We start from the raw sequence: 72,089 nt of genomic DNA on the forward strand, positions 1-72,089 counted from the left end.
GAATTTCAGTTCGATAGCTCAGATAGGAATTGAGATTTCAGTGGTCAATTCGGCAAAGTGTGATATCAATTCCTGTAAAACTGTTGGATCAATTCGAACCAAATCTTGAAATTTTACACAGTTTTCGAATTGAGATGCACATGTTGAATTTCAGTTCGATAGTTCAGATAGGAATTGAGATTTCAGTGGTCAATTCGGCAAAGTGTGATATCAATTCCTGTAAAACTGTTGGATCAATTCGAACCAAATCTTGAAATTTTACACAGTTTTCGAATTGAGATGCACATGTTGAATTTCAGTTCGATAGTTCAGATAGGAATTGAGATTTCAGTGGTCAATTCGGCAAAGTGTGATATCAATTCCTCGAAAACTGTTGAATCAATTCGAACCAAATCTTGAAACTGCACATAGTTTTCGGATTGAGATGCACATGTTGAATTTCAGTTTGATAGTTCAGATAGGAATTGAGATTTCAGTGGTCTATTCGGCAAAGTGTGATATCAATTCCTCGAAAACTGTTGGATCAATTCGAACCATATCTTGAAACTGCACATAGTTTTCGAAATGAGATGCACATGTTAAATTTCAGATCGATAGTTCTGATAGGAATGGAGATTTCAGTAGTCGTTTCGACAAAATATCATTTCAATTCCTAAGGAACTATTAGATCAATTCGAACCAAATCTTGAAACTGCACATAGTTTTCGAATTGAGATGCACTTGTTGAATTTCAGTTCGATAGTTCAGATAGGAATTGAGATTTCAGTGGTCAATTCGGCAAAGTGTGATATCAATTCCTCGAAAACTGTTGGATCAATTCAAACCAAATCTTGAAAATGCACATAGTTTTCGAATTGAGATGCACATGTTGAATTTGAGTTCGATAGTTCATATAGGAATTGAGATTTCAGTGGTCAATTCGGCAAAGTGTGATATCAATTCCTCAAAAACTGTTGGACCAATTCGACCCAAATCTTGAAACTGTACATAGTTTTCGAATTGAGATGCACATGTTTAATTTCAGTTCGATAGTTCTGATAGGAATTGAGATTTCAGTGGACGATTCGACATAGTATCATTTGAATTCCTAAGGAACTATTGGATCAATTCGACCCAAATCTCGAAACTGTACACAGTTCTCGAATTGAGATGCACATGTTGAATTTCAGTTCGATTGTTCAGATAGGAATTGAGATTTCAGTGGTCAATTCGGCAAAGTGTGATATCAATTCCTCGAAAACTGTTGGATCAATTCGAACCAAATCTTGAAATTTAACACAGTTTGCGAATTGAGATGCACATGTTGAATTTCAGTTCGATAGTTCAGATAGGAATTGAGATTTCAGTGGTCAATTCGGCAAAGTGTGATATCAATTCCTCGAAAACTGTTGGATCAAGTCGAACCAAATCTTGAAACTGCACATAGTTTTCGGATTGAGATGCACATGTTGAATTTCAGTTCGATTGTTCAGATAGGAATTGAGATTTCAGTGGTCAATTCGGCAAAGTGTGATATCAATTTCTCGAAAACTGTTGGATCAATTCGAACCAAATCTTGAAATTTTACACATTTTTCGAATTGAGATGCACATGTTGAATTTCAGTTCGATAGTTCAGATAGGAATTGAGATTTCAGTGGTCAATTCGGCAAAGTGTGATATCAATTCCTCGAAAACTGTTGGATCAATTCGAACCAAATCTTGGAACTGCACATAGTTTTCGGATTGAGATGCACATGTTGATTTTCAATTCGATAGTTCAGATAGGAATTGAGATTTCAGTGGTCTATTCGGCAAAGTGTGATATCAATTCCTCGAAAACTGTTGGATCAATTCGAACCAAATCTTGAAATTTAACACAGTTTTCTAATTGAGATGCACATGTTGAATTTCAGTTCGATAGTTCAGATAGGAATTGAGATTTCAGTGGTCAATTCGGCAAAGTGTCATATCAATTCCTCGAAAACTGTTGGATCAATTCGAACCAAATCTTGAAACTGCACATAGTTTTCGGATTGAGAAGCACATGTTGAATTTCAGTTCGATAGCTCAGATAGGAATTGAGATTTCAGTGGTCAATTCGGCAAAGTGTGATATCAATTCCTCGAAAACTGTTGGATCAATTCGAACCAAATCTTGAAATTTTACACAACTTTCGAATTGAGATGCACATGTTGAATTTCAGTGCGATAGTTCAGATAGGAATTGAGATTTCAGTGGTCAATTCGGCAAAGTGTGATATCAATTCCTCGAAAACTGTTGAATCAATTCGAACCAAATCTTGAAACTGCACATAGTTTTCGAAATGAGATGCACATGTTAAATTTCAGATCGATAGTTCTGATAGGAATGGAGATTTCAGTAGTCGTTTCGACAAAATATCTTTTCAATTCCTAAGGAACTATTAGATCAATTCGAACCAAATCTTGAAACTGCACATAGTTTTCGAATTGAGATGCACTTGTTGAATTTCAGTTCGATAGTTCAGATAGGAATTGAGATTTCAGTGGTCAATTCGGCAAAGTGTGATATCAATTCCTCGAAAACTGTTGGATCAATTCGAACCAAATCTTGAAACTGCACATTGTTTTCGAATTGAGATGCACATGTTGAATTTGAGTTCGATAGTTCATATAGGAATTGAGATTTCAGTGGTCAATTCGGCAAAGTGTGATATCAATTCCTCAAAAACTGTTGGACCAATTCGACCCAAATCTTGAAACTGTACATAGTTTTCGAATTGAGATGCACATGTTTAGTTTCAGTTCGATAGATCTGATAGGAATTGAGATTTCAGTGGTCGATTCGACAAAGTATCATTTCAATTCCTGAGGAACTAGTGGATCAATTCGAACCAAATCTTGAAACTACACATAGTTTTCGAATTGAGATGCACATGTTGAATTTCAGTTTGATAGTTCAGATAGGAATTGAGATTTCAGTGGTCTATTCGGCAAAGTGTGATATCAATTCCTCGAAAACTGTTGGATCAATTCGAACCATATCTTGAAACTGCACATAGTTTTCGAAATGAGATGCACATGTTAAATTTCAGATCGATAGTTCTGATAGGAATGGAGATTTCAGTAGTCGTTTCGACAAAATATCATTTCAATTCCTAAGGAACTATTAGATCAATTCGAACCAAATCTTGAAACTGCACATAGTTTTCGAATTGAGATGCACTTGTTGAATTTCAGTTCGATAGTTCAGATAGGAATTGAGATTTCAGTGGTCAATTCGGCAAAGTGTGATATCAATTCCTCGAAAACTGTTGGATCAATTCGAACCAAATCTTAAAATTTAACACAGTTTTCTAATTGAGATGCACATGTTGAATTTCAGTTCGATAGTTCAGATAGGAATTGAGATTTCAGTGGTCAATTCGGCAAAGTGTCATATCAATTCCTCGAAAACTGTTGGATCAATTCGAACCAAATCTTGAAACTGCACATAGTTTTCGGATTGAGAAGCACATGTTGAATTTCAGTTCGATAGCTCAGTTAGGAATTGAGATTTCAGTGGTCAATTCGGCAAAGTGTGATATCAATTCCTCGAAAACTGTTGGATCAATTCGAACCAAATCTTGAAATTTTACACAGTTTTCGAATTGAGAAGCACATGTTGAATTTCAGTTCGATAGCTCAGATAGGAATTGAGATTTCAGTGGTCAATTCGGCAAAGTGTGATATCAATTCCTGTAAAACTGTTGGATCAATTCGAACCAAATCTTGAAATTTTACACAGTTTTCGAATTGAGATGCACATGTTGAATTTCAGTTCGATAGTTCAGATAGGAATTGAGATTTCAGTGGTCAATTCGGCAAAGTGTGATATCAATTCCTCGAAAACTGTTGGATCAATTCGAACCATATCTTGAAACTGCACATAGTTTTCGAAATGAGATGCACATGTTAAATTTCAGATCGATAGTTCTGATAGGAATGGAGATTTCAGTAGTCGTTTCGACAAAATATCATTTCAATTCCTAAGGAACTATTAGATCAATTCGAACCAAATCTTGAAACTGCACATAGTTTTCGAATTGAGATGCACTTGTTGAATTTCAGTTCGATAGTTCAGATAGGAATTGAGATTTCAGTGGTCAATTCGGCAAAGTGTGATATCAATTCCTCGAAAACTGTTGGATCAATTCGAACCAAATCTTGGAACTGCACATAGTTTTCGGATTGAGATGCACATGTTGATTTTCAATTCGATAGTTCAGATAGGAATTGAGATTTCAGTGGTCTATTCGGCAAAGTGTGATATCAATTCCTCGAAAACTGTTGGATCAATTCGAACCAAATCTTGAAATTTAACACAGTTTTCTAATTGAGATGCACATGTTGAATTTCAGTTCGATAGTTCAGATAGGAATTGAGATTTCAGTGGTCAATTCGGCAAAGTGTCATATCAATTCCTCGAAAACTGTTGGATCAATTCGAACCAAATCTTGAAACTGCACATAGTTTTCGGATTGAGAAGCACATGTTGAATTTCAGTTCGATAGCTCAGATAGGAATTGAGATTTCAGTGGTCAATTCGGCAAAGTGTGATATCAATTCCTCGAAAACTGTTGGATCAATTCGAACCAAATCTTGAAATTTTACACAACTTTCGAATTGAGATGCACATGTTGAATTTCAGTGCGATAGTTCAGATAGGAATTGAGATTTCAGTGGTCAATTCGGCAAAGTGTGATATCAATTCCTCGAAAACTGTTGAATCAATTCGAACCAAATCTTGAAACTGCACATAGTTTTCGAAATGAGATGCACATGTTAAATTTCAGATCGATAGTTCTGATAGGAATGGAGATTTCAGTAGTCGTTTCGACAAAATATCTTTTCAATTCCTAAGGAACTATTAGATCAATTCGAACCAAATCTTGAAACTGCACATAGTTTTCGAATTGAGATGCACTTGTTGAATTTCAGTTCGATAGTTCAGATAGGAATTGAGATTTCAGTGGTCAATTCGGCAAAGTGTGATATCAATTCCTCGAAAACTGTTGGATCAATTCGAACCAAATCTTGAAACTGCACATTGTTTTCGAATTGAGATGCACATGTTGAATTTGAGTTCGATAGTTCATATAGGAATTGAGATTTCAGTGGTCAATTCGGCAAAGTGTGATATCAATTCCTCAAAAACTGTTGGACCAATTCGACCCAAATCTTGAAACTGTACATAGTTTTCGAATTGAGATGCACATGTTTAGTTTCAGTTCGATAGATCTGATAGGAATTGAGATTTCAGTGGTCGATTCGACAAAGTATCATTTCAATTCCTGAGGAACTAGTGGATCAATTCGAACCAAATCTTGAAACTACACATAGTTTTCGAATTGAGATGCACATGTTGAATTTCAGTTTGATAGTTCAGATAGGAATTGAGATTTCAGTGGTCTATTCGGCAAAGTGTGATATCAATTCCTCGAAAACTGTTGGATCAATTCGAACCATATCTTGAAACTGCACATAGTTTTCGAAATGAGATGCACATGTTAAATTTCAGATCGATAGTTCTGATAGGAATGGAGATTTCAGTAGTCGTTTCGACAAAATATCATTTCAATTCCTAAGGAACTATTAGATCAATTCGAACCAAATCTTGAAACTGCACATAGTTTTCGAATTGAGATGCACTTGTTGAATTTCAGTTCGATAGTTCAGATAGGAATTGAGATTTCAGTGGTCAATTCGGCAAAGTGTGATATCAATTCCTCGAAAACTGTTGGATCAATTCGAACCAAATCTTAAAATTTAACACAGTTTTCTAATTGAGATGCACATGTTGAATTTCAGTTCGATAGTTCAGATAGGAATTGAGATTTCAGTGGTCAATTCGGCAAAGTGTCATATCAATTCCTCGAAAACTGTTGGATCAATTCGAACCAAATCTTGAAACTGCACATAGTTTTCGGATTGAGAAGCACATGTTGAATTTCAGTTCGATAGCTCAGTTAGGAATTGAGATTTCAGTGGTCAATTCGGCAAAGTGTGATATCAATTCCTCGAAAACTGTTGGATCAATTCGAACCAAATCTTGAAATTTTACACAGTTTTCGAATTGAGAAGCACATGTTGAATTTCAGTTCGATAGCTCAGATAGGAATTGAGATTTCAGTGGTCAATTCGGCAAAGTGTGATATCAATTCCTGTAAAACTGTTGGATCAATTCGAACCAAATCTTGAAATTTTACACAGTTTTCGAATTGAGATGCACATGTTGAATTTCAGTTCGATAGTTCAGATAGGAATTGAGATTTCAGTGGTCAATTCGGCAAAGTGTGATATCAATTCCTCGAAAACTGTTGGATCAATTCGAACCATATCTTGAAACTGCACATAGTTTTCGAAATGAGATGCACATGTTAAATTTCAGATCGATAGTTCTGATAGGAATGGAGATTTCAGTAGTCGTTTCGACAAAATATCATTTCAATTCCTAAGGAACTATTAGATCAATTCGAACCAAATCTTGAAACTGCACATAGTTTTCGAATTGAGATGCACTTGTTGAATTTCAGTTCGATAGTTCAGATAGGAATTGAGATTTCAGTGGTCAATTCGGCAAAGTGTGATATCAATTCCTCGAAAACTGTTGGATCAATTCGAACCAAATCTTGAAACTACACATAGTTTTCGAATTGAGATGCACATGTTGAATTTCAGTTCGATAGTTCAGATAGGAATTGAGATTTCAGTGGTCAATTCGGCAAAGTGTGATATCAATTCATCAAAAACTGTTGGATCAATTCGAACCAAATCTTGATACTGCACATGGTTTTCGAATTGAGATGCACATGTTGAATTTCAGTTCGATAGTTCAGATAGGAATTGATATTTCAGTGGTCAATTCGGCAAAGTGTGATATCAATTCCTCGAAAACTGTTGGATCAATTCGAACCAAATCTTGGAACTGCACATAGTTTTCGAATTGAGATGCACATGTTGAATTTCAGTTCGATAGTTCAGATAGGAATTGAGATTTCAGTGGTCTATTCGGCAAAGTGTGATATCAATTCCTCGAAAACTGTTGGATCCATTCGAACCAAATCTTGAAATTTAACACAGTTTTCTAATTGAGATGCACATGTTGAATTTCAGTTCGATATTTCAGATAGGAATTGAGATTTCAGTGGTCAATTCGGCAAAGTGTGATATCAATTCCTCGAAAACTGTTGGATCAATTCGAACCAAATCTTGAAACTGCTCATAGTTTTCGGATTGAGATGCACATGTTGAATTTCAGTTTGATAGTTCAGATAGGAATTGAGATTTCAGTGGTCTATTCGGCAAAGTGTGATATCAATTCCTCGAAAACTGTTGGATCAATTCGAACCATATCTCGAAACTGCACATAGTTTTCGAAATGAGATGCACATGTTAAATTTCAGATCGATAGTTCTGATAGGAATGGAGATTTCAGTAGTCGTTTCGACAAAATATCATTTCAATTCCTAAGGAACTATTAGATCAATTCGAACCAAATCTTGAAACTGCACATAGTTTTCGAATTGAGATGCACTTGTTGAATTTCAGTTCGATATTTCAGATAGGAATTGAGATTTCAGTGGTCAATTCGGCAAAGTGTGATATCAATTCCTCGAAAACTGTTGGATCCATTCGAACCAAATCTTGAAATTTAACACAGTTTTCTAATTGAGATGCACATGTTGAATTTCAGTTCGATATTTCAGATAGGAATTGAGATTTCAGTGGTCGATTCGACAAAGTATCATTTCAATTCCTGAGGAACTAGTGGATCAATTCGAACCAAATCTTGAAACTACACATAGTTTTCGAATTGAGATGCACATGTTGAATTTCAGTTCGATAGTTCAGATAGGAATTGAGATTTCAGTGGTCTATTCGGCAAAGTGTGATATCAATTCCTCGAAAACTGTTGGATCAATTCGAACCATATCTCGAAACTGCACATAGTTTTCGAAATGAGATGCACATGTTAAATTTCAGATCGATAGTTCTGATAGGAATGGAGATTTCAGTAGTCGTTTCGACAAAATATCATTTCAATTCCTAAGGAACTATTAGATCAATTCGAACCAAATCTTGAAACTGCACATAGTTTTCGAATTGAGATGCACTTGTTGAATTTCAGTTCGATAGTTCAGATAGGAATTGAGATTTCAGTGGTCAATTCGGCAAAGTGTGATATCAATTCCTCGAAAACTGTTGGATCAATTCAAACCAAATCTTGAAACTGCACATAGTTTTCGAATTGAGATGCACATGTTGAATTTGAGTTCGATAGTTCATATAGGAATTGAGATTTCAGTGGTTAATTCGGCAAAGTGTGATATCAATTCCTCAAAAACTGTTGGACCAATTCGACCCAAATCTTGAAACTGTACATAGTTTTCGAATTGAGATGCACATGTTTAATTTCAGTTCGATAGTTCTGATAGGAATTGAGATTTCAGTGGTCGATTCGACAAAGTATCATTTCAATTCCTGAGGAACTAGTGGATCAATTCGAACCAAATCTTGAAACTACACATAGTTTTCGAATTGAGATGCACATGTTGAATTTCAGTTCGATAGTTCAGATAGGAATTGAGATTTCAGTGGTCAATTCGGCAAAGTGTGATATCAATTCATCAAAAACTGTTGGATCAATTCGAACCAAATCTTGATACTGCACATGGTTTTCGAATTGAGATGCACATGTTGAATTTCAGTTCGATAGTTCAGATAGGAATTGATATTTCAGTGGTCAATTCGGCAAAGTGTGATATCAATTCCTCGAAAACTGTTGGATCAATTCGAACCAAATCTTGGAACTGCACATAGTTTTCGAATTGAGATGCACATGTTGAATTTCAGTTCGATAGTTCAGATAGGAATTGAGATTTCAGTGGTCTATTCGGCAAAGTGTGATATCAATTCCTCGAAAACTGTTGGATCAATTCGAACCAAATCTTGAAATTTAACACAGTTTTCTAATTGAGATGCACATGTTGAATTTCAGTTCGATATTTCAGATAGGAATTGAGATTTCAGTGGTCAATTCGGCAAAGTGTGATATCAATTCCTCGAAAACTGTTGGATCAATTCGAACCAAATCTTGAAACTGCTCATAGTTTTCGGATTGAGCTGCACATGTTGAATTTCAGTTCGATAGTTCAGATAGGAATTGAGATTTCAGTGGTCTATTCGGCAAAGTGTGATATCAATTCCTCGAAAACTGTTGGATCAATTCGAACCAAATCTTGAAACTGCACATAGTTTTGGAATTCAGATGCACATGTTGAATTTCAGATCCATAGTTCTGATACGAATTGAGATTTCAGTGGTCGATTCGACAAAGTATCATTTCAATTCCTAAGGAACTATTGGATCAATTCGACCCAAATCTCGAAACTATACACAGTTTTCGAATTGAGATGCACATGTTTAGTTTCAGTTCGATAGATCTGATAGGAATTGAGATTTCAGTGGTCGATTCGACAAAGTATCATTTCAATTCCTGAGGAACTAGTGGATCAATTCGAACCAAATCTTGAAACTACACATAGTTTTCGAATTGAGATGCACATGTTGAATTTCAGTTTGATAGTTCAGATAGGAATTGAGATTTCAGTGGTCTATTCGGCAAAGTGTGATATCAATTCCTCGAAAACTGTTGGATCAATTCGAACCATATCTTGAAACTGCACATAGTTTTCGAAATGAGATGCACATGTTAAATTTCAGATCGATAGTTCTGATAGGAATGGAGATTTCAGTGGTCGTTTCGACAAAATATCATTTCAATTCCTAAGGAACTATTAGATCAATTCGAACCAAATCTTGAAACTGCACATAGTTTTCGAATTGAGATGCACTTGTTGAATTTCAGTTCGATAGTTCAGATAGGAATTGAGATTTCAGTGATCAATTCGGCAAAGTGTGATATCAATTCCTCGAAAACTGTTGGATCAATTCGAACCAAATCTTAAAATTTAACACAGTTTTCTAATTGAGATGCACATGTTGAATTTCAGTTCGATAGTTCAGATAGGAATTGAGATTTCAGTGGTCAATTCGGCAAAGTGTCATATCAATTCCTCGAAAACTGTTGGATCAATTCGAACCAAATCTTGAAACTGCACATAGTTTTCGGATTGAGAAGCACATGTTGAATTTCAGTTCGATAGCTCAGTTAGGAATTGAGATTTCAGTGGTCAATTCGGCAAAGTGTGATATCAATTCCTCGAAAACTGTTGGATCAATTCGAACCAAATCTTGAAATTTTACACAGTTTTCGAATTGAGAAGCACATGTTGAATTTCAGTTCGATAGCTCAGATAGGAATTGAGATTTCAGTGGTCAATTCGGCAAAGTGTGATATCAATTCCTGTAAAACTGTTGGATCAATTCGAACCAAATCTTGAAATTTTACACAGTTTTCGAATTGAGATGCACATGTTGAATTTCAGTTCGATAGTTCAGATAGGAATTGAGATTTCAGTGGTCAATTCGGCAAAGTGTGATATCAATTCCTCGAAAACTGTTGGATCAATTCGAACCATATCTTGAAACTGCACATAGTTTTCGAAATGAGATGCACATGTTAAATTTCAGATCGATAGTTCTGATAGGAATGGAGATTTCAGTAGTCGTTTCGACAAAATATCATTTCAATTCCTAAGGAACTATTAGATCAATTCGAACCAAATCTTGAAACTGCACATAGTTTTCGAATTGAGATGCACTTGTTGAATTTCAGTTCGATAGTTCAGATAGGAATTGAGATTTCAGTGGTCAATTCGGCAAAGTGTGATATCAATTCCTCGAAAACTGTTGGATCAATTCGAACCAAATCTTGAAACTACACATAGTTTTCGAATTGAGATGCACATGTTGAATTTCAGTTCGATAGTTCAGATAGGAATTGAGATTTCAGTGGTCAATTCGGCAAAGTGTGATATCAATTCATCAAAAACTGTTGGATCAATTCGAACCAAATCTTGATACTGCACATGGTTTTCGAATTGAGATGCACATGTTGAATTTCAGTTCGATAGTTCAGATAGGAATTGATATTTCAGTGGTCAATTCGGCAAAGTGTGATATCAATTCCTCGAAAACTGTTGGATCAATTCGAACCAAATCTTGGAACTGCACATAGTTTTCGAATTGAGATGCACATGTTGAATTTCAGTTCGATAGTTCAGATAGGAATTGAGATTTCAGTGGTCTATTCGGCAAAGTGTGATATCAATTCCTCGAAAACTGTTGGATCAATTCGAACCAAATCTTGAAATTTAACACAGTTTTCTAATTGAGATGCACATGTTGAATTTCAGTTCGATATTTCAGATAGGAATTGAGATTTCAGTGGTCAATTCGGCAAAGTGTGATATCAATTCCTCGAAAACTGTTGGATCAATTCGAACCAAATCTTGAAACTGCTCATAGTTTTCGGATTGAGATGCACATGTTGAATTTCAGTTTGATAGTTCAGATAGGAATTGAGATTTCAGTGGTCTATTCGGCAAAGTGTGATATCAATTCCTCGAAAACTGTTGGATCAATTCGAACCATATCTCGAAACTGCACATAGTTTTCGAAATGAGATGCACATGTTAAATTTCAGATCGATAGTTCTGATAGGAATGGAGATTTCAGTAGTCGTTTCGACAAAATATCATTTCAATTCCTAAGGAACTATTAGATCAATTCGAACCAAATCTTGAAACTGCACATAGTTTTCGAATTGAGATGCACTTGTTGAATTTCAGTTCGATAGTTCAGATAGGAATTGAGATTTCAGTGGTCAATTCGGCAAAGTGTGATATCAATTCCTCGAAAACTGTTGGATCAATTCAAACCAAATCTTGAAACTGCACATAGTTTTCGAATTGAGATGCACATGTTGAATTTGAGTTCGATAGTTCATATAGGAATTGAGATTTCAGTGGTCAATTCGGCAAAGTGTGATATCAATTCCTCAAAAACTGTTGGACCAATTCGACCCAAATCTTGAAACTGTACATAGTTTTCGAATTGAGATGCACATGTTTAATTTCAGTTCGATAGTTCTGATAGGAATTGAGATTTCAGTGGTCGATTCGACAAAGTATCATTTCAATTCCTGAGGAACTAGTGGATCAATTCGAACCAAATCTTGAAACTACACATAGTTTTCGAATTGAGATGCACATGTTGAATTTCAGTTCGATAGTTCAGATAGGAATTGAGATTTCAGTGGTCAATTCGGCAAAGTGTGATATCAATTCATCAAAAACTGTTGGATCAATTCGAACCAAATCTTGATACTGCACATGGTTTTCGAATTGAGATGCACATGTTGAATTTCAGTTCGATAGTTCAGATAGGAATTGATATTTCAGTGGTCAATTCGGCAAAGTGTGATATCAATTCCTCGAAAACTGTTGGATCAATTCGAACCAAATCTTGGAACTGCACATAGTTTTCGAATTGAGATGCACATGTTGAATTTCAGTTCGATAGTTCAGATAGGAATTGAGATTTCAGTGGTCTATTCGGCAAAGTGTGATATCAATTCCTCGAAAACTGTTGGATCAATTCGAACCAAATCTTGAAATTTAACACAGTTTTCTAATTGAGATGCACATGTTGAATTTCAGTTCGATATTTCAGATAGGAATTGAGATTTCAGTGGTCAATTCGGCAAAGTGTGATATCAATTCCTCGAAAACTGTTGGATCAATTCGAACCAAATCTTGAAACTGCTCATAGTTTTCGGATTGAGCTGCACATGTTGAATTTCAGTTCGATAGTTCAGATAGGAATTGAGATTTCAGTGGTCTATTCGGCAAAGTGTGATATCAATTCCTCGAAAACTGTTGGATCAATTCGAACCAAATCTTGAAACTGCACATAGTTTTGGAATTCAGATGCACATGTTGAATTTCAGATCCATAGTTCTGATACGAATTGAGATTTCAGTGGTCGATTCGGCAAAGTATCATTTCAATTCCTAAGGAACTATTGGATCAATTCGACCCAAATCTCGAAACTATACACAGTTTTCGAATTGAGATGCAGATGTTGAATTTCAGTTCGATAGTTCAGATAGGAATTGAGATTTCAGTGGTCAATTCGGCAAAGTGTGATATCAATTTCTCGAAAACTGTTGGATCAATTCGAACCAAATCTTGAAACTGCACATAGTTTTCGGAATGAGATGCACATGTTGAATTTCAGATCGATAGTTCTGATAGGAATGGAGATTTCAGTAGTCGTTTCGACAAAATATCATTTCAATTCCTAAGGAACTATTGGATCAATTCGAACCAAATCTTGAAACTGCACATAGTTTTTGAATTGAGATGCACATGTTGAATTTCAGTTCGATAGTTCAGATAGGAATTGAGATTTCAGTGGTCAATTCGGCAAAGTGTGATATCAATTCCTCGAAAACTGTTGGATCAATTCGAACCAAATCTTGAAACTGCTCATAGTTTTCGGATTGAGCTGCACATGTTGAATTTCAGTTCGATAGTTCAGATATTAATTGAGATTTCAGTGGTCTATTCGGCAAAGTGTGATATCAATTCCTCAAAAACTGTTGGATCAATTCGAACCAAATCTTGAAACTGCACATAGTTTTGGAATTGAGATGCACATGTTGAATTTCAGATCCATAGTTCTGATACGAATTGAGATTTCAGTGGTCGATTCGACAAAGTATCATTTCAATTCCTAAGGAACTATTGGATCAATTCGACCCAAATCTCGAAACTATACACAGTTTTCGAATTGAGATGCACATGTTGAATTTCAGTTCGATAGTTCAGATAGGAATTGAGATTTCAGTGGTCAATTCGGCAAAGTGTGATATCAATTCCTTGAAAACTGTTGGATCAATTCGAACCAAATTTTGAAACTGCACATAGTTTTCGAAATAAGATGCACATGTTGAATTTCAGTTCGATATTTCAGATAGGAATTGAGATTTGAGTGTGATATCAATTCCTCGAAAACTGTTGGATCAATTCGAACCAAATCTTGGAACTGCACATAGTTTTCGAATTGAGATGCACATGTTGAATTTCAGTTCGATAGTTCAGATAGGAATTGAGATTTCAGTGGTCTATTCGGCAAAGTGTGATATCAATTCCTCGAAAACTGTTGGATCAATTCGACCCAAATCTCGAAACTGTACACAGTTTGAGAATTGAGATGCACATGTTGAGTTTCAGTTCGATAGTTCAGATAGGAATTGAGATTTCAGTGGTCAATTCGGCAAAGTGTGATATCAATTCCTCGAAAACTGTTGGATCAATTCGAAACAAATCTTGAAAGTGCACATAGTTTTCGGATTGAGATGCACCTGTTGAATTTCAGTTCGATAGTTCAGATAGGAATTGAGATTTCAGTGGTCAATTCGGCAAAGTGTGATATCAATTCCTCGAAAACTGTTGGATCAATTCGAAACAAATCTTGAAAGTGCACATAGTTTTCGGATTGAGATGCACCTGTTGAATTTCAGTTCGATAGTTCAGATAGGAATTGAGATTTCAGTGGTCTATTCGGCAAAGTGTGATATCAATTCCTCAAAAACTGTTGGATCGATTTGAACCAAATCTTGAAACTGCACATAGTTTTCGAAATGAGATGCACATGTTGAATTTCAGATCGATAGTTCTGATAGGAATGGAGATTTCAGTAGTCGATTCGACAAAATATTCCTAAGGAACTATTGGATCAATTCGAACCAAATCTTGAAACTGCACATAGTTTTCGAATTGAGATGCACATGTTGAATTTCAGTTCGATAGTTCAGATAGGAATTGAGATTTCAGTGGTCAATTCGGCAAAGTGTGATATCAATTCCTCGAAAACTGTTGGATCAATTCGAACCAAATCTTGAAAGTGCTCATAGTTTTCGGATTGAGCTGCACATGTTGAATTTCAGTTCGATAGTTCAGATAGGAATTGAGATTTCAGTGGTCTATTCGGCAGGGTGTGATATCAATTCCTCGAAAACAGTGGTCGATTCGACAAAGTATCATTTCAATTCCTAAGGAACTATCGGATCAATTCGACCCAAATCTCGAAACTATACACAGTTTTCGAAGTAAGATGCGCATGTTGAATTTCAGTTCGATAGTTCAGATAGGAATTGAGATTTCAGTGGTCAATTCGGCAAAGTGTGATATCAATTTCTCGAAAACTGTTGGATCAATTCGAACCAAATCTTGAAACTTCACATAGTTTTCGGGTTGAGATGCACATGTTGAATTTCAGTTCGATAGTTCAGATAGGAATTGAGATTTGAGTGGTCTATTCGGCAAAGTGTGATATCAATTCCTCAAAAACTGTTGGATCAATTCGAACCAAATCTTGAAGCTGCACATAGTTTTCGAAATGAGATGCACATGTTGAATTTCAGTTCGATAGTTCAGATAGGAATTGAGATTTCAGTGGTCAATTCGGCAAAGTGTGATATCAATTCCTCGAAAACTGTTGGATCAATTCGAACCAAATCTTGAAACTACACATAGTTTTCGAATTGAGATGCACATGTTGAATTTCAGTTCGATAGTTCAGATAGGAATTGAGATTTCAGTGGTCAATTCGGCAAAGTGTGATATCAATTCATCAAAAACTGTTGGATCAATTCGAACCAAATCTTGATACTGCACATGGTTTTCGAATTGAGATGCACATGTTGAATTTCAGTTCGATAGTTCAGATAGGAATTGATATTTCAGTGGTCAATTCGGCAAAGTGTGATATCAATTCCTCGAAAACTGTTGGATCAATTCGAACCAAATCTTGGAACTGCACATAGTTTTCGAATTGAGATGCACATGTTGAATTTCAGTTCGATAGTTCAGATAGGAATTGAGATTTCAGTGGTCTATTCGGCAAAGTGTGATATCAATTCCTCGAAAACTGTTGGATCAATTCGAACCAAATCTTGAAATTTAACACAGTTTTCTAATTGAGATGCACATGTTGAATTTCAGTTCGATATTTCAGATAGGAATTGAGATTTCAGTGGTCAATTCGGCAAAGTGTGATATCAATTCCTCGAAAACTGTTGGATCAATTCGAACCAAATCTTGAAACTGCTCATAGTTTTCGGATTGAGATGCACATGTTGAATTTCAGTTTGATAGTTCAGATAGGAATTGAGATTTCAGTGGTCTATTCGGCAAAGTGTGATATCAATTCCTCGAAAACTGTTGGATCAATTCGAACCATATCTCGAAACTGCACATAGTTTTCGAAATGAGATGCACATGTTAAATTTCAGATCGATAGTTCTGATAGGAATGGAGATTTCAGTAGTCGTTTCGACAAAATATCATTTCAATTCCTAAGGAACTATTAGATCAATTCGAACCAAATCTTGAAACTGCACATAGTTTTCGAATTGAGATGCACTTGTTGAATTTCAGTTCGATAGTTCAGATAGGAATTGAGATTTCAGTGGTCAATTCGGCAAAGTGTGATATCAATTCCTCGAAAACTGTTGGATCAATTCAAACCAAATCTTGAAACTGCACATAGTTTTCGAATTGAGATGCACATGTTGAATTTGAGTTCGATAGTTCATATAGGAATTGAGATTTCAGTGGTCAATTCGGCAAAGTGTGATATCAATTCCTCAAAAACTGTTGGACCAATTCGACCCAAATCTTGAAACTGTACATAGTTTTCGAATTGAGATGCACATGTTTAATTTCAGTTCGATAGTTCTGATAGGAATTGAGATTTCAGTGGTCGATTCGACAAAGTATCATTTCAATTCCTGAGGAACTAGTGGATCAATTCGAACCAAATCTTGAAACTACACATAGTTTTCGAATTGAGATGCACATGTTGAATTTCAGTTCGATAGTTCAGATAGGAATTGAGATTTCAGTGGTCAATTCGGCAAAGTGTGATATCAATTCATCAAAAACTGTTGGATCAATTCGAACCAAATCTTGATACTGCACATGGTTTTCGAATTGAGATGCACATGTTGAATTTCAGTTCGATAGTTCAGATAGGAATTGAGATTTCAGTGGTCAATTCGGCAAAGTGTGATATCAATTCCTCGAAAACTGTTGGATCAATTCGAACCAAATCTTGGAACTGCACATAGTTTTCGAATTGAGATGCACATGTTGAATTTCAGTTCGATAGTTCAGATAGGAATTGAGATTTCAGTGGTCTATTCGGCAAAGTGTGATATCAATTCCTCGAAAACTGTTGGATCAATTCGAACCAAATCTTGAAATTTAACACAGTTTTCTAATTGAGATGCACATGTTGAATTTCAGTTCGATATTTCAGATAGGAATTGAGATTTCAGTGGTCAATTCGGCAAAGTGTGATATCAATTCCTCGAAAACTGTTGGATCAATTCGAACCAAATCTTGAAACTGCTCATAGTTTTCGGATTGAGCTGCACATGTTGAATTTCAGTTCGATAGTTCAGATAGGAATTGAGATTTCAGTGGTCTATTCGGCAAAGTGTGATATCAATTCCTCGAAAACTGTTGGATCAATTCGAACCAAATCTTGAAACTGCACATAGTTTTGGAATTCAGATGCACATGTTGAATTTCAGATCCATAGTTCTGATACGAATTGAGATTTCAGTGGTCGATTCGACAAAGTATCATTTCAATTCCTAAGGAACTATTGGATCAATTCGACCCAAATCTCGAAACTATACACAGTTTTCGAATTGAGATGCAGATGTTGAATTTCAGTTCGATAGTTCAGATAGGAATTGAGATTTCAGTGGTCAATTCGGCAAAGTGTGATATCAATTTCTCGAAAACTGTTGGATCAATTCGAACCAAATCTTGAAACTGCACATAGTTTTCGGAATGAGATGCACATGTTGAATTTCAGATCGATAGTTCTGATAGGAATGGAGATTTCAGTAGTCGTTTCGACATAATATCATTTCAATTCCTAAGGAACTATTGGATCAATTCGAACCAAATCTTGAAACTGCACATAGTTTTTGAATTGAGATGCACATGTTGAATTTCAGTTCGATAGTTCAGATAGGAATTGAGATTTCAGTGGTCAATTCGGCAAAGTGTGATATCAATTCCTCGAAAACTGTTGGATCAATTCGAACCAAATCTTGAAACTGCTCATAGTTTTCGGATTGAGCTGCACATGTTGAATTTCAGTTCGATAGTTCAGATATTAATTGAGATTTCAGTGGTCTATTCGGCAAAGTGTGATATCAATTCCTCAAAAACTGTTGGATCAATTCGAACCAAATCTTGAAACTGCACATAGTTTTGGAATTGAGATGCACATGTTGAATTTCAGATCCATAGTTCTGATACGAATTGAGATTTCAGTGGTCGATTCGACAAAGTATCATTTCAATTCCTAAGGAACTATTGGATCAATTCGACCCAAATCTCGAAACTATACACAGTTTTCGAATTGAGATGCACATGTTGAATTTCAGTTCGATAGTTCAGATAGGAATTGAGATTTCAGTGGTCAATTCGGCAAAGTGTGATATCAATTCCTTGAAAACTGTTGGATCAATTCGAACCAAATTTTGAAACTGCACATAGTTTTCGAAATAAGATGCACATGTTGAATTTCAGTTCGATATTTCAGATAGGAATTGAGATTTGAGTGTGATATCAATTCCTCGAAAACTGTTGGATCAATTCGAACCAAATCTTGGAACTGCACATAGTTTTCGAATTGAGATGCACATGTTGAATTTCAGTTCGATAATTCTGATAGGAATTGAGATTTCAGTGGTCTATTCGGCAAAGTGTGATATCAATTCCTCGAAAACTGTTGGATCAATTCGACCCAAATCTCGAAACTGTACACAGTTTGAGAATTGAGATGCACATGTTGAGTTTCAGTTCGATAGTTCAGATAGGAATTGAGATTTCAGTGGTCAATTCGGCAAAGTGTGATATCAATTCCTCGAAAACTGTTGGATCAATTCGAAACAAATCTTGAAAGTGCACATAGTTTTCGGATTGAGATGCACCTGTTGAATTTCAGTTCGATAGTTCAGATAGGAATTGAGATTTCAGTGGTCAATTCGGCAAAGTGTGATATCAATTCCTCGAAAACTGTTGGATCAATTCGAAACAAATCTTGAAAGTGCACATAGTTTTCGGATTGAGATGCACCTGTTGAATTTCAGTTCGATAGTTCAGATAGGAATTGAGATTTCAGTGGTCTATTCGGCAAAGTGTGATATCAATTCCTCAAAAACTGTTGGATCGATTTGAACCAAATCTTGAAACTGCACATAGTTTTCGAAATGAGATGCACATGTTGAATTTCAGATCGATAGTTCTGATAGGAATGGAGATTTCAGTAGTCGATTCGACAAAATATTCCTAAGGAACTATTGGATCAATTCGAACCAAATCTTGAAACTGCACATAGTTTTCGAATTGAGATGCACATGTTGAATTTCAGTTCGATAGTTCAGATAGGAATTGAGATTTCAGTGGTCAATTCGGCAAAGTGTGATATCAATTACTTGAAAACTGTTGGATCAATTCGAACCAAAATTTGAAACTGCACATAGTTTTCGAAATGAGATGCACATGTTGAATTTCAGTTCGATAGTTCAGATAGGAATTAAGATTTGAGTGTGATATCAATTCCTCGAAAACTGTTGGATCAATTCGAACCAAATCTTGAAATTTTACACAGTTTTCGAATTGAGATGCACATGTTGAATTTCAGTTCGATAGTTCAGATAGGAATTGAGATTTCAGTTGTCAATTCGGCAAAGTGTGATATCAATTCCTCAAAAATTGTTGGATCAATTCGAACCAAATCTTGAAACTTCACATTGTTTTCGAAATGAGATGCACATGTTGAATTTCAGATCGATAGTTCTGATAGGAATGAAGATTTCAGTAGTCGATTCGACAAAATATCATTTCAATTCCTAAGGAACTATTGGATCAATTCGAACCAAATCTTGAAACTGCACATAGTTTTCGAATTGAGATGCACATGTTGAATTTCAGTTCGATAGTTCAGATAGGAATTGAGATTTCAGTGGTCAATTCGGCAAAGTGTGATATCAATTCCTCGAAAACTGTTGGATCAATTCGAACCAAATCTTGAAAGTGCTCATAGTTTTCGGATTGAGCTGCACATGTTGAATTTCAGTTCGATAGTTCAGATAGGAATTGAGATTTCAGTGGTCTATTCGGCAAAGTGTGATATCAATTCCTCGAAAACAGTGGTCGATTCGACAAAGTATCATTTCAATTCCTAAGGAACTATCGGATCAATTCGACCCAAATCTCGAAACTATACACAGTTTTCGAAGTAAGATGCGCATGTTGAATTTCAGTTCGATAGTTCAGATAGGAATTGAGATTTCAGTGGTCAATTCGGCAAAGTGTGATATCAATTTCTCGAAAACTGTTGGATCAATTCGAACCAAATCTTGAAACTTCACATAGTTTTCGGGTTGAGATGCACATGTTGAATTTCAGTTCGATAGTTCAGATAGGAATTGAGATTTGAGTGGTCTATTCGGCAAAGTGTGATATCAATTCCTCAAAAACTGTTGGATCAATTCGAACCAAATCTTGAAGCTGCACATAGTTTTCGAAATGAGATGCACATGTTGAATTTCAGTTCGATAGTTCGGGTAGGAATTGAGATTTGAGTTTGATATCAATTCCTCGAAAACTGTTAGATCAATTCGAACCAAATCTTGGAACTGCACATAGTTTTCGAATTGAGATGCACATGTTGAATTTCAGTTCGATAGTTCTGATAGGAATTGAGATTTCAGTGGACGATTCGACATAGTATCATTTGAATTCCTGAGGAACTATTGGATCAATTCGACCCAAATCTCGAAACTGTACACAGTTTTCGAATTGAGATGCACATGTTGAATTTCAGTTCGATAGTTCAGATAGGAGCTGAGATTTCAGTGGTCAATTCGGCAAAGTGTGATATCAATTCCTCGAAAACTGTTGGATCAATTCGAACCAAATCTTGAAACTGCTCATAGTTTTCGGATTGAGATGCACATGTTGAATTTCAGTTCGATAGTTCAGATAGGAATTGAGATTTCAGTGGTCTATTCGGCAAAGTGTGATATCAATTCCTCGAAAACTGTTGGATCAATTCGAACCAAATCTTGAAACTGCACATAGTTTTCGGATTGAGATGCACATGTTGAATTTCAGTTCGATAGTTAAGATAGGAATTGAGATTTCAGTGGTCTATTCGGCAAAGTGTGATATCAATTCCTCAAAATTTGTTGGATCAATTTGAACCATATCTTGAAACTGCACATAGTTTTCGAAATGAGATGCACATGTTGAATTTCAGATCGATAGTTCTGATAGGAATGGAGATTTCAGTGGTCGATTCGACAAAATATCATTTCAATTCCTAAGGAACTATTGGACCAATTCGAACCAAATCTTGAAACTGCACATAGTTTTCGAATTGAGATGCACATGTTGAATTTCAGTTCGATAGTTCAGATAGGAATTGAGATTTCAGTGGTCTATTCGGCAAAGTGTGATATCAATTCCTCGAAAACTGTTGGATCAATTCGAACCAAATCTTGAAACTGCACATAGTTTTGGAATGGAGATGCACATGTTGAATTTCAGATCCATAGTTCTGATACGAATTGAGATTTCAGTGGTCGATTCGACAAAGTATCATTTCAATTCCTAAGGAACTATCGGATCAATTCGACCCAAATCTCGAAACTATACACAGTTTTCGAATTGAGATGCGCATGTTGAATTTCAGTTCGATAGTTCAGATAGGAATTGAGATTTCAGTGGTCAATTCGGCAAAGTGTGATATCAATTTCTCGAAAACTGTTGGATCAATTCGAATCAAATCTTGAAACTTCACATAGTTTTCGGGTTGAGATGCACATGTTGAATTTCAGATCGATAGTTCAGATAGGAATTCAGATTTGAGTGGTCTATTCGGCAAAGTGTGATATCAATTCCTCAAAAACTGTTGGATCAATTCGAACCAAATCTTGAAACTGCACATAGTTTTCGAAATGAGATGCACATGTTGAATTTCAGTTCGATAGTTCAGGTAGGAATTGAGATTTGAGTTTGATATCAATTCCTCGAAAACTGTTAGATCAATTCGAACCAAATCTTGGAACTGCACATAGTTTTCGAATTGAGATGCACATGTTGAATTTCAGTTCGATAGTTCTGATAGGAATTGAGATTTCAGTGGACGATTCGACATAGTATCATTTGAATTCCTGAGGAACTATTGGATCAATTCGACCCAAATCTCGAAACTGTACACAGTTTTCGAATTGAGATGCACATGTTGAATTTCAGTTCGATAGTTCAGATAGGAGCTGAGATTTCAGTGGTCAATTCGGCAAAGTGTGATATCAATTCCTCGAAAACTGTTGGATCAATTCGAACCAAATCTTGAAACTGCACATAGTTTTCGGATTGAGATGCACATGTTGAATTTCAGTTCGATAGTTAAGATAGGAATTGAGATTTCAGTGGTCTATTCGGCAAAGTGTGATATCAATTCCTCAAAATTTGTTGGATCAATTTGAACCATATCTTGAAACTGCACATAGTTTTCGAAATGAGATGCACATGTTGAATTTCAGATCGATAGTTCTGATAGGAATGGAGATTTCAGTGGTCGATTCGACAAAATATCATTTCAATTCCTAAGGAACTATTGGACCAATTCGAACCAAATCTTGAAACTGCACATAGTTTTCGAATTGAGATGCACATGTTGAATTTCAGTTCGATAGTTCAGATAGGAATTGAGATTTCAGTGGTCTATTCGGCAAAGTGTGATATCAATTCCTCGAAAACTGTTAGATCAATTCGAACCAAATCTTGAAACTGCACATAGTTTTGGAATGGAGATGCACATGTTGAATTTCAGATCCATAGTTCTGATACGAATTGAGATTTCAGTGGTCGATTCGACAAAGTATCATTTGAATTCCTAAGGAACTATTGGATCAATTCGACCCAAATCTCGAAACTATACACAGTTTTCGAATTGAGATGCAGATGTTGAATTTCAGTTCGATAGTTCAGATAGGAATTGAGATTTCAGTGGTCAATTCGGCAAAGTGTGATATCAATTTCTCGAAAACTGTTGGATCAATTCGAACCAAATCTTGAAACTGCACATAGTTTTCGGAATGAGATGCACATGTTGAATTTCAGATCGATAGTTCTGATAGGAATGGAGATTTCAGTAGTCGATTCGACAAAATTTCATTTCAATTCCTAAGGAACTATTGGATCAATTCGAACCAAATCTTGAAACTGCACATAGTTTTCGAATTGAGATGCACATGTTGAATTTCAGTTCGATAGTTCAGATAGGAATTGAGATTTCAGTGGTCAATTCGGCAAAGTGTGATATCAATTCCTCGAAAACTGTTGGATCAATTCGAACCAAATCTTGAAACTGCTCATAGTTTTCGGATTGAGCTGCACATGTTGAATTTCAGTTCGATAGTTCAGATAGGAATTGAGATTTCAGTGGTCTATTCGGCAAAGTGTGATATCAATTCCTCGAAAACAGTGGTCGATTCGACAAAGTATCATTTCAATTCCTAAGGAACTATCGGATCAATTCGACCCAAATCTCGAAACTATACACAGTTTTCGAATTGAGATGCACATGTTGAATTTCAGTTCGAAAGTTCAGATAGGAATTGAGATTTCAGTGGTCAATTCGGCAAAGTGTGATATCAATTTCTCGAAAACTGTTGGATCAATTCGAACCAAATCTTGAAACTTCACATAGTTTTCGGATTGAGATGCACATGTTGAATTTCAGTTCGATAGTTCAGATAGGAATTGAGATTTGAGTGGTCTATTCGGCAAAGTGTGATATCAATTCCTCAAAAACTGTTGGATCAATTCGAACCAAATCTTGAAACTGCACATAGTTTTCGAAATGAGATGCACATGTTGAATTTCAGTTCGATAGTTCAGATAGGAATTGAGATTTGAGTTTGATTCAATTCCTCGAAAACTGTTAGATCAATTCGAACCAAATCTTGGAACTGCACATAGTTTTCGAATTGAGATGCACATGTTGAATTTCAGTTCGATAGTTCTGATAGGAATTGAGATTTCAGTGGACGATTCGACATAGTATCATTTGAATTCCTAAGGAACTATTGGATCAATTCGACCCAAATCTCGAAACTGTACACAGTTTTCGAATTGAGATGCACATGTTGAATTTCAGTTCGATAGTTCAGATAGGAGTTGAGATTTCAGTGGTCAATTCGGCAAAGTGTGATATCAATTCCTCGAAAATTGTTGGATCAATTCGAACCAAATCTTGAAACTGCTCATAGTTTTCGGATTGAGATGCACATGTTGAATTTCAGTTCGATAGTTCAGATGGGAATTGAGATTTCAGTGGTCTATTCGGCAAAGTGTGATATCAATTCCTCGAAAACTGTTGGATCAATTCGAACCAAATCTTGAAACTGCACATAGTTTTCGGATTGAGATGCACATGTTGAATTTCAGTTCGATAGTTAAGATAGGAATTGAGATTTCAGTGGTCTATTCGTCAAAGTGTGATATCAATTCCTCAAAATTTGTTGGATCAATTTGAACCATATCTTGAAACTGCACATAGTTTTCGAAATGAGATGCATATGTTGAATTTCAGATCGATAGTTCTGATAGGAATGGAGATTTCAGTGGTCGATTCGACAAAATATCATTTCAATTCCTAAGGAACTATTGGACCAATTCGAACCAAATCTTGAAACTGCACATAGTTTTCGAATTGAGATGCACATGTTGAATTTCAGTTCGATAGTTCAGATAGGAATTGAGATTTCAGTGGTCAATTCGGCGAAGTGTGATATCAATTCCTTGAAAACTGTTGGATCAATTCGAACCAAATCTTGAAACTGCACATAGTTTTCGAAATGAGATGCACATGTTGAATTTCAGTTCGATAGTTCAGATAGGAATATAGATTTCAGTGGTCAATTCGGCAAAGTGTGATATCAATTCCTCGAAAACTGTTGGATCAATTCGAACCAAATCTTGAAACTGCTCATAGTTTTCGGATTGAGATGCACATGTTGAATTTCAGTTCGATAGTTCAGATAGGAATTGAGATTTCAGTGGTCTATTCGGCAAAGTGTGATATCAATTCCTCAAAAACTGTTGGATCAGTTCGAACCAAATCTTGAAACTGCACATAGTTTTCGAATTGAGATGCACATGTTGAATTTCAGTTCGATAGTTCAGATAGGAATTGAGATTTGAGTGGTCTATTCGGCAAAGTGTGATATCAATTCCTCAAAAACTGTTGGATCAATTCGAATCAAATCTTGAAACTGCACATAGTTTTCGAAATGAGATGCACATGTTGAATTTCAGATCGATAGTTCTGATAAAAAATGGAGATTTCAGTAGTCGATTCGACAAAATATCATTTTAATTCCTAAGGAACTATTGGATCAATTCGAACCAAATCTTGAAACTGCACATAGTTTTCGAATTGAGATGCACATGTTGAATTTCAGTTCGATAGTTGAGATGGGAATTGAGATTTCAGTGGTCAATTCGGCAAAGTGTGATATCAATTCCTTGAAAACTGTTGGATCAATTCGAACCAAATTTTGAAACTGCACATAGTTTTCGAAATGAGATGCACATGTGGAATTTCAGTTCGATAGTTCAGATAGGAATTGAGATTTGAGTGTGATATCAATTCCTCGAAAACTGTTAGATCAATTCGAACCAAATCTTGGAACTGCACATAGTTTTCGAATTGAGATGCACATGTTGAATTTCAGTTCGATAGTTCTGATAGGAATTGAGATTTCAGTGGTCAGTGGTCAGTGGCAGAGTGTGATATCAATTCCTCGAAAACTGTTGGATCAATTCGAACCAAATCTTGAAACTGCACATAGTTTTCGGATTGAGATGCACATGTTGAATTTCAGTTCGATAGTTAAGATAGGAATTGAGATTTCAGTGGTCTATTCGGCAAAGTGTGATATCAATTCCTCAAAATTTGTTGGATCAATTTGAACCATATCTCGAAACTGCACATAGTTTTCGAAATGAGATGCACATGTTGAATTTCAGATCGATAGTTCTGATAGGAATGGAGATTTCAGTGGTCGATTCGACAAAATATCATTTCAATTCCTAAGGAACTATTGGATCAATTCGAAATAAATCTTGAAACTGCACATAGTTTTCGAATTGAGATGCACATGTTGAATGTAAGTTCGATAGTTCAGATAGGAATTGAGATTTCAGTGGTCAATTCGGCAAAGTGTGATATCAATTCCTTGAAAACTGTTGGATCAATTCAAACCAAATCTTGAAACTGCACATAGTTTTCGAAATGAGATGCACATGTTGAATTTCAGTTCGATAGTTCAGATAGGAATTGAGATTTCAGTGGTCTATTCGGCAAAGTGTGATATCAATTCCTCAAAAACTGTTGGATCAGTTCGAACCAAATCTTGAAACTGCACATAGTTTTGGAATTAAGATGCACATGTTGAATTTCAGATCGATAGTTCTGATAGGAATTGAGATTTCAGTGGTCGATTCGACAAGGTATCATTTCAAATCCTAAGGAACTATTGGATCAATTCGACCCAAATCTCGAAACTGTACACAGTTTTCGAATTGGGATGCACATGTTGAATTTCAGTTCGATAGTTCAGATAGGAATTGAGATTTCAGTGGTCAATTCGGCAAAGTGTTATATCAATTTCTCGAAAACTGTTAGGTCAATTCGAACCAAATCTTGAAACTGCACATAGTTTTCGGATTGAGATGCACATGTTGAATTTCAGTTCGATAGTTCAGATAGGAATTGAGATTTGAGTGGTCTATTCGGCAAAGTGTGATATCAATTCCTCAAAAACTGTTGGATCAATTCGAACCAAATCTTGAAACTGCACATAGTTTTCGAAATGAGATGCACATGTTGAATTTCAGATCGATAGTTCTGATAGGAATGGAGATTTCAGTAGTCGATTCGACAAAATATCATTTCAATTCCTAAGGAACTATTGGATCAATTCGAACCAAATCTTGAAACTGCACATAGTTTTTGAATTGAGATGCACATGTTGAATTTCAGTTCGATAGTTCAGATAGGAATTGAGATTTGAGTGGTCTATTCGGCAAAGTGTGATATCAATTCCTCAAAAACTGTTAGATCAATTCGAACCAAATCTTGAAACTGCACATAGTTTTCGAAATGAGATGCACATGTTGAATTTCAGATCGATAGTTCTGATAGGAATGGAGATTTCAGTAGTCGATTCGACAAAATATCATTTCAATTCCTAAGGAACTATTGGATCAATTCGAACCAAATCTTGAAACTGCACATAGTTTTTGAATTGAGATGCACATGTTGAATTTCAGTTCGATAGTTCAGATAGGAATTGAGATTTCAGTGGTCAATTCGGCAAAGTGTGATATCAATTCCTTGAAAACTGTTGGATCAATTCGAACCAAATTTTGAAACTGCACATAGTTTTCGAAATGAGATGCACATGTTGAGTATCAGTTCGATAGTTCAGATAGGAATTGAGATTTGAGTGTGATATCAATTCCTCGAAAACTGTTAGATCAATTCGAACCAAATCTTGGAACTGCACATAGTTTTCGAATTGAGATGCACATGTTGAATTTCAGTTCGATAGTTCTGATAGGAATTGAGATTTCAGTGGACGATTCGACATAGTATCATTTGAATTCCTAAGGAACTATTTGATCAATTCGACCCAAATCTGGAAACTGTACACAGTTTTCGAATTGAGATGCACATGTTGAATTTCAGTTCGATAGTTCAGATAGGAATTGAGATTTGAGTGGTCTATTCGGCAAAGTGTGATATCAATTCCTCAAAAACTGTTGGATCAATTCGAACCAAATCTTGAAACTGCACATAGTTTTCGAAATGAGATGCACATGTTGAATTTCAGATCGATAGTTCTGATAGGAATGGAGATTTCAGTAGTCGATTCGACAAAATATCATTTCAATTCCTAAGGAACTATTGGATCAATTCGAACCAAATCTTGAAACTGCACATAGTTTTTGAATTGAGATGCACATGTTGAATTTCAGTTCGATAGTTCAGATAGGAATTGAGATTTGAGTGGTCTATTCGGCAAAGTGTGATATCTATTCCTCAAAAACTGTTGGATCAATTCGAACCAAATCTTGAAACTGCACATAGTTTTCGAAATGAGATGCACATGTTGAATTTCAGATCGATAGTTCTGATAGGAATGGAGATTTCAGTAGTCGATTCGACAAAATATCATTTCAATTCCTAAGGAACTATTGGATCAATTCGAACCAAATCTTGAAACTGCACATAGTTTTTGAATTGAGATGCACATGTTGAATTTCAGTTCGATAGTTCAGATAGGAATTGAGATTTCAGTGGTCAATTCGGCAAAGTGTGATATCAATTCCTTGAAAACTGTTGGATCAATTCGAACCAAATTTTGAAACTGCACATAGTTTTCGAAATGAGATGCACATGTTGAGTATCAGTTCGATAGTTCAGATAGGAATTGAGATTTGAGTGTGATATCAATTCCTCGAAAACTGTTAGATCAATTCGAACCAAATCTTGGAACTGCACATAGTTTTCGAATTGAGATGCACATGTTGAATTTCAGTTCGATAGTTCTGATAGGAATTGAGATTTCAGTGGTCAATTCGGCAAATTGTGATATCAATTCCTCGAAAACTGTTGGATCAATTCGAACAAAATCTTGAAACTGCACATAGTTTTCGGATTGAGATGCACATGTTGAATTTCAGTTCGATAGTTTAGATAGGAATTGAGATTTCAGTGTTCAATTCGGCAAAGTGTGATATCATTCCTCGAAAACTGTTGGATCAATTCGAACCAAATCTTGAAATTTTACACAGTTTTCGAATTGAGATACACATGTTGAATTTCAGTTCGATAGTTCAGATAGGAATTGAGATTTCAGTGGTCAATTCGGCAAAGTGTGATATCAATTCCTCGAAAACTGTTGGATCAATTCGAACCAACTTTTGAAACTGCACATAGTTTTCGAAATGAGAAGCACATGTTTAATTTCAGTTCGATAGTTCAGATAGGAATTGAGATTTGAGTGTGATATCAATTCCTCGAAAACTGTTGGATCAATTCGAACCAAATTTTGAAACTGCACATAGTTTTCGAAATGAGATGCACATGTTGAATTTCAGTTCGATAGTTCAGATAGGAATTGAGATTTCAGTGGTCAATTCGGCAAAGTGTGATATCAATTCCTCGAAAACTGTTGGATCAATTCGAACCAAATCTTGAAATTTTACACAGTTTTCGAATTGAGATGCACATGTTGAATTTCAGTTCGATAGTTCAGATAGGAATTGAGATTTCAGTGGTCAATTCGGCAAAATGTGATATCAATTCCTCGAAAACTGTTGGATCAATTCGAACCAAATCTTGAAACTGCACATAGTTTTCGGATTGAGATGCACATGTTGAATTTCAGTTCGATAGTTCAGATAGGAATTGAGATTTCAGTGGTCAATTCGGCAAAGTGTTATATCAATTCCTCGAAAACTGTTGGATCAATTCGAACCTAATTTTGAAACTGCACATAGTTTTCGAATTGAGATGCACATGTTGAATTTCAGTTCGATAGTTCAGATAGGAATTGAGATTTCAGTGGTCAATTCGGCAAAGTGTGATATCAATTTCTCGAAAACTGTTGGATCAATTCGAACCAAATCTTGAAACTGCACATAGTTTTCGAATTGAGATGCACATGTTGAATTTCAGTTCGATAGTTCTGATAGGAATTGAGATTTCAGTGGACGATTCGACATAGTATCATTTGAATTCCTAGGGAACTATTGGATCAATTCGACCCAAATCTCGAAACTGTACACAGTTTTCGAATTGAGATGCACATGTTGAATTTCAGTTCGATAGTTCAGATAGGAATTGAGATTTCAGTGGTCAATTCGGCAAAGTGTGATATCAATTCCTCGAAAACTGTTGGATCAATTCGAACCAAATCTTGAAACTGCCCATAGTTTTCGGATTGAGATGCACATGTTGAATTTCAGTTCGATAGTTCAGATAGGAATTGAGATTTCAGTGGTCTTTCGGCAAAGTTTGATATCAATTCCTCGAAAACTGTTGGATCAATTCGAACCAAATCTTGAAACTGCACATAGTTTTCGGATTGAGATGCACATGTTGAATTTCAGTTCGATAGTTAAGATAGGAATTGAGATTTCAGTGGTCTATTCGGCAAAGTGTGATATCAATTCCTCAAAATTTGTTGGATCAATTTGAACCAAATCTTGAAACTGCACATAGTTTTCGAAATGAGATGCACATGTTAAATTTCAGTTCGATAGTTCAGATAGGAATTGAGATTTCAGTGGTCTATTCGGCAAAGTGTGATATCTATTCCTCAAAAACTGTTGGATCAGTTCGAACCAAATCTTGAAACTGCACATAGTTTTGGAATTAAGATGCACATGTTGAATTTCAGATCGATAGTTCTGATAGGAATTGAGATTTCAGTGGTCGATTCGACAAGGTATCATTTCAAATCCTAAGGAACTATTGGATCAATTCGACCCAAATCTCGAAACTGTACACAGTTTTCGAATTGGGATGCACATGTTGAATTTCAGTTCGATAGTTCAGATAGGAATTGAGATTTCAGTGGTCAATTCGGCAAAGTGTGATATCAATTTCTCGAAAACTGTTGGATCAATTCGAACCAAATCTTGAAACTGCACATAGTTTTCGAATTGAGATGCACATGTTGAAATTCAGTTCGATAGTCCAGATAGGAATTGAGATTTCAGTGGTCAATTCGGCAAAGTGTGATATCAATTCCTCGAAAACTGTTGGATCAATTCGAACCAAATCTTGAAACTGAACATAGTTTTCGGATTGAGATGCACATGTTGAATTTCAGTTCGATAGCTCAGATAAAAATTGAGATTTCAGTGGTCAATTCGGCAAAGTGTGATATCAGTTCCTTGAAAACTGTTGGATCAATTCGAACCAAATTTTGAAACTGCACATAGTTTTCGAAATGAGATGCACATGTTGAATTTCAGTTCGATAGTTCAGATAGGAATTGAGATTTCAGTGGTCAATTCGGCAAAGTGTGATATCAATTCCTCGGAAACTGTTGGATCAATTCGAACCATATCTTGAAACTGCACATGGTTTTCGAATTGAGATGCACATGTTGAATTTCAGTTCAATAGTTCAGATAGGAATTGAGATTTGAGTGTGATATCAATTCCTCGAAAACTGTTGGATCAATTCGAACCAAATCTTGGAACTGCACATAGTTTTCGAATTGAGATGCACATATGGAATTTCAGTTCGATAGTTCTGATAGGAATTGAGATTTCAGTGGACGATTCGACATAGTATCATTTGAATTCCTAAGGAACTATTGGATCAATTCGACCCAAATCTCGAAACTGTATACAGTTCTAGAATTGAGATGCACATGATGAATTTCAGTTCGATAGTTCAGATAGGAATTGAGATTTCAGTGGTCAATTCGGCAAAGTGTGATATCAATTCCTCGAAAACTGTTGGATCAATTCGAACAAAATCTTGAAACTGCACATAGTTTTCGGATTGAGATGCACATGTTGAATTTCAGTTCGATAGTTCAGATAGGAATTGAGATTTCAGTGGTCAATTCGGCAAAGTGTGATATCAATTCCTCGGAAACTGTTGGATCAATTCGAACCTAATTTTGAAACTGCACATAGTTTTCGAAATGAGATGCACATGTTGAATTTCAGTTCGATAGTTCAGATAGGAATTGATATTTCAGTGGTCAATTCGGCAAAGTGTGATATCAATTCCTCGAAAACTGTTGGATCAATTCGAACCAAATCTCGAAATTTTACACAGTTTTCGAATTGAGATGCACATGTTGAATTTCAGTTCGATAGTTCAGATAGGAATTGAGATTTCAGTGGTCAATTCGGCAAAGTGTGATATCAATTCCTCGAAAACTGTTGGATCAATTCGAACCAAATCTTGAAACATCACATAGTTTTCGGATTGAGATGCACATGTTGAATTTCAGTTCGATAGTTCAGATAGGAATTGAGATTTCAGTGGTCAATTCGGCAAAGTGTGATATCAATTCCTCGAAAACTGTTGGATCAATTCGAACCAAATCTTGAAACTGCACATAGTTTTCGGATTGAGATGCACATGTTGAATTTCAGTTCGATAGCTCAGATAAAAATTGAGATTTGAGTGTGATATCAATTCCTCGAAAACTGTTGGATCAATTCGAACCAAATCTTGGAACTGCACATAGTTTTCGAATTGAGATGCACATATGGAATTTCAGTTCGATAGTTCTGATAGGAATTGAGATTTCAGTGGACGATTCGACATAGTATCATTTGAATTCCTAAGGAACTATTGGATCAATTCGACCCAAATCTCGAAACTGTACACAGTTCTCGAATTGAGATGCACATGATGAATTTCAGTTCGATAGTTCAGATAGGAATTGAGATTTCAGTGGTCAATTCGGCAAAGTGTGATATCAATTCCTCGAAAACTGTTGGATCAATTCGAACAAAATCTTGAAACTGCACATAGTTTTCGGATTGAGATGCACATGTTGAATTTCAGTTCGATAGTTTAGATAGGAATTGAGATATCAGTGGTCAATTCGGCAAAGTGTGATATCAATTCCTCGAAAACTGTTGGATCAATTCGAAACAAATCTTGAAATTTAACACAGTTTGCGAATTGAGATGCACATGTTGAATTTCAGTTCGATAGTTCAGATAGGAATTGAGATTTCAGTGGTCAATTCGGCAAAGTGTGATATCAATTCCTCGAAAACTGTTGGATCAATTCGAACAAAATCTTGAAACTGCACATAGTTTTCGGATTGAGATGCACATGTTGAATTTCAGTTCGATAGTTTAGATAGGAATTGAGATTTCAGTGGTCAATTCGGCAAAGTGTGATATCAATTCCTCGAAAACTGTTGGATCAATTCGAACCAAATCTTGAAACTGCACATAGTTTTCGGATTGAGATGCACATGTTGAATTTCAGTTCGATAGCTCAGATAAAAATTGAGATTTCAGTGGTCAATTCGGCAAAGTGTGATATCAGTTCCTTGAAAACTGTTGGATCAATTCGAACCAAATTTTGAAACTGCACATAGTTTTCGAAATGAGATGCACATGTTGAATTTCAGTTCGATAGTTCAGATAGGAATTGAGAAATCAGTGGTCAATTCGGCAAAGTGTGATATCAATTCCTCGGAAACTGTTGGATCAATTCGAACCATATCTTGAAACTGCACATGGTTTTCGAATTGAGATGCACATGTTGAATTTCAGTTCGATAGTTCAGATAGGAATTGAGATTTGAGTGTGATATCAATTCCTCGAAAACTGTTGGATCAATTCGAACCAAATCTTGGAACTGCACATAGTTTTCGAATTGAGATGCACATATGGAATTTCAGTTCGATAGTTCTGATAGGAATTGAGATTTCAGTGGACGATTCGACATAGTATCATTTGAATTCCTAAGGAACTATTGGATCAATTCGACCCAAATCTCGAAACTGTACACAGTTCTCGAATTGAGATGCACATGATGAATTTCAGTTCAATAGTTCAGATAGGAATTGAGATTTCAGTGGTCAATTCGGCAAAGTGTGATATCAATTCCTCGAAAACTGTTGGATCAATTCGAACAAAATCTTGAAACTGCACATAGTTTTTGAATTGAGATGCACATGTTGAATTTCAGTTCGATAGTTCAGATAGGAATTGAGATTTCAGTGGTCAATTCGGCAAAGTGTGATATCAATTCCTTGAAAACTGTTGGATCAATTCGAACCAAATTTTGAAACTGCACATAGTTTTCGAAATGAGATGCACATGTTGAGTATCAGTTCGATAGTTCAGATAGGAATTGAGATTTGAGTGTGATATCAATTCCTCGAAAACTGTTAGATCAATTCGAACCAAATCTTGGAACTGCACATAGTTTTCGAATTGAGATGCACATGTTGAATTTCAGTTCGATAGTTCTGATAGGAATTGAGATTTCAGTGGTCAATTCGGCAAATTGTGATATCAATTCCTCGAAAACTGTTGGATCAATTCGAACAAAATCTTGAAACTGCACATAGTTTTCGGATTGAGATGCACATGTTGAATTTCAGTTCGATAGTTTAGATAGGAATTGAGATTTCAGTGTTCAATTCGGCAAAGTGTGATATCATTCCTCGAAAACTGTTGGATCAATTCGAACCAAATCTTGAAATTTTACACAGTTTTCGAATTGAGATACACATGTTGAATTTCAGTTCGATAGTTCAGATAGGAATTGAGATTTCAGTGGTCAATTCGGCAAAGTGTGATATCAATTCCTCGAAAACTGTTGGATCAATTCGAACCAACTTTTGAAACTGCACATAGTTTTCGAAATGAGAAGCACATGTTTAATTTCAGTTCGATAGTTCAGATAGGAATTGAGATTTGAGTGTGATATCAATTCCTCGAAAACTGTTGGATCAATTCGAACCAAATTTTGAAACTGCACATAGTTTTCGAAATGAGATGCACATGTTGAATTTCAGTTCGATAGTTCAGATAGGAATTGAGATTTCAGTGGTCAATTCGGCAAAGTGTGATATCAATTCCTCGAAAACTGTTGGATCAATTGGAACCAAATCTTGAAATTTTACACAGTTTTCGAATTGAGATGCACATGTTGAATTTCAGTTCGATAGTTCAGATAGGAATTGAGATTTCAGTGGTCAATTCGGCAAAATGTGATATCAATTCCTCGAAAACTGTTGGATCAATTCGAACCAAATCTTGAAACTGCACATAGTTTTCGGATTGAGATGCACATGTTGAATTTCAGTTCGATAGTTCAGATAGGAATTGAGATTTCAGTGGTCAATTCGGCAAAGTGTTATATCAATTCCTCGAAAACTGTTGGATCAATTCGAACCTAATTTTGAAACTGCACATAGTTTTCGAATTGAGATGCACATGTTGAATTTCAGTTCGATAGTTCAGATAGGAATTGAGATTTCAGTGGTCAATTCGGCAAAGTGTGATATCAATTTCTCGAAAACTGTTGGATCAATTCGAACCAAATCTTGAAACTGCACATAGTTTTCGAATTGAGATGCACATGTTGAATTTCAGTTCGATAGTTCTGATAGGAATTGAGATTTCAGTGGACGATTCGACATAGTATCATTTGAATTCCTAGGGAACTATTGGATCAATTCGACCCAAATCTCGAAACTGTACACAGTTTTCGAATTGAGATGCACATGTTGAATTTCAGTTCGATAGTTCAGATAGGAATTGAGATTTCAGTGGTCAATTCGGCAAAGTGTGATATCAATTCCTCGAAAACTGTTGGATCAATTCGAACCAAATCTTGAAACTGCCCATAGTTTTCGGATTGAGATGCACATGTTGAATTTCAGTTCGATAGTTCAGATAGGAATTGAGATTTCAGTGGTCTTTCGGCAAAGTTTGATATCAATTCCTCGAAAACTGTTGGATCAATTCGAACCAAATCTTGAAACTGCACATAGTTTTCGGATTGAGATGCACATGTTGAATTTCAGTTCGATAGTTAAGATAGGAATTGAGATTTCAGTGGTCTATTCGGCAAAGTGTGATATCAATTCCTCAAAATTTGTTGGATCAATTTGAACCAAATCTTGAAACTGCACATAGTTTTCGAAATGAGATGCACATGTTAAATTTCAGTTCGATAGTTCAGATAGGAATTGAGATTTCAGTGGTCTATTCGGCAAAGTGTGATATCTATTCCTCAAAAACTGTTGGATCAGTTCGAACCAAATCTTGAAACTGCACATAGTTTTGGAATTAAGATGCACATGTTGAATTTCAGATCGATAGTTCTGATAGGAATTGAGATTTCAGTGGTCGATTCGACAAGGTATCATTTCAAATCCTAAGGAACTATTGGATCAATTCGACCCAAATCTCGAAACTGTACACAGTTTTCGAATTGGGATGCACATGTTGAATTTCAGTTCGATAGTTCAGATAGGAATTGAGATTTCAGTGGTCAATTCGGCAAAGTGTGATATCAATTTCTCGAAAACTGTTGGATCAATTCGAACCAAATCTTGAAACTGCACATAGTTTTCGAATTGAGATGCACATGTTGAAATTCAGTTCGATAGTCCAGATAGGAATTGAGATTTCAGTGGTCAATTCGGCAAAGTGTGATATCAATTCCTCGAAAACTGTTGGATCAATTCGAACCAAATCTTGAAACTGAACATAGTTTTCGGATTGAGATGCACATGTTGAATTTCAGTTCGATAGCTCAGATAAAAATTGAGATTTCAGTGGTCAATTCGGCAAAGTGTGATATCAGTTCCTTGAAAACTGTTGGATCAATTCGAACCAAATTTTGAAACTGCACATAGTTTTCGAAATGAGATGCACATGTTGAATTTCAGTTCGATAGTTCAGATAGGAATTGAGATTTCAGTGGTCAATTCGGCAAAGTGTGATATCAATTCCTCGGAAACTGTTGGATCAATTCGAACCATATCTTGAAACTTCACATGGTTTTCGAATTGAGATGCACATGTTGAATTTCAGTTCAATAGTTCAGATAGGAATTGAGATTTGAGTGTGATATCAATTCCTCGAAAACTGTTGGATCAATTCGAACCAAATCTTGGAACTGCACATAGTTTTCGAATTGAGATGCACATATGGAATTTCAGTTCGATAGTTCTGATAGGAATTGAGATTTCAGTGGACGATTCGACATAGTATCATTTGAATTCCTAAGGAACTATTGGATCAATTCGACCCAAATCTCGAAACTGTATACAGTTCTAGAATTGAGATGCACATGATGAATTTCAGTTCGATAGTTCAGATAGGAATTGAGATTTCAGTGGTCAATTCGGCAAAGTGTGATATCAATTCCTCGAAAACTGTTGGATCAATTCGAACAAAATCTTGAAACTGCACATAGTTTTCGGATTGAGATGCACATGTTGAATTTCAGTTCGATAGTTCAGATAGGAATTGAGATTTCAGTGGTCAATTCGGCAAAGTGTGATATCAATTCCTCGGAAACTGTTGGATCAATTCGAACCTAATTTTGAAACTGCACATAGTTTTCGAAATGAGATGCACATGTTGAATTTCAGTTCGATAGTTCAGATAGGAATTGATATTTCAGTGGTCAATTCGGCAAAGTGTGATATCAATTCCTCGAAAACTGTTGGATCAATTCGAACCAAATCTCGAAATTTTACACAGTTTTCGAATTGAGATGCACATGTTGAATTTCAGTTCGATAGTTCAGATAGGAATTGAGATTTCAGTGGTCAATTCGGCAAAGTGTGATATCAATTCCTCGAAAACTGTTGGATCAATTCGAACCAAATCTTGAAACATCACATAGTTTTCGGATTGAGATGCACATGTTGAATTTCAGTTCGATAGTTCAGATAGGAATTGAGATTTCAGTGGTCAATTCGGCAAAGTGTGATATCAATTCCTCGAAAACTGTTGGATCAATTCGAACCAAATCTTGAAACTGCACATAGTTTTCGGATTGAGATGCACATGTTGAATTTCAGTTCGATAGCTCAGATAAAAATTGAGATTTGAGTGTGATATCAATTCCTCGAAAACTGTTGGATCAATTCGAACCAAATCTTGGAACTGCACATAGTTTTCGAATTGAGATGCACATATGGAATTTCAGTTCGATAGTTCTGATAGGAATTGAGATTTCAGTGGACGATTCGACATAGTATCATTTGAATTCCTAAGGAACTATTGGATCAATTCGACCCAAATCTCGAAACTGTACACAGTTCTCGAATTGAGATGCACATGATGAATTTCAGTTCGATAGTTCAGATAGGAATTGAGATTTCAGTGGTCAATTCGGCAAAGTGTGATATCAATTCCTCGAAAACTGTTGGATCAATTCGAACAAAATCTTGAAACTGCACATAGTTTTCGGATTGAGATGCACATGTTGAATTTCAGTTCGATAGTTTAGATAGGAATTGAGATATCAGTGGTCAATTCGGCAAAGTGTGATATCAATTCCTCGAAAACTGTTGGATCAATTCGAAACAAATCTTGAAATTTAACACAGTTTGCGAATTGAGATGCACATGTTGAATTTCAGTTCGATAGTTCAGATAGGAATTGAGATTTCAGTGGTCAATTCGGCAAAGTGTGATATCAATTCCTCGAAAACTGTTGGATCAATTCGAACAAAATCTTGAAACTGCACATAGTTTTCGGATTGAGATGCACATGTTGAATTTCAGTTCGATAGTTTAGATAGGAATTGAGATTTCAGTGGTCAATTCGGCAAAGTGTGATATCAATTCCTCGAAAACTGTTGGATCAATTCGAACCAAATCTTGAAACTGCACATAGTTTTCGGATTGAGATGCACATGTTGAATTTCAGTTCGATAGCTCAGATAGGAATTGAGATTTCAGTGGTCAATTCGGCAAAGTGTGATATCAGTTCCTTGAAAACTGTTGGATCAATTCGAACCAAATTTTGAAACTGCACATAGTTTTCGAAATGAGATGCACATGTTGAATTTCAGTTCGATAGTTCAGATAGGAATTGAGAAATCAGTGGTCAATTCGGCAAAGTGTGATATCAATTCCTCGGAAACTGTTGGATCAATTCGAACCATATCTTGAAACTGCACATGGTTTTCGAATTGAGATGCACATGTTGAATTTCAGTTCGATAGTTCAGATAGGAATTGAGATTTGAGTGTGATATCAATTCCTCGAAAACTGTTGGATCAATTCGAACCAAATCTTGGAACTGCACATAGTTTTCGAATTGAGATGCACATATGGAATTTCAGTTCGATAGTTCTGATAGGAATTGAGATTTCAGTGGACGATTCGACATAGTATCATTTGAATTCCTAAGGAACTATTGGATCAATTCGACCCAAATCTCGAAACTGTACACAGTTCTCGAATTGAGATGCACATGATGAATTTCAGTTCAATAGTTCAGATAGGAATTGAGATTTCAGTGGTCAATTCGGCAAAGTGTGATATCAATTCCTCGAAAACTGTTGGATCAATTCGAACAAAATCTTGAAACTGCACATAGTTTTCGGATTGAGATGCACATGTTGAATTTCAGTTCAATAGTTTAGATAGGAATTGAGATTTCAGTGGTCAATTCGGCAAAGTGTGATATCAATTCCTCGAAAACTGTTGGATCAATTCGAAACAAATCTTGAAATTTAACACAGTTTGCGAATTGAGATGCACATGTTGAATTTCAGTTCGATAGTTCAGATAGGAATTGAGATTTCAGTGGTCAATTCGGCAAAGTGTGATATCAATTCCTCGAAAACTGTTGGATCAATTCGAACAAAATCTTGAAACTGCACATAGTTTTCGGATTGAGATGCACATGTTGAATTTCAGTTCGATAGTTTAGATAGGAATTGAGATTTCAGTGTTCAATTCGGCAAAGTGTGATATCAATTCCTCGAAAACTGTTGGATCAATTCGAACCAACTTTTGAAACTGCACATAGTCTTCGAAATGAGAAGCACATGTTTAATTTCAGTTCGATAGTTCAGATAGGAATTGAGATTTGAGTGTGATATCAATTCCTCGAAAACTGTTGGATCAATTCGAACCATATATTGAAACTGCACATAGTTTTCGAAATGAGATGCACATGTTGAATTTCAGATCGATAGTTCTGATAGGAATGGAGATTTCAGTAGTCGATTCGACAAAATATCATTTCAATTCCTAAGGAAGTATTAGATCAATTCGAACCAAATCTTGAAACTACACATAGTTTTCGAATTGAGATGCACATGTTGAATTTCAGTTCGATAGTTCAGATAGGAATTGAGATTTCAGTGGTCAATTCGGCAAAGTGTGATATCAATTCCTCGAAAACTGTTGGATCAATTCGAACCAAATCTTGAAATTTTACGCAGTTTTCGAATTGAGATGCACATGTTGAATTTCAGTTCGATAGTTCAGATAGGAATTGAGATTTCAGTGGTCAATTCGGCAAAGTGTGATATCAATTCCTCGAAAACTGTTGGATCAATTCGAACCAAATCTTGAAACTGCACATAGTTTTCGGATTGAGATGCAAATGTTGAATTTCAGTTCGATAGTTCAGATAGGAATTGAGATTCAGTGGTCAATTCGGCAAAGTGTTATATCAATTCCTCGAAAACTGTTGGATCAATTCGAACCTAATTTTGAAACTGCACATAGTTTTCGAATTGAGATGCACATGTTGAATTTCAGTTCGATAGTTCAGATAGGAATTGAGATTTCAGTGGTCAATTCGGCAAAGTGTGATATCAATTTCTCGAAAACTGTTGGATCAATTCGAACCAAATCTTGAAACTGCACATAGTTTTCGAATTGAGATGCACATGTTGAATTTGAGTTCGATAGTTCTGATAGGAATTGAGATTTCAGTGGACGATTCGACATAGTATCATTTGAATTCCTAGGGAACTATTGGATCAATTCGACCCAAATCTCGAAACTGTACACAGTTTGCGAATTGAGATGCACATGTTGAATTTCAGTTCGATAGTTCAGATAGGAATTGAGATTTCAGTGGTCAATTCGGCAAAGTGTGATATCAATTCCTCGAAAACTGTTGGATCAATTCGAACCAAATCTTGAAACTGCCCATAGTTTTCGGATTGAGATGCACATGTTGAATTTCAGTTCGATAGTTCAGATAGGAATTGAGATTTCAGTGGTCTATTCGGCAAAGTGTGATATCAATTCCTCGAAAACTGTTGGATCAATTCGAACCAAATCTTGAAACTGCACATAGTTTTCGGATTGAGATGCACATGTTGAATTTCAGTTCGATAGTTAAGATAGGAATTGAGATTTCAGTGGTCTATTCGGCAAAGTGTGATATCAATTCCTCAAAATTTGTTGGATCAAATTGAACCAAATCTTGAAACTGCACATAGTTTTCGAAATGAGATGCACATGTTAAATTTCAGTTCGATAGTTCAGATAGGAATTGAGATTTCAGTGGTCTATTCGGCAAAGTGTGATATCAATTCCTCAAAAACTGTTGGATCAGTTCGAACCAAATCTTGAAACTGCACATAGTTTTGGAATTAAGATGCACATGTTGAATTTCAGATCGATAGTTCTGATAGGAATTGAGATTTCAGTGGTCGATTCGACAAGGTATCATTTCAAATCCTAAGGAACTATTGGATCAATTCGACCCAAATCTCGAAACTGTACACAGTTTTCGAATTGGGATGCACATGTTGAATTTCAGTTCGATAGTTCAGATAGGAATTGAGATTTCAGTGGTCAATTCGGCAAAGTGTGATATCAATTTCTCGAAAACTGTTGGATCAATTCGAACCAAATCTTGAAACTGCACATAGTTTTCGAATTGAGATGCACATGTTGAAATTCAGTTCGATAGTTCAGATAGGAATTGAGATTTCAGTGGTCAATTCGGCAAAGTGTGATATCAATTCCTCGAAAACTGTTGGATCAATTCGAACCAAATCTTGAAACTGAACATAGTTTTCGGATTGAGATGCACATGTTGAATTTCAGTTCGATAGCTCAGATAGGAATTGAGAAATCAGTGGTCAATTCGGCAAAGTGTGATATCAATTCCTCGGAAACTGTTGGATCAATTCGAACCATATCTTGAAACTGCACATGGTTTTCGAATTGAGATGCACATGTTGAATTTCAGTTCGATAGTTCAGATAGGAATTGAGATTTGAGTGTGATATCAATTCCTCGAAAACTGTTGGATCAATTCGAACCATATATTGAAACTGCACATAGTTTTCGAAATGAGATGCACATGTTGAATTTCAGATCGATAGTTCTGATAGGAATTGAGATTTCAGTGGTCGATTCGACAAGGTATCATTTCAAATCCTAAGGAACTATTGGATCAATTCGACCCAAATCTCGAAACTGTACACAGTTTTCGAATTGGGATGCACATGTTGAATTTCAGTTCGATAGTTCAGATAGGAATTGAGATTTCAGTGGTCAATTCGGCAAAGTGTGATATCAATTTCTCGAAAACTGTTGGATCAATTCGAACCAAATCTTGAAACTGCACATAGTTTTCGAATTGAGATGCACATGTTGAAATTCAGTTCGATAGTTCAGATAGGAATTGAGATTTCAGCGGTCAATTCGGCAAAGTGTGATATCAATTCCTCGAAAACTGTTGGATCAATTCGAACCAAATCTTGAAACTGAACATAGTTTTCGGATTGAGATGCACATGTTGAATTTCAGTTCGATAGCTCAGATAGGAATTGAGAAATCAGTGGTCAATTCGGCAAAGTGTGATATCAATTCCTCGGAAACTGTTGGATCAATTCGAACCATATCTTGAAACTGCACATGGTTTTCGAATTGAGATGCACATGTTGAATTTCAGTTCGATAGTTCAGATAGGAATTGAGATTTGAGTGTGATATCAATTCCTCGAAAACTGTTGGATCAATTCGAACCAAATCTTGGAACTGCACATAGTTTTCGAATTGAGATGCACATATGGAATTTCAGTTCGATAGTTCTGATAGGAATTGAGATTTCAGTGGACGATTCGACATAGTATCATTTGAATTCCTAAGGAACTATTGGGTCAATTCGACCCAAATCTCGAAACTGTATACAGTTCTCGAATTGAGATGCACATGATGAATTTCAGTTCGATAGTTCAGATAGGAATTGAGATTTCAGTGGTCAATTCGGCAAAGTGTGATATCAATTCCTCGAAAACTGTTGGATCAATTCGAACAAAATCTTGAAACTGCACATAGTTTTCGGATTGAGATGCACATGTTGAATTTCAGTTCAATAGTTTAGATAGGAATTGAGATTTCAGTGGTCAATTCGGCAAAGTGTGATATCAATTCCTCGAAAACTGTTGGATCAATTCGAAACAAATCTTGAAATTTAACACAGTTTGCGAATTGAGATGCACATGTTGAATTTCAGTTCGATAGTTCAGATAGGAATTGAGATTTCAGTGGTCAATTCGGCAAAGTGTGATATCAATTCCTCGAAAACTGTTGGATCAATTCGAACCAAATCTTGAAACTGCACATAGTTTTCGGATTGAGATGCACATGTTGAATTTCAGTTCGATAGTTAAGATAGGAATTGAGATTTCAGTGGTCTATTCGGCAAAGTGTGATATCAATTCCTCAAAATTTGTTGGATCAATTTGAACCAAATCTTGAAACTGCACATAGTTTTCGAAATGAGATGCACATGTTAAATTTCAGTTCGATAGTTCAGATAGGAATTGATATTTCAGTGGTCAATTCGGCAAAGTGTGATATCAATTCCTCGAAAACTGTTGGATCAATTCGAACCAAATCTTGATATTTTACACAGTTTTTGAATTGAGATGCACATGTTGAATTTCAGTTCGATAGTTCAGATAGGAATTGAGATTTCAGTGGTCAATTCGGCAAAGTGTGATATCAATTCCTCGAAAACTGTTGGATCAATTCGAACCAAATCTTGAAACTGCACATAGTTTTCGGATTGAGATGCACATGTTGAATTTCAGTTCGATAGTTCAGATAGGAATTGAGATTTCAGTGGTCAATTCGGCAAAGTGTGATATCAATTCCTCGAAAACTGTTGGATCAATTCGAACCAAATCTTGAAACTGCACATAGTTTTCGGATTGAGATGCACATGTTGAATTTCAGTTCGATAGCTCTGATAAAAATTGAGATTTGAGTGTGATATCAATTCCTCGAAAACTGTTGGATCAATTCGAACCAAATCTTGGAACTGCACATAGTTTTCGAATTGAGATGCACAAATGGAATTTCAGTTCGATAGTTCTGATAGGAATTGAGATTTCAGTGGACGATTCGACATAGTATCATTTGAATTCCTAAGGAACTATTGGATCAATTCGACCCAAATCTCGAAACTGTACACAGTTCTCGAATTGAGATGCACATGATGAATTTCAGTTCGATAGTTCAGATGGGAATTGAGATTTCAGTGGTCAATTCGGCAAAGTGTGATATCAATTCCTCGAAAACTGTTGGATCAATTCGAACAAAATCTTGAAACTGCACATAGTTTTCGGATTGAGATGCACATGTTGAATTTCAGTTCAATAGTTTAGATAGGAATTGAGATTTCAGTGGTCAATTCGGCAAAGTGTGATATCAATTCCTCGAAAACTGTTGGATCAATTCGAAACAAATCTTGAAATTTAACACAGTTTGCGAATTGAGATGCACATGTTGAATTTCAGTTCGATAGTTCAGATAGGAATTGAGATTTCAGTGGTCAATTCGGCAAAGTGTGATATCAATTCCTCGAAAACTGTTGGATCAATTCGAACCAAATCTTGAAACTGCACATAGTTTTCGGATTGAGATGCACATGTTGAATTTCAGTTCGATAGTTAAGATAGGAATTGAGATTTCAGTGGTCTATTCGGCAAAGTGTGATATCAATTCCTCAAAATTTGTTGGATCAATTTGAACCAAATCTTGAAACTGCACATAGTTTTCGAAATGAGATGCACATGTTAAATTTCAGTTCGATAGTTCAGATAGGAATTGAGATTTCAGTGGTCTATTCGGCAAAGTGTGATATCAATTCCTCAAAAACTGTTGGATCAATTTGAACCAAATCTTGAAACTGCACATAGTTTTCGAAATGAGATGCACATGTTAAATTTCAGTTCGATAGTTCAGATAGGAATTGAGATTTCAGTGGTCTATTCGGCAAAGTGTGATATCAATTCCTCATAAACTGTTGGATCAATTCGAGCCATATCTTGAAACTGCACATGGTTTTCGAATTGAGATGCACATGTTGAATTTCAGTTCGATAGTTCAGATAGGAATTGAGATTTGAGTGTGATATCAATTCCTCGAAAACTGTTGGATCAATTCGAACCAAATCTTGAAACTGCACACAGTTTTCGAATTGGGATGCACATGTTGAATTTCAGTTCGATAGTTCAGATAGGAATTGAGATTTCAGTGGTCAATTCGGCAAAGTGTGATATCAATTTCTCGAAAACTGTTGGATCAATTCGAACCAAATCTTGAAACTGCACATAGTTTTCGAATTGAGATGCACATGTTGAAATTCAGTTCGATAGTTCAGATAGGAATTGAGATTTCAGTGGTCAATTCGGCAAAGTGTGATATCAATTCCTCGAAAACTGTTGGATCAATTCGAACCAAATCTTGAAACTGAACATAGTTTTCGGATTGAGATGCACATGTTGAATTTCAGTTCGATAGCTCAGATAAAAATTGAGATTTCAGTGGTCAATTCGGCAAAGTGTGATATCAGTTCCTCGAATGCACATGTTGAATTGGGGTGTAAGGGGGAAGGATGCGTTTTATAGCCTCTCCTCTCAAATGCCAACCTCACCTACTCGCGGTGCACCCTGTTCTTACGAACGAGGCTCTGGCGACCGAACATGAGCGGTATAACTCTGTTTCCCACAATTACGTAGCCTAAACATTGGCTTGAGCAGGAAATGGCTCTCTGCGTTGCTCAAGTTACGTCTCAGACCTTGTCGTCTCAGGTTACCTGTGCCACAAGATAATCTAGTCGTAGCCGCAACCAAAGTTGCACTGACAGCGTTACCAGTGCAGCTTTTGAACACCTTCTAACGCAGCTCCTACAAAAAGATGGATCAGTCGAACAGGACAAAATTCGTATCCGGAGGTAAAATACCCTCCCATTCGGATCTCCGGGGGAGGGTGCCTGAGCGAGTGAATCATCGAACAAACACCAATGAAAAGCACATAGCTTTTGCAGCATGGAACGTCAGAACCTTGCTAGACAACCCCAAGGCCGACCGACCAGAGAGGCGTACTGCCCTAATCGATAAGGAACTGCAACGAACATCCATTGCAATAGTTGCTTTAAGCGAAACACGCTTTTCGGACGAAGGTAGCTTGGTAGAACAAGCGTATACATTTTTCTGGAAAGGCTTGCCGGAAGGCGAAATCAGACAACATGGCGTAGGCTTTGCCATTAGAAACGACCTGGCCGCCAAACTTACCGAAAATCCAGTTGGTATCTCAGAACGTTTAATGACCCTACGTTTTCCTGCAGCGAATAACACGTTTGTGAACATCATTGCAGTATACGCACCCACTTTGAACTCCTCTGACAACTTAAAGGACACTTTTTACGAAACACTCGTTGCTACATTAAGTAAAATCCCAAAACGGGAACGAATAATTCTCCTTGGAGACTTCAACGCTAGAGTGGGCAGAGGTCAAGACTCAGAACTATGGCCGGGAATAATAGGGAAACACGGCACAGACAGCATCAATTCGAATGGAGAACGTCTGCTGGCTCTTTGTGCAGAACACAATCTGTGTATAACGAACACCTATTTTATTACGAGACCCAATTCAAGGGGGACCTGGCGCCACCCGCGCTCAGGGCATTGGCATACCCTCGACTATGTGATCGTGAGAAGGAAAGATCTGAAAGAGGTGTTGGTCACTAAACCCAGAGCAGATCTGGAGTGCTGGACTGATCATAGGCTGGTAATCTCGAAAATGAAAATCTCAATGCGCCCAAAATATCAACGCAAGCCGAAGTATCTAAGAGAGCGCCTTCAAATATCCAAACTACAAAACCCTTCTACAAAGGACAGATTCACAGCTGCCGTCAAAAGTAGCCTAACACCACCGGATTATAACGACGACATTGAGACTCATTGGCTCCGTTTCAAGTCATCCCTTACAAATACAGCGAAGGAAATACTGGGCACGGAACGCTCCCGAAAATCCCCAGACTGGTTTGCCGACAGCGAAACTCATATCGCACCCCTTTTGGATGCAAAACACAAAGCTATGAAAACCGCAATTAACAAGCCTGGCGATGTTGCAGCCCAAATAGGTTTCATAAACATAAAACGCGAGGTCCGTCAAGAAATAAGAAAAATCAAGGACAGCTGGTGGAAAGAAAAAGCTAGAGAAATACAAGCTTACGCCGATAACCATGACTACAGGCGTTTTTTCGAAGCTATTAAAACTGTTTACGGTCCAAGCAGAAAAGCTAGCTTTCCTAAAAGAGATGCTCATGGAGCTATTCTAACTGATGATAGAAAAATTCTCGAAAGATGGAAGGAGCATTACTCACAGGTCTTGAATCAAAATAACGACTCGGATTTATCCATTTTAGAACTGCTTCCCGCGTATAGTCCGATGACATCGCTTGATGACGAAATTTCAATGTCGGAAATCATAAAAAATGATAAGTCCCCTGGTCTAGACGGCATTCCGGCGGAGATATTCAAAGCCTTGGATGAGGACATTGTCAATAGTCTCCTAATACTATTCCGCAAGATCTGGGAACAGGGAGATGTGCCACAAGACTTCAGAGACGCTTTAGTTATCAACCTCTATAAGAACAAAGGCGATACGTCGAATTGCAACAATTACAGGGGCATATCGTTGCTTAATGTGGCCGGTAAAATTCTCTCGAAGATTATGGCTAATCGTCTGGTTCCACTCTTAGAGAGGCTTTTACCTGAATCCCAGTGCGGCTTTCGACCAAATCGAGGTACGGTGGACCTAATTTTAACACTTCGACAGCTACAAGAAAAGGCCCGTGAACAACAATCAAGGATTTATACAGCCTTCATCGATTTGAGCAAGGCATTCGACTCGGTGAATCGGAGAGCGCTCTGGAAAATCATGGCACGTCTAGGAGTACCCGAAAAATTCCTAGCAGTGTGTAAAAGCCTTCATGCCAACAACACCGCTAGAATACAGCATAATGGCTCTACAACCGACCATTTCTCAACCAACTCTGGAATAAAACAAGGCTGCGTATTAGCGCCTTTACTGTTCAATATTTTCGCCATAGCTGTATCGATAATTGCTGACATGAGCATGCCCGTAAGAGGTGTTGGGATAAGATTCAGATTTGATGGAGGCCTGTTTAACCTGAAGCGCCTCAGAGCAAAAACCCGTACCAAGTTTATCACGGAACTTCAATATGCAGACGACTGTTCACTCATCGCTAGCAGCTCAGAGGATCTACAGATAATGATGGACACCTATAAACATATATACGAAGCTTTAGGCCTTAGACTCAATATTGACAAGACCAAAATCCTGGTAAGTCCGCCAGAAAGCCTTCAAACAGATATCAGCCTGGACAATGAAACTCTAGAACAGGTTGAGCAGTTCAAATACTTGGGAAGCTTCATAAATACTAGGGCTAACCTTGACACGGAAATACACAACCGTATCAATTCGGCATCACGGGCATTCTGGAAGCTGAAGGACAGAGTGTTCCAAAATCACGACCTCAATCTGAAGACCAAGACAGCTGTTTACAGAGCAGTGGTCCTCCCAACGCTTCTTTACGGAAGCGAAAGCTGGATTCCCTACAGGCGACATATTAAACAGCTTGAACAGACGCAGCAACGTCATCTAAGACAGATAATGCACATCAGATGGTTCCACAAAGTTTCGAATGCAGAAGTCTTGCAGCGCGCGAGTTGTACAACAATTGAGACTCAAGTAACGAGGGCCCGACTCAGATGGAGCGGCCACATTCTGAGGATGCAAGACACAAGACTCCCCAAAATAGCTCTATACGGCGAACTCACTGAGGGAGCCCGGAAACCAGGAGGCCAGTATAAGCGGTTTAAGGATACACTACATCAATCCCTAAAATCAGTTAATGCTAATCATAACTGGGAACAACTAGCGTTAGACAGGTCACAGTGGAGGTCTTTGGTCCACAGTTATAGTGGAGAATCGAGAAGGATACAGCGGCGGCCAGATCTGGTTGGAGACTATCCATGCCCTGAGTGTGGAAGGATCTGCAGGTCACGGTTGGGTCTCTTTAGTCACAGGAGGGCACACAGTCGCAACTAGCACTAAGAAGTTACAAGTCTGTTCGAACTTTTTTTTTTTTTTTCTTCTTCTTTTTGTAGATTCATTCCCGGTAACGGGATACAGCAATGACTGACATGTTGAATTTCAGTTCGATAGTTCAGATAGGAATTGAGATTTCAGTGGTCAATTCGGCAAAGTGTGATATCAATTCCTCGAAAACTGTTGGATCAATTCGAACAAAATCTTGAAACTGCACATAGTTTTCGGATTGAGATGCACATGTTGAATTTCAGTTCGATAGTTTAGATAGGAATTGAGATTTCAGTGGTCAATTCGGCAAAGTGTGATATCAATTCCTCGAAAACTGTTGGATCAATTCGAAACAAATCTTGAAATTTAACACAGTTTGCGAATTGAGATGCACATGTTGAATTTCAGTTCGATAGTTCAGATAGGAATTGAGATTTCAGTGGTCAATTCGGCAAAGTGTGATATCAATTCCTCGAAAACTGTTGGATCAATTCGAACAAAATCTTGAAACTGCACATAGTTTTCGGATTGAGATGCACATGTTGAATTTCAGTTCGATAGTTTAGATAGGAATTGAGATTTCAGTGTTCAATTCGGCAAAGTGTGATATCAATTCCTCGAAAACTGTTGGATCAATTCGAACCAAATCTTGAAATTTTACACAGTTTTCGAATTGAGATACACATGTTGAATTTCAGTTCGATAGTTCAGATAGGAATTGAGATTTCAGTGGTCAATTCGGCAAAGTGTGATATCAATTCCTCGGAAACTGTTGGATCAATTCGAACCATATCTTGAAACTGCACATGGTTTTCGAATTGAGATGCACATGTTGAATTTCAGTTCGATAGTTCAGATAGGTATTGAGATTTGAGTGTGATATCAATTCCTCGAAAACTGTTGGATCAATTCGAACCAAATCTTGGAACTGCACATAGTTTTCGAATTGAGATGCACATATGGAATTTCAGTTCGATAGTTCTGATAGGAATTGAGAAATCAGTGGTCAATTCGGCAAAGTGTGATATCAATTCCTCATAAACTGTTGGATCAATTCGAGCCATATCTTGAAACTGCACATGGTTTTCGAATTGAGATGCACATGTTGAATTTCAGTTCGATAGTTCAGATAGGAATTGAGATTTGAGTGTGATATCAATTCCTCGAAAACTGTTGGATCAATTCGAACCAAATCTTGGAACTGCACATAGTTTTCGAATTGAGATGAACATGTTGAATTTCAGTTCGATAGTTCAGATAGGAATTGAGGAATCAGTGGTCAATTCGGCAAAGTGTGATATCAATTCCTCGGAAACTGTTGGATCAATTCGAACCATATCTTGAAACTGCACATGGTTTTCGAATTGAGATGCACATGTTGAATTTCAGTTCGATAGTTCAGATAGGAATTGAGATTTGAGTGTGATATCAATTCCTCGAAAACTGTTGGATCAATTCGAACAAAATCTTGAAACTGCACATAGTTTTCGGATTGAGATGCACATGTTGAATTTCAGTTCGATAGTTTAGATAGGAATTGAGATTTCAGTGGTCAATTCGGCAAAGTGTGATATCAATTCCTCGAAAACTGTTGGATCAATTCGAAACAAATCTTGAAATTTAACACAGTTTGCGAATTGAGATGCACATGTTGAATTTCAGTTCGATAGTTCAGATAGGAATTGAGATTTCAGTGGTCAATTCGGCAAAGTGTGATATCAATTCCTCGAAAACTGTTGGATCAATTCGAACAAAATGTTGAAACTGCACATAGTTTTCGGATTGAGATGCACATGTTGAATTTCAGTTCGATAGTTTAGATAGGAATTGAGATTTCAGTGTTCAATTCGGCAATGTGTGATATTCCTCGAAAACTGTTGGATCAATTCGAACCAAATCTTGAAATTTTACACAGTTTTCGAATCGCTTATTTTCAGTCGGTGTTCACCCCACCAGGCTCCTGCGCAGAAACAACTAAGTATTATTACTCCAATAAATTCAATCCCAACATTGAATTTACATTCAAACCAGCTAGTGCGCAGGAGGTTGGAGATGTAGTCTGGAGTCTTGGTTCGAATGCACAGGGAATTGACAACATATCTGCTAAAATGCTCAAGCTATCACTCGAGGTTATTCTGCCTTTCTTGACGCATATTGTAAATGTTTGTATTGAATCCGCATATTATCCGGCTGCTTGGAGGTACTCTGTTGTTAATCCCCTACCCAAAGTAGCAAACCCTGAATCTGTATCCGATTTTCGGCCGATAAGTATATTGCCTGTTATGTCGAAAGTGCTCGAAAAGATATTATATCGCCAACTTTATGATTATGTCACAGTCAATGGAATTCTCACTGCCGCGCAGTCGGGTTTCAGAAGGGGATATAGTACTACCACACTGCTGTTGAATATAGCAGATGATATTTTGAGATCATTGGATAGGGGTCATGCTACAATTTTAACTTTACTAGATTTCGCCAAGGCTTTTGATACCTTGGACCATGATCTGCTTTGTGCCAAATTATATTATTTTGGTTTTGATAACGCCGCTTTAAGGTTTTTCAAGTCTTATCTTTCTGGTAGATATCAGAGGGTTCGACTGCATGGAATTTTTTCTGAATATTGCCAGATAACTTCGGGTGTTCCTCAGGGTTCTATTCTCGGCCCTCTCCTGTTTTTGATATATATAGCGGATATGTATCGAATAGTCAGATTTGTATGTATTTATTTTTATTGCGATGACGCTCAGGCTCGCCTTTCCTTTCACCCCTCTCTTATTGACCAAGCTGTTGAGCAAATAAATCATGATTTGTCGGAGATTGTGAAATATTGTAAGAAAAATAATTTGAAAATTAATGTCGGCAAATGTTCCTATCTGCCATTCTTTCCCAGAAATGCAATCATGATGGCCGATGTCCGGATGGGAGGTGAATCGGTTCCCTCCTCCAGTTCCTGCAAAAATCTTGGAATTGTATTTGATTGCCAGCTGAGATTCAGGGAACATATATCACTGATACTGAAGAGATCATTCCTTGCTTTGAGATATTTGTATAGACAAAGACATTTCCTTGACATATCCTCGCGTAAATACCTTTGTGAAGCCCTGGTGTTGTCTATATTGAAATATGGTCTGATTCTTTTTTATCCTTGTCTTGATGCCGTGGCAAGGTCTAGATTGCAACGGGTTCAAAATTCATGCTGCAGATTCATTTTCGGTTTGAGGAAGTATGACAGGGGGGTGAGTCAGGCGATAAATAGACTTAAGTGGCTCAGGGTCGAGAATATCTTCAGGTTGCAGATGGCTATCGCGGTACATCGCATATTACAGACATCCATTCCACCATATTTGCGAGAGAAACTTGTTTTCAGAGGGGATGTTCATGAGGTCGCGATCAGGCATGGACGGAGGCTTATGTTGCCTAGTTTTCGTTCAGCCACGTTTCAGCGCTCTTTTACGTTCAAAGCTGTGAAGCTCTACAATGAGCATGCTCATATGTATGAGTTGACCTCCGTGAGTTCGCTGAGGTCGGCATTAAGGGGACGGTTGTTGACCGAACAAAGCTGTTAAAAATGTTTTATTTCATGTACTTTATTAGAAAAATTAATTGTTTTTTTTTTTTTTTTTGTATGTATTTGGAAGGGTTAAGTTGAGTAGCTTATGCTAGACTTCGCCCTTGTTCTGTGAAAGGATGTATTTTTTTTTAACATTCAAATAAAGGCACTATTATTATTATTATTATTATTAGATACACATGTTGAATTTCAGTTCGATAGTTCAGATAGGAATTGAGATTTCAGTGGTCAATTCGGCAAAGTGTGATATCAATTCCTCGAAAACTGTTGGATCAATTCGAACCAACTTTTGAAACTGCACATAGTTTTCGAAATGAGAAGCACATGTTTAATTTCAGTTCGATAGTTCAGATAGGAATTGAGATTTGAGTGTGATATCAATTAATCGAAAACTGTTGGATCAATTCGAACCAAATTTTGAAACTGCACATAGTTTTCGAAATGAGATGCACATGTTGAATTTCAGTTCGATAGTTCAGATAGAAATTGAGATTTCAGTGGTCAATTCGGCAAAGTGTGATATCAATTCCTCGAAAACTGTTGGATCAATTGGAACCAAATCTTGAAATTTTACACAGTTTTCGAATTGAGATGCACATGTTGAATTTCAGTTCGATAGTTCAGATAGGAATTGAGATTTCAGTGGTCAATTCGGCAAAGTGTGATATCAATTCCTCGAAAACTGTTGGATCAATTCGAACCAAATCTTGAAACTGCACATAGTTTTCGGATTGAGATGCACATGTTGAATTTCAGTTCGATAGTTCAGATAGGAATTGAGATTTGAGTGTGATATCAATTCCTCGAAAACTGTTGGATCAATTCGAACAAAATCTTGAAACTGCACATAGTTTTCGGATTGAGATGCACATGTTGAATTTCAGTTCGATAGTTTAGATAGGAATTGAGATTTCAGTGGTCAATTCGGCAAAGTGTGATATCAATTCCTCGAAAACTGTTGGATCAATTCGAAACAAATCTTGAAATTTAACACAGTTTGCGAATTGAGATGCACATGTTGAATTTCAGTTCGATAGTTCAGATAGGAATTGAGATTTCAGTGGTCAATTCGGCAAAGTGTGATATCAATTCCTCGAAAACTGTTGGATCAATTCGAACAAAATGTTGAAACTGCACATAGTTTTCGGATTGAGATGCACATGTTGAATTTCAGTTCGATAGTTTAGATAGGAATTGAGATTTCAGTGTTCAATTCGGCAATGTGTGATATTCCTCGAAAACTGTTGGATCAATTCGAACCAAATCTTGAAATTTTACACAGTTTTCGAATCGCTTATTTTCAGTCGGTGTTCACCCCACCAGGCTCCTGCGCAGAAACAACTAAGTATTATTACTCCAATAAATTCAATCCCAACATTGAATTTACATTCAAACCAGCTAGTGCGCAGGAGGTTGGAGATGTAGTCTGGAGTCTTGGTTCGAATGCACAGGGAATTGACAACATATCTGCTAAAATGCTCAAGCTATCACTCGAGGTTATTCTGCCTTTCTTGACGCATATTGTAAATGTTTGTATTGAATCCGCATATTATCCGGCTGCTTGGAGGTACTCTGTTGTTAATCCCCTACCCAAAGTAGCAAACCCTGAATCTGTATCCGATTTTCGGCCGATAAGTATATTGCCTGTTATGTCGAAAGTGCTCGAAAAGATATTATATCGCCAACTTTATGATTATGTCACAGTCAATGGAATTCTCACTGCCGCGCAGTCGGGTTTCAGAAGGGGATATAGTACTACCACACTGCTGTTGAATATAGCAGATGATATTTTGAGATCATTGGATAGGGGTCATGCTACAATTTTAACTTTACTAGATTTCGCCAAGGCTTTTGATACCTTGGACCATGATCTGCTTTGTGCCAAATTATATTATTTTGGTTTTGATAACGCCGCTTTAAGGTTTTTCAAGTCTTATCTTTCTGGTAGATATCAGAGGGTTCGACTGCATGGAATTTTTTCTGAATATTGCCAGATAACTTCGGGTGTTCCTCAGGGTTCTATTCTCGGCCCTCTCCTGTTTTTGATATATATAGCGGATATGTATCGAATAGTCAGATTTGTATGTATTTATTTTTATTGCGATGACGCTCAGGCTCGCCTTTCCTTTCACCCCTCTCTTATTGACCAAGCTGTTGAGCAAATAAATCATGATTTGTCGGAGATTGTGAAATATTGTAAGAAAAATAATTTGAAAATTAATGTCGGCAAATGTTCCTATCTGCCATTCTTTCCCAGAAATGCAATCATGATGGCCGATGTCCGGATGGGAGGTGAATCGGTTCCCTCCTCCAGTTCCTGCAAAAATCTTGGAATTGTATTTGATTGCCAGCTGAGATTCAGGGAACATATATCACTGATACTGAAGAGATCATTCCTTGCTTTGAGATATTTGTATAGACAAAGACATTTCCTTGACATATCCTCGCGTAAATACCTTTGTGAAGCCCTGGTGTTGTCTATATTGAAATATGGTCTGATTCTTTTTTATCCTTGTCTTGATGCCGTGGCAAGGTCTAGATTGCAACGGGTTCAAAATTCATGCTGCAGATTCATTTTCGGTTTGAGGAAGTATGACAGGGGGGTGAGTCAGGCGATAAATAGACTTAAGTGGCTCAGGGTCGAGAATATCTTCAGGTTGCAGATGGCTATCGCGGTACATCGCATATTACAGACATCCATTCCACCATATTTGCGAGAGAAACTTGTTTTCAGAGGGGATGTTCATGAGGTCGCGATCAGGCATGGACGGAGGCTTATGTTGCCTAGTTTTCGTTCAGCCACGTTTCAGCGCTCTTTTACGTTCAAAGCTGTGAAGCTCTACAATGAGCATGCTCATATGTATGAGTTGACCTCCGTGAGTTCGCTGAGGTCGGCATTAAGGGGACGGTTGTTGACCGAACAAAGCTGTTAAAAATGTTTTATTTCATGTACTTTATTAGAAAAATTAATTGTTTTTTTTTTTTTTTTTGTATGTATTTGGAAGGGTTAAGTTGAGTAGCTTATGCTAGACTTCGCCCTTGTTCTGTGAAAGGATGTATTTTTTTTTAACATTCAAATAAAGGCACTATTATTATTATTATTATTATTAGATACACATGTTGAATTTCAGTTCGATAGTTCAGATAGGAATTGAGATTTCAGTGGTCAATTCGGCAAAGTGTGATATCAATTCCTCGAAAACTGTTGGATCAATTCGAACCAACTTTTGAAACTGCACATAGTTTTCGAAATGAGAAGCACATGTTTAATTTCAGTTCGATAGTTCAGATAGGAATTGAGATTTGAGTGTGATATCAATTAATCGAAAACTGTTGGATCAATTCGAACCAAATTTTGAAACTGCACATAGTTTTCGAAATGAGATGCACATGTTGAATTTCAGTTCGATAGTTCAGATAGAAATTGAGATTTCAGTGGTCAATTCGGCAAAGTGTGATATCAATTCCTCGAAAACTGTTGGATCAATTGGAACCAAATCTTGAAATTTTACACAGTTTTCGAATTGAGATGCACATGTTGAATTTCAGTTCGATAGTTCAGATAGGAATTGAGATTTCAGTGGTCAATTCGGCAAAGTGTGATATCAATTCCTCGAAAACTGTTGGATCAATTCGAACCAAATCTTGAAACTGCACATAGTTTTCGGATTGAGATGCACATGTTGAATTTCAGTTCGATAGTTCAGATAGGAATTGAGATTTCAGTGGTCAATTCGGCAAAGTGTTATATCAATTCCTCGAAAACTGTTGGATCAATTCGAACCTAATTTTGAAACTGCACATAGTTTTCGAATTGAGATGCACATGTTGAATTTCAGTTCGATAGTTCAGATAGGAATTGAGATTTCAGTGGTCAATTCGGCAAAGTGTGATATCAATTTCTCGAAAACTGTTGGATCAATTCGAACCAAATCTTGAAACTGCACATAGTTTTCGAATTGAGATGCACATGTTGAATTTCAGTTCGATAGTTCTGATAGGAATTGAGATTTCAGTGGACGATTCGACATAGTATCATTTGAATTCCTAGGGAACTATTGGATCAATTCGACCCAAATCTCGAAACTGTACACAGTTTTCGAATTGAGATGCACATGTTGAATTTCAGTTCGATATTTCAGATAGGAATTGAGATTTCAGTGGTCAATTCGGCAAAGTGTGATATCAATTCCTCGAAAACTGTTGGATCAATTCGAACCAAATTTTGAAACTGCCCATAGTTTTCGGATTGAGATGCACATGTTGAATTTCAGTTCGATAGTTCAGATAGGAATTGAGATTTCAGTGGTCTATTCGGCAAAGTGTGATATCAATTCCTCGAAAACTGTTGGATCAATTCGAACCAAATCTTGAAACTGCACATAGTTTTCGGATTGAGATGCACATGTTGAATTTCAGTTCGATAGTTAAGATAGGAATTGAGATTTCAGTGGTCTATTCGGCAAAGTGTGATATCAATTCCTCAAAATTTGTTGGATCAATTTGAACCAAATCTTGAAACTGCACATAGTTTTCGAAATGAGATGCACATGTTAAATTTCAGTTCGATAGTTCAGATAGGAATTGAGATTTCAGTGGTCTATTCGGCAAAGTGTGATATCAATTCCTCAAAAACTGTTGGATCAGTTCGAACCAAATCTTGAAACTGCACATAGTTTTGGAATTAAGATGCACATGTTGAATTTCAGATCGATAGTTCTGATAGGAATTGAGATTTCAGTGGTCGATTCGACAAGGTATCATTTCAAATCCTAAGGAACTATTGGATCAATTCGACCCAAATCTCGAAACTGTACACAGTTTTCGAATTGGGATGCACATGTTGAATTTCAGTTCGATAGTTCAGATAGGAATTGAGATTTCAGTGGTCAATTCGGCAAAGTGTGATATCAATTCCTCGAAAACTGTTGGATCAATTCGAACCAAATCTTGAAACTGAACATAGTTTTCGGATTGAGATGCACATGTTGAATTTCAGTTCGATAGCTCAGATAAAAATTGAGATTTCAGTGGTCAATTCGGCAAAGTGTGATATCAGTGCCTTGAAAACTGTTGGATCAATTCGAACCAAATTTTGAAACTGCACATAGTTTTCGAAATGAGATGCACATGTTGAATTTCAGTTCGATAGTTCAGATAGGAATTGAGATTTCAGTGGTCAATTCGGCAAAGTGTGATATCAATTTCTCGAAAACTGTTGGATCAATTCGAACCAAATCTTGAAACTGCACATAGTTTTCGAATTGAGATGCACATGTTGAAATTCAGTTCGATAGTTCAGATAGGAATTGAGATTTCAGTGGTCAATTCGGCAAAGTGTGATATCAATTCCTCGAAAACTGTTGGATCAATTCGAACCAAATCTTGAAACTGAACATAGTTTTCGGATTGAGATGCACATGTTGAATTTCAGTTCGATAGCTCAGATAAAAATTGAGATTTCAGTGGTCAATTCGGCAAAGTGTGATATCAGTGCCTTGAAAACTGTTGGATCAATTCGAACCATATCTTGAAACTGCACATGGTTTTCGAATTGAGATGCACATGTTGAATTTCAGTTCAATAGTTCAGATAGGAATTGAGATTTGAGTGTGATATCAATTCCTCGAAAACTGTTGGATCAATTCGAACCAAATCTTGGAACTGCACATAGTTTTCGAATTGAGATGCACATATGGAATTTCAGTTCGATAGTTCTGATAGGAATTGAGATTTCAGTGGACGATTCGACATAGTATCATTTGAATTCCTAAGGAACTATTGGATCAATTCGACCCAAATCTCGAAACTGTATACAGTTCTCGAATTGAGATGCACATGATGAATTTCAGTTCGATAGTTCAGATAGGAATTGAGATTTCAGTGGTCAATTCGGCAAAGTGTGATATCAATTCCTCGAAAACTGTTGGATCAATTCGAACCTAATTTTGAAACTGCACATAGTTTTCGAAATGAGATGCACATGTTGAATTTCAGTTCGATAGTTCAGATAGGAATTGAGATTTCAGTGGTCAATTCGGCAAAGTGTGATATCAATTCCTCGAAAACTGTTGGATCAATTCGAACCTAATTTTGAAACTGCACATAGTTTTCGAAATGAGATGCACATGTTGAATTTCAGTTCGATAGTTCAGATAGGAATTGAGATTTCAGTGGTCAATTCGGCAAAGTGTGATATCAATTCCTCGGAAACTGTTGGATCAATTCGAACCAAATCTTGAAATTTTACACAGTTTTCGAATTGAGATGCACATGTTGAATTTCAGTTCGATAGTTCAGATAGGAATTGAGATTTCAGTGGTCAATTCGGCAAAGTGTGATATCAATTCCTCGAAAACTGTTGGATCAATTCGAACCAAATCTTGAAACAGCACATAGTTTTCGGATTGAGATGCACATGTTGAATTTCAGTTCGATAGTTCAGATAGGAATTGAGATTTCAGTGGTCAATTCGGCAAAGTGTGATATCAATTCCTCGAAAACTGTTGGATCAATTCGAACCAAATCTTGAAAATGCACATAGTTTTCGGATTGAGATGCACATGTTGAATTTCAGTTCGATAGCTCAGATAAAAATTGAGATTTGAGTGTGATATCAATTCCTCGAAAACTGTTGGATCAATTCGAACCAAATCTTGGAACTGCACATAGTTTTCGAATTGAGATGCACATATGGAATTTCAGTTCGATAGTTCTGATAGGAATTGAGATTTCAGTGGACGATTCGACATAGTATCATTTGAATTCCTAAGGAACTATTGGATCAATTCGACCCAAATCTCGAAACTGTACACAGTTCTCGAATTGAGATGCACATGATGAATTTCAGTTCGATAGTTCAGATAGGAATTGAGATTTCAGTGGTCAATTCGGCAAAGTGTGATATCAATTCCTCGAAAACTGTTGGATCAATTCGAACAAAATCTTGAAACTGCACATAGTTTTCGGATTGAGATGCACATGTTGAATTTCAGTTCGATAGTTTAGATAGGAATTGAGATTTCAGTGGTCAATTCGGCAAAGTGTGATATCAATTCCTCGAAAACTGTTGGATCAATTCGAAACAAATCTTGAAATTTAACACAGTTTGCGAATTGAGATGCACATGTTGAATTTCAGTTCGATAGTTCAGATAGGAATTGAGATTTCAGTGGTCAATTCGGCAAAGTGTGATATCAATTCCTCGAAAACTGTTGGATCAATTCGAACAAAATCTTGAAACTGCACATAGTTTTCGGATTGAGATGCACATGTCGAATTTCAGTTCGATAGTTTAGATAGGAATTGAGATTTCAGTGGTCAATTCGGCAAAGTGTGATATCAATTCCTCGAAAACTGTTGGATCAATTCGAACCAAATCTTGAAACTGCACATAGTTTTCGGATTGAGATGCACATGTTGAATTTCAGTTCGATAGCTCAGATAAAAATTGAGATTTCAGTGGTCAATTCGGCAAAGTGTGATATCAGTTCCTTGAAAACTGTTGGATCAATTCGAACCAAATTTTGAAACTGCACATAGTTTTCGAAATGAGATGCACATGTTGAATTTCAGTTCGATAGTTCAGATAGGAATTGAGAAATCAGTGGTCAATTCGGCAAAGTGTGATATCAATTCCTCGGAAACTGTTGGATCAATTCGAACCATATCTTGAAACTGCACATGGTTTTCCAATTGAGATGCACATGTTGAATTTCAGTTCGATAGTTCAGATAGGAATTGAGATTTGAGTGTGATATCAATTCCTCGAAAACTGTTGGATCAATTCGAACCAAATCTTGGAACTGCACATAGTTTTCGAATTGAGATGCACATGTTGAATTTCAGTTCGATAGTTCTGATAGGAATTGAGATTTCAGTGGACGATTCGACATAGTATCATTTGAATTCCTAAGGAACTATTGGATCAATTCGACCCAAATCTCGAAACTGTACACAGTTCTCGAATTGAGATGCACATGATGAATTTCAGTTCAATAGTTCAGATAGGAATTGAGATTTCAGTGGTCAATTCGGCAAAGTGTGATATCAATTCCTCGAAAACTGTTGGATCAATTCGAACAAAATCTTGAAACTGCACATAGTTTTCGGATTGAGATGCACATGTTGAATTTCAGTTCGATAGTTCAGATAGGAATTGAGATTTCAGTGGTCAATTCGGCAAAGTGTGATATCAATTTCTCGAAAACTGTTGGATCAATTCGAACAAAATCTTGAAACTGCACATAGTTTTCGGATTGAGATGCACATGTTGAATTTCAGTTCGATAGTTTAGATAGGAATTGAGATTTCAGTGGTCAATTCGGCAAAGTGTGATATCAATTCCTCGAAAACTGTTGGATCAATTCGAAACAAATCTTGAAATTTAACACAGTTTGCGAATTGAGATGCACATGTTGAATTTCAGTTCGATAGTTCAGATAGGAATTGAGATTTCAGTGGTCAATTCGGCAAAGTGTGATATCAATTCCTCGAAAACTGTTGGATCAATTCGAACAAAATCTTGAAACTGCACATAGTTTTCGGATTGAGATGCACATGTCGAATTTCAGTTCGATAGTTTAGATAGGAATTGAGATTTCAGTGGTCAATTCGGCAAAGTGTGATATCAATTCCTCGAAAACTGTTGGATCAATTCGAACCAAATCTTGAAACTGCACATAGTTTTCGGATTGAGATGCACATGTTGAATTTCAGTTCGATAGCTCAGATAAAAATTGAGATTTCAGTGGTCAATTCGGCAAAGTGTGATATCAGTTCCTTGAAAACTGTTGGATCAATTCGAACCAAATTTTGAAACTGCACATAGTTTTCGAAATGAGATGCACATGTTGAATTTCAGTTCGATAGTTCAGATAGGAATTGAGAAATCAGTGGTCAATTCGGCAAAGTGTGATATCAATTCCTCGGAAACTGTTGGATCAATTCGAACCATATCTTGAAACTGCACATGGTTTTCGGATTGAGATGCACATGTTGAATTTCAGTTCGATAGCTCAGATAAAAATTGAGATTTCAGTGGTCAATTCGGCAAAGTGTGATATCAGTGCCTTGAAAACTGTTGGATCAATTCGAACCAAATTTTGAAACTGCACATAGTTTTCGAAATGAGATGCACATGTTGAATTTCAGTTCGATAGTTCAGATAGGAATTGAGATTTCAGTGGTCAATTCGGCAAAGTGTGATATCAATTTCTCGAAAACTGTTGGATCAATTCGAACCAAATCTTGAAACTGCACATAGTTTTCGAATTGAGATGCACATGTTGAAATTCAGTTCGATAGTTCAGATAGGAATTGAGATTTCAGTGGTCTATTCGGCAAAGTGTGATATCAATTCCTCAAAATTTGTTGGATCAATTTGAACCAAATCTTGAAACTGCACATAGTTTTCGAAATGAGATGCACATGTTAAATTTCAGTTCGATAGTTCAGATAGGAATTGAGATTTCAGTGGTCTATTCGGCAAAGTGTGATATCAATTCCTCAAAAACTGTTGGATCAGTTCGAACCAAATCTTGAAACTGCACATAGTTTTGGAATTAAGATGCACATGTTGAATTTCAGATCGATAGTTCTGATAGGAATTGAGATTTCAGTGGTCGATTCGACAAGGTATCATTTCAAATCCTAAGGAACTATTGGATCAATTCGACCCAAATCTCGAAACTGTACACAGTTTTCGAATTGGGATGCACATGTTGAATTTCAGTTCGATAGTTCAGATAGGAATTGAGATTTCAGTTGTCAATTCGGCAAAGTGTGATATCAATTTCTCGAAAACTGTTGGATCAATTCGAACCAAATCTTGAAACTGCACATAGTTTTCGAATTGAGATGCACATGTTGAAATTCAGTTCGATAGTTCAGATAGGAATTGAGATTTCAGTGGTCAATTCGGCAAAGTGTGATATCAATTCCTCGAAAACTGTTGGATCAATTCGAACCAAATCTTGAAACTGAACATAGTTTTCGGATTGAGATGCACATGTTGAATTTCAGTTCGATAGCTCAGATAAAAATTGAGATTTCAGTGGTCAATTCGGCAAAGTGTGATATCAGTGCCTTGAAAACTGTTGGATCAATTCGAACCAAATTTTGAAACTGCACATAGTTTTCGAAATGAGATGCACATGTTGAATTTCAGTTCGATAGTTCAGATAGGAATTGAGATTTCAGTGGTCAATTCGGCAAAGTGTGATATCAATTTCTCGAAAACTGTTGGATCAATTCGAACCAAATCTTGAAACTGCACATAGTTTTCGAATTGAGATGCACATGTTGAAATTCAGTTCGATAGTTCAGATAGGAATTGAGATTTCAGTGGTCAATTCGGCAAAGTGTGATATCAATTCCTCGAAAACTGTTGGATCAATTCGAACCAAATCTTGAAACTGAACATAGTTTTCGGATTGAGATGCACATGTTGAATTTCAGTTCGATAGCTCAGATAAAAATTGAGATTTCAGTGGTCAATTCGGCAAAGTGTGATATCAGTGCCTTGAAAACTGTTGGATCAATTCGAACCATATCTTGAAACTGCACATGGTTTTCGAATTGAGATGCACATGTTGAATTTCAGTTCAATAGTTCAGATAGGAATTGAGATTTGAGTGTGATATCAATTCCTCGAAAACTGTTGGATCAATTCGAACCAAATCTTGGAACTGCACATAGTTTTCGAATTGAGATGCACATATGGAATTTCAGTTCGATAGTTCTGATAGGAATTGAGATTTCAGTGGACGATTCGACATAGTATCATTTGAATTCCTAAGGAACTATTGGATCAATTCGACCCAAATCTCGAAACTGTATACAGTTCTCGAATTGAGATGCACATGATGAATTTCAGTTCGATAGTTCAGATAGGAATTGAGATTTCAGTGGTCAATTCGGCAAAGTGTGATATCAATTCCTCGAAAACTGTTGGATCAATTCGAACCTAATTTTGAAACTGCACATAGTTTTCGAAATGAGATGCACATGTTGAATTTCAGTTCGATAGTTCAGATAGGAATTGAGATTTCAGTGGTCAATTCGGCAAAGTGTGATATCAATTCCTCGAAAACTGTTGGATCAATTCGAACCTAATTTTGAAACTGCACATAGTTTTCGAAATGAGATGCACATGTTGAATTTCAGTTCGATAGTTCAGATAGGAATTGAGATTTCAGTGGTCAATTCGGCAAAGTGTGATATCAATTCCTCGGAAACTGTTGGATCAATTCGAACCAAATCTTGAAATTTTACACAGTTTTCGAATTGAGATGCACATGTTGAATTTCAGTTCGATAGTTCAGATAGGAATTGAGATTTCAGTGGTCAATTCGGCAAAGTGTGATATCAATTCCTCGAAAACTGTTGGATCAATTCGAACCAAATCTTGAAACAGCACATAGTTTTCGGATTGAGATGCACATGTTGAATTTCAGTTCGATAGTTCAGATAGGAATTGAGATTTCAGTGGTCAATTCGGCAAAGTGTGATATCAATTCCTCGAAAACTGTTGGATCAATTCGAACCAAATCTTGAAAATGCACATAGTTTTCGGATTGAGATGCACATGTTGAATTTCAGTTCGATAGCTCAGATAAAAATTGAGATTTGAGTGTGATATCAATTCCTCGAAAACTGTTGGATCAATTCGAACCAAATCTTGGAACTGCACATAGTTTTCGAATTGAGATGCACATATGGAATTTCAGTTCGATAGTTCTGATAGGAATTGAGATTTCAGTGGACGATTCGACATAGTATCATTTGAATTCCTAAGGAACTATTGGATCAATTCGACCCAAATCTCGAAACTGTACACAGTTCTCGAATTGAGATGCACATGATGAATTTCAGTTCGATAGTTCAGATAGGAATTGAGATTTCAGTGGTCAATTCGGCAAAGTGTGATATCAATTCCTCGAAAACTGTTGGATCAATTCGAACCAAATCTTGAAACTGCACATAGTTTTCGGATTGAGATGCACATGTTGAATTTCAGTTCGATAGTTTAGATAGGAATTGAGATTTCAGTGGTCAATTCGGCAAAGTGTGATATCAATTCCTCGAAAACTGTTGGATCAATTCGAAACAAATCTTGAAATTTAACACAGTTTGCGAATTGAGATGCACATGTTGAATTTCAGTTCGATAGTTCAGATAGGAATTGAGATTTCAGTGGTCAATTCGGCAAAGTGTGATATCAATTCCTCGAAAACTGTTGGATCAATTCGAACAAAATCTTGAAACTGCACATAGTTTTCGGATTGAGATGCACATGTCGAATTTCAGTTCGATAGTTTAGATAGGAATTGAGATTTCAGTGGTCAATTCGGCAAAGTGTGATATCAATTCCTCGAAAACTGTTGGATCAATTCGAACCAAATCTTGAAACTGCACATAGTTTTCGGATTGAGATGCACATGTTGAATTTCAGTTCGATAGCTCAGATAGGAATTGAGATTTCAGTGGTCAATTCGGCAAAGTGTGATATCAGTTCCTTGAAAACTGTTGGATCAATTCGAACCAAATTTTGAAACTGCACATAGTTTTCGAAATGAGATGCACATGTTGAATTTCAGTTCGATAGTTCAGATAGGAATTGAGATATCAGTGGTCAATTCGGCAAAGTGTGATATCAATTCCTCGGAAACTGTTGGATCAATTCGAACCATATCTTGAAACTGCACATGGTTTTCGAATTGAGATGCACATGTTGAATTTCAGTTCGATAGTTCAGATAGGAATTGAGATTTGAGTGTGATATCAATTCCTCGAAAACTGTTGGATCAATTCGAACCAAATCTTGGAACTGCACATAGTTTTCGAATTGAGATGCACATATGGAATTTCAGTTCGATAGTTCTGATAGGAATTGAGATTTCAGTGGACGATTCGACATAGTATCATTTGAATTCCTAAGGAACTATTGGATCAATTCGACCCAAATCTCGAAACTGTACACAGTTCTCGAATTGAGATGCACATGATGAATTTCAGTTCAATAGTTCAGATAGGAATTGAGATTTCAGTGGTCAATTCGGCAAAGTGTGATATCAATTCCTCGAAAACTGTTGGATCAATTCGAACAAAATCTTGAAACTGCACATAGTTTTCGGATTGAGATGCACATGTTGAATTTCAGTTCGATAGTTCAGATAGGAATTGAGATTTCAGTGGTCAATTCGGCAAAGTGTGATATCAATTTCTCGAAAACTGTTGGATCAATTCGAACAAAATCTTGAAACTGCACATAGTTTTCGGATTGAGATGCACATGTTGAATTTCAGTTCGATAGTTTAGATAGGAATTGAGATTTCAGTGGTCAATTCGGCAAAGTGTGATATCAATTCCTCGAAAACTGTTGGATCAATTCGAAACAAATCTTGAAATTTAACACAGTTTGCGAATTGAGATGCACATGTTGAATTTCAGTTCGATAGTTCAGATAGGAATTGAGATTTCAGTGGTCAATTCGGCAAAGTGTGATATCAATTCCTCGAAAACTGTTGGATCAATTCGAACAAAATCTTGAAACTGCACATAGTTTTCGGATTGAGATGCACATGTCGAATTTCAGTTCGATAGTTTAGATAGGAATTGAGATTTCAGTGGTCAATTCGGCAAAGTGTGATATCAATTCCTCGAAAACTGTTGGATCAATTCGAACCAAATCTTGAAACTGCACATAGTTTTCGGATTGAGATGCACATGTTGAATTTCAGTTCGATAGCTCAGATAAAAATTGAGATTTCAGTGGTCAATTCGGCAAAGTGTGATATCAGTTCCTTGAAAACTGTTGGATCAATTCGAACCAAATTTTGAAACTGCACATAGTTTTCGAAATGAGATGCACATGTTGAATTTCAGTTCGATAGTTCAGATAGGAATTGAGAAATCAGTGGTCAATTCGGCAAAGTGTGATATCAATTCCTCGGAAACTGTTGGATCAATTCGAACCATATCTTGAAACTGCACATGGTTTTCGAATTGAGATGCACATGTTGAATTTCAGTTCGATAGTTCAGATAGGAATTGAGAGTTGAGTGTGATATCAATTCCTCGAAAACTGTTGGATCAATTCGAACCAAATCTTGGAACTGCACATAGTTTTCGAATTGAGATGCACATATGGAATTTCAGTTCGATAGTTCTGATAGGAATTGAGATTTCAGTGGACGATTCGACATAGTATCATTTGAATTCCTAAGGAACTATTGGATCAATTCGACCCAAATCTCGAAACTGTACACAGTTCTCGAATTGAGATGCACATGATGAATTTCAGTTCAATAGTTCAGATAGGAATTGAGATTTCAGTGGTCAATTCGGCAAAGTGTGATATCAATTCCTCGAAAACTGTTGGATCAATTCGAACAAAATCTTGAAACTGCACATAGTTTTCGGATTGAGATGCACATGTTGAATTTCAGTTCGATAGTTTAGATAGGAATTGAGATTTCAGTGGTCAATTCGGCAAAGTGTGATATCAATTCCTCGAAAACTGTTGGATCAATTCGAAACAAATCTTGAAATTTAACACAGTTTGCGAATTGAGATGCACATGTTGAATTTCAGTTCGATAGTTCAGATAGGAATTGAGATTTCAGTGGTCAATTCGGCAAAGTGTGATATCAATTCCTCGAAAACTGTTGGATCAATTCGAACAAAATCTTGAAACTGCACATAGTTTTCGGATTGAGATGCACATGTTGAATTTCAGTTCGATAGTTCAGATAGGAATTGAGATTTGAGTGTGATATCAATTCCTCGAAAACTGTTGGATCAATTCGAACCAAATCTTGGAACTGCACATAGTTTTCGAATTGAGATGCACATATGGAATTTCAGTTCGATAGTTCTGATAGGAATTGAGATTTCAGTGGACGATTCGACATAGTATCATTTGAATTCCTAAGGAACTATTGGATCAATTCGACCCAAATCTCGAAACTGTACACAGTTCTCGAATTGAGATGCACATGATGAATTTCAGTTCAATAGTTCAGATAGGAATTGAGATTTCAGTGGTCAATTCGGCAAAGTGTGATATCAATTCCTCGAAAACTGTTGGATCAATTCGAACAAAATCTTGAAACTGCACATAGTTTTCGGATTGAGATGCACATGTTGAATTTCAGTTCGATAGTTTAGATAGGAATTGAGATTTCAGTGGTCAATTCGGCAAAGTGTGATATCAATTCCTCGAAAACTGTTGGATCAATTCGAAACAAATCTTGAAATTTAACACAGTTTGCGAATTGAGATGCACATGTTGAATTTCAGTTCGATAGTTCAGATAGGAATTGAGATTTCAGTGGTCAATTCGGCAAAGTGTGATATCAATTCCTCGAAAACTGTTGGATCAATTCGAACAAAATCTTGAAACTGCACATAGTTTTCGGATTGAGATGCACATGTTGAATTTCAGTTCGATAGTTCAGATAGGAATTGAGATTTGAGTGTGATATCAATTCCTCGAAAACTGTTGGATCAATTCGAACCAAATTTTGAAACTGCACATAGTTTTCGAAATGAGATGCACATGTTGAATTTCAGTTCGATAGTTCAGATAGGAATTGAGATTTCAGTGGTCAATTCGGCAAAGTGTGATATCAATTCCTCGAAAACTTTTGGATCAATTCGAACCAAATCTTGAAATTTTACACAGTTTTCGAATTGAGATGCACATGTTGAATTTCAGTTCGATAGTTCAGATAGGAATTGAGATTTCAGTGGTCAATTCGGCAAAGTGTGATATCAATTCCTCGAAAACTGTTGGATCAATTCGAACCAAATCTTGAAACAGCACATAGTTTTCGGATTGAGATGCACATGTTGAATTTCAGTTCGATAGTTCAGATAGGAATTGAGATTTCAGTGGTCAATTCGGCAAAGTGTGATATCAATTCCTCGAAAACTGTTGGATCAATTCGAACCAAATCTTGGAACTGCACATAGTTTTCGAATTGAGATGCACATATGGAATTTCAGTTCGATAGTTCTGATAGGAATTGAGATTTCAGTGGACGATTCGACATAGTATCATTTGAATTCCTAAGGAACTATTGGATCAATTCGACCCAAATCTCGAAACTGTACACAGTTCTCGAATTGAGATGCACATGATGAATTTCAGTTCGATAGTTCAGATAGGAATTGAGATTTCAGTGGTCAATTCGGCAAAGTGTGATATCAATTCCTCGAAAACTGTTGGATCAATTCGAACAAAATCTTGAAACTGCACATAGTTTTCGGATTGAGATGCACATGTTGAATTTCAGTTCGATAGTTTAGATAGGAATTGAGATTTCAGTGGTCAATTCGGCAAAGTGTGATATCAATTTCTCGAAAACTGTTGGATCAATTCGAACCAAATCTTGAAACTGCACATAGTTTTCGAATTGAGATGCACATGTTGAATTTCAGTTCGATAGTTCTGATAGGAATTGAGATTTCAGTGGACGATTCGACATAGTATCATTTGAATTCCTAGGGAACTATTGGATCAATTCGACCCAAATCTCGAAACTGTACACAGTTTGCGAATTGAGATGCACATGTTGAATTTCAGTTCGATAGTTCAGATAGGAATTGAGATTTCAGTGGTCAATTCGGCAAAGTGTGATATCAATTCCTCGAAAACTGTTGGATCAATTCGAACCAAATCTTGAAACTGCCCATAGTTTTCGGATTGAGATGCACATGTTGAATTTCAGTTCGATAGTTCAGATAGGAATTGAGATTTCAGTGGTCTATTCGGCAAAGTGTGATATCAATTCCTCGAAAACTGTTGGATCAATTCGAACCAAATCTTGAAACTGCACATAGTTTTCGGATTGAGATGCACATGTTGAATTTCAGTTCGATAGTTAAGATAGGAATTGAGATTTCAGTGGTCTATTCGGCAAAGTGTGATATCAATTCCTCGGAAACTGTTGGATCAATTCGAACCAAATCTTGAAATTTTACACAGTTTTCGAATTGAGATGCACATGTTGAATTTCAGTTCGATAGTTCAGATAGGAATTGAGATTTCAGTGGTCAATTCGGCAAAGTGTGATATCAATTCCTCGAAAACTGTTGGATCAATTCGAACCAAATCTTGAAACAGCACATAGTTTTCGGATTGAGATGCACATGTTGAATTTCAGTTCGATAGTTCAGATAGGAATTGAGATTTCAGTGGTCAATTCGGCAAAGTGTGATATCAATTCCTCGAAAACTGTTGGATCAATTCGAACCAAATCTTGAAAATGCACATAGTTTTCGGATTGAGATGCACATGTTGAATTTCAGTTCGATAGCTCAGATAAAAATTGAGATTTGAGTGTGATATCAATTCCTCGAAAACTGTTGGATCAATTCGAACCAAATCTTGGAACTGCACATAGTTTTCGAATTGAGATGCACATATGGAATTTCAGTTCGATAGTTCTGATAGGAATTGAGATTTCAGTGGACGATTCGACATAGTATCATTTGAATTCCTAAGGAACTATTGGATCAATTCGACCCAAATCTCGAAACTGTACACAGTTCTCGAATTGAGATGCACATGATGAATTTCAGTTCGATAGTTCAGATAGGAATTGAGATTTCAGTGGTCAATTCGGCAAAGTGTGATATCAATTCCTCGAAAACTGTTGGATCAATTCGAACAAAATCTTGAAACTGCACATAGTTTTCGGATTGAGATGCACATGTTGAATTTCAGTTCGATAGTTTAGATAGGAATTGAGATTTCAGTGGTCAATTCGGCAAAGTGTGATATCAATTCCTCGAAAACTGTTGGATCAATTCGAAACAAATCTTGAAATTTAACACAGTTTGCGAATTGAGATGCACATGTTGAATTTCAGTTCGATAGTTCAGATAGGAATTGAGATTTCAGTGGTCAATTCGGCAAAGTGTGATATCAATTCCTCGAAAACTGTTGGATCAATTCGAACAAAATCTTGAAACTGCACATAGTTTTCGGATTGAGATGCACATGTCGAATTTCAGTTCGATAGTTTAGATAGGAATTGAGATTTCAGTGGTCAATTCGGCAAAGTGTGATATCAATTCCTCGAAAACTGTTGGATCAATTCGAACCAAATCTTGAAACTGCACATAGTTTTCGGATTGAGATGCACATGTTGAATTTCAGTTCGATAGCTCAGATAAAAATTGAGATTTCAGTGGTCAATTCGGCAAAGTGTGATATCAGTTCCTTGAAAACTGTTGGATCAATTCGAACCAAATTTTGAAACTGCACATAGTTTTCGAAATGAGATGCACATGTTGAATTTCAGTTCGATAGTTCAGATAGGAATTGAGAAATCAGTGGTCAATTCGGCAAAGTGTGATATCAATTCCTCGGAAACTGTTGGATCAATTCGAACCATATCTTGAAACTGCACATGGTTTTCGAATTGAGATGCACATGTTGAATTTCAGTTCGATAGTTCAGATAGGAATTGAGATTTGAGTGTGATATCAATTCCTCGAAAACTGTTGGATCAATTCGAACCAAATCTTGGAACTGCACATAGTTTTCGAATTGAGATGCACATATGGAATTTCAGTTCGATACTTCTGATAGGAATTGAGATTTCAGTGGACGATTCGACATAGTATTATTTGAATTCCTAAGGAACTATTGGATCAATTCGACCCAAATCTCGAAACTGTACACAGTTCTCGAATTGAGATGCACATGATGAATTTCAGTTCAATAGTTCAGATAGGAATTGAGATTTCAGTGGTCAATTCGGCAAAGTGTGATATCAATTCCTCGAAAACTGTTGGATCAATTCGAACAAAATCTTGAAACTGCACATAGTTTTCGGATTGAGATGCACATGTTGAATTTCAGTTCGATAGTTTAGATAGGAATTGAGATTTCAGTGGTCAATTCGGCAAAGTGTGATATCAATTCCTCGAAAACTGTTGGATCAATTCGAAACAAATCTTGAAATTTAACACAGTTTGCGAATTGAGATGCACATGTTGAATTTCAGTTCAATAGTTCAGATAGGAATTGAGATTTCAGTGGTCAATTCGGCAAAGTGTGATATCAATTCCTCGAAAACTGTTGGATCAATTCGAACAAAATCTTGAAACTGCACATAGTTTTCGGATTGAGATGCACATGTTGAATTTCAGTTCGATAGTTCAGATAGGAATTGAGATTTGAGTGTGATATCAATTCCTCGAAAACTGTTGGATCAATTCGAACCAAATTTTGAAACTGCACATAGTTTTCGAAATGAGATGCACATGTTGAATTACAGTTCGATAGTTCAGATAGGAATTGAGATTTCAGTGGTCAATTCGGCAAAGTGTGATATCAATTCCTCGAAAACTTTTGGATCAATTCGAACCAAATCTTGAAATTTTACACAGTTTTCGAATTGAGATGCACATGTTGAATTTCAGTTCGATAGTTCAGATAGGAATTGAGATTTCAGTGGTCAATTCGGCAAAGTGTGATATCAA

Source organism: Coccinella septempunctata, chromosome 2, assembly GCF_907165205.1.
Source record: "Coccinella septempunctata chromosome 2, icCocSept1.1, whole genome shotgun sequence".
NCBI lineage: Eukaryota > Metazoa > Arthropoda > Insecta > Coleoptera > Coccinellidae > Coccinella > Coccinella septempunctata.